Raw genomic sequence first — 72,089 nt, 5'->3', positions numbered from 1 at the left:
AAAAGATCAGAAGTAAAATGAATTGAATTCTGAGGTCCTACCTCAGAAATATTTAGAAAATTATTCCCAAAATGTCTTTTAAAAATACCTTAGAGAGAAAGTGAGAGGGAAAAAATAGGACAGATTGGAAAATTCCTGCATATATAATGCAGCAAAGCAGAAGATCCTGGGTTTATAAATCAATTGTTCGTAGCTGCTTACGAGAGGCATGGTGGAAGGAATCCTAACTAAGGATTTAGAGGCCTGGATTTAGTCCCAGCTCTGCCATTTTTCTGCCATTAACTGTTTATGTCACTTCCTATCTCGAAGTCTGCGTTGGACACAATGATTCAGAAGATCCCTTTGAATACTCTTCTCAAACAGGCATAACATCTGGATCCCCTGATATCAACCTTATTCTACAGCTAGAAAAATTGAGACACAAATACTACAACTACCTCATCCAGAACCGTACAGCACCTGGCTGCTACAGTTAGGGGTGGAACACGCAGGAAAGGCTCCCTGTCTGGAGCCCAGCCCCCAGGAGACACTCCACCCCTACTGCGACAGGGGAATTCAAGGACAGTCAAAGCTTCTCTGTCCTCTGCCAAGAATGGAAAGTTCCCACACCCTGTGTCATGTAGACAGAGCTCCTGTGTTCCAAATAGACATGCAAGGATGTCCTAATCAGTGTCCCCATCAGGCACCTGAGGACAGAGATTGGTCAAGCTCCACTTGAAAACAGGAGTCCTGTCTAGGTCACCCTCTTTGCTATAGCCATTAGGGGCAGCATCTGAGCCCGACAGCTAGATCCAGAACCAAGTCCAGAGTTGAGGACTTAGTTGGCCATTTGGTTCAGACAACTGCTCCAAATTGATGGCTTTAAATCTTGAAAAAAGAGTAGTCTAAAAGGGTGGATTGTATGCACACATTTTAGACTACGAAAGTCATTCAGCCTCTCAGAAGGCAAGGTAAAGAACCTAGAGATGAATCACAATTTAGTTTAACATTGAACTTTTGTAATTTGACAGTTTCATTCCAGCTCAATAGTTTGTGAGTTTTGGAGAGTCTGGAAGCCTACTGTGTTGCTTTCTTTTCTTTTGTATTTCTTATTAAGATACAATTCATGGGGTTGATAACAATTCTTTTCAGGGTTGTTATGAGGGTCAGAAAACTATATATGTGAATTATGTAATATCTAGCACAGACAGAACTCTCAATAAATTATTATTACTGACAGCTCATACTTACCCTTTAATGCTATGTAAATTTGCCCTCAGTTTGAAACAACTGAACCAACCCCTACTCCCAACAAATTCTTCATCACAATCACCTTCACCTGCTGCACACGCAGCTTTTATACATCATTGGAAAGGCTTCGAGCCTTTTCTTGCACTAACCCATTACCATCGCCGTCGAGTCAGTCCTGACTCGTAGTGACCTTGCAGTAAAGTAAGGCTAAATAAGAACCGAATGCATCTGTCCCTATTTACCTACCACTGGACTTTAAGACACAGTCAGGAACAGATCTCGTTTGTAACCCGGGGACTGCCAGTATTACTACTAAAAAAACTACTACTACTATTATTGCTATTACTATGATTATCATGTTCCCTTATGTGCTTCTATTTATCACCCATGATAGTATTTTGAAAACTGAACCAAGAATTATATCGCTCATAGTTCTTGCCCTCAAGGAAATGAGGTACCATGGGAATTATACGATGTATATCTTTTTTAAATTTGAGGATTGTATGTCCCTATTGTACTTTAATCCTACCACTTACTGTTAGAGAAGTATGGAATGAAGAGCATTTGGTGTTATTCGAGCACATCTATACTGCTGGACTGGGAACTCATTTCGGCTCAACTCCTCCAAGAAGGAGACACCACGACAAAATTAGTCATGCGAGAAATTTCATGGGGAAAATGCCTATGACGAATGAATGGGAAAGGCGGCAGGAGTAGGCGAAAGAGAGGCTTCAGATCATGATCCAGAGCTGACGCCTGGGAAAAGAGGCAGAAAGAAAGAGGATTGGGCAGAAGGAGCGTCAGACTGCAGCGCAACTGTGCAAATCTCAGCCAGGCCAGCTGAGAGTCCCCAAGCAAAGATTGCCCAGTAGAAGAGTCTTGTGTTGAACAGAAATGACCTGGTTCTAGTACCCCTGCCATGCTCAGTCCCTAGCTGGGAGACGCCCAGGAAGAGTATGGCTTCAGCAGCAGGAATGCAGGGGCGTATCCACGGGTGCCAGCTAGAGCTATCAGCTAACACCACCCCTCACAACAGGTTCTCATGAAAGGTGATTTGAGCAGCGCTCCTAAACAGCCTCTACAGAACTCCCTGAAGACAATAACTTTATTAATAATAACTATTCTATCAATTACTTATACTTAGTAACTTCTCAATAATTATTGGTTGAAAGCTGACTAAGTAATGATTTTCAGCAATAAGCAGGAAGAGCAATCCATTTACTCAGTCTAGGTGGATTAGATTTTATAATTGCTGATGAATGGAAATTTTGTCCACTCTTGGAACTAAATGACAAGGCCTAGAAAATATTCCTGTGGCATAGCAAATCCCAAGCTACAAACAAAAAAGTGTGGTGGATGGTTTATCTTTGCTGTGTATATTTTTAACAGCACAGCCCACTGTCAAAGAGTACATTCCAACTCACGAAGAACCTATAGGACAGAGTAGAACAGCCCCATACGGTTTCCAAGGCTGTAAATCTTTACGGAAGCAGACTACCACGTCTTTCTTCTGCAGAGTGCCTGGTGGGTTCAAACTGCCTACCTTTCAGTTTAGCAGCCAAGTGCTTTAACCACTGTGCCACCAGCGCTCCTATTTGCAACAACAATTTTTGTTTTTTAAGTGCAGTGAGTTGCCTAGGCAGTGAGCTGACAGTAGCAGAAGAAACGTCAGGTAGAAGTGGCATTGAGGCCTGAATTGACTCCATCATTGCCTTGATTAGCTATTTAATTTCACTTGCACAGGCACAGCCACAGATGAAGTAACCGAGAAAGGGTGTGGCCTCAAAGGCAGAAACAAGATGGCAGATAGAGCGCTTCTGAAACAGACAACAGTGGAGAAGGCCCCAGGAGCTTTGGGTGGTGGGGAGATTTCAATCATAGAGCTACACCTGCCCAAAGAAAGCACTCGGCAACTGGAAAGCAGGTCGCTACAGCACTCAGTGGAGTCTTAAAAAGAATGTCTCCAGTTTTCAAAGAATCAAAGTAGCTGGGTGTGAGGCGAGAGGAAGAAATGAGTCACAAATCTGCAGGTAAAAATGAGATCTTTGAGCTAATCACCACAAATAAAAGAAGGCAGAGAGAAGGGCAGTACTCTTATTATTCATTTCTTATTTTCATATAGGACAGCAATTCAACTCAACTGAAAGATTATTGAGCATGTACTATGCACAGAATGAAAGAAGCAGGAGTTTAAAAACACTCATAAGCTCCACAAGCGTTGCTGGAGCACCTATCACCTTCCAGGTATGGGCTAGGCTTTGGAGAAACAAGAAAATCATTCTCAGTTACTGCCCTCAATCCCGCCAGGGAAACAGACCCACAAAACAATTAAAATACAGCGTGAGACATTGTGGGCTGGGCAGTGATAGTGGTAGGTCTAAGTGCTACGAGAACACTCCCAATAGACTGACCATATAATTCATCCTTCAAACAGGATGCTTTGGGAGTGTCAGGGACATCATCAGTAATTACACTGGGACAACAGGCATAAACTGGAACTGTTCCAGGCAAACTCAGTGAATGTCATCCTAGGTATATGGAATATAAAAGGATTAGGAGGGAGATGGGAAAGAAACGGAAATGAAGAAGGCCAAGTTGTAAGAGAGGAAAGGGAGGAGAGAGATAGGTAAAGCAGAGTAAAGAAAAAATAACCCAAAGGAGCTACTAGAACTTTGAAGCTGGAAGGATCTTGCAAATAAATCCACTTAATTTTACTGAGGAGAAAGGAAGGAGGTGTGAAAGGAAATCAAAGCTTGTTAAAGACACTGTGTACTAAGCACCATGCCAAGCATTTAAAAAGCATTGTCCTCAGTTTACAGATGAGGACTGTGAGCCTCAGTGGGGTTAAGTAACAGAGCTGAGATTGGAAGCCCCTGCTTGTGAAGTGCAAAGCCTGTTCCCCCATAGTTAGTAGCATAGGCAGAATTAGTAGCTAGGACTTCTGACTTCTAGGCCAGTGACGTTTTCCTGCACTATGCCCGGTAAGTGAGCTGAAGAAAGAAACCACAGGAGACACAGCAGGAAGGGCGGAGATGAAAGGAAGGTTATCAGGAGGTCAGTGGCAAAGAGCAAGAGGCTGAGAAATTCTAAAGGAAATACAACTGGAGCAAAGGAACGGGTGATGTCACCAAAACCCCAAAAAACAAATACAGGGTTTTCGGTTCCATGATGGTATCGCCCCTGATCTCCAACCTCATCATTCTCATTATACTCTTCTGCCTTTAAGGCCCCATAGGATTATTTGCTGGCACTAAATTTTTTAAAAAGTAATGAAATCTAAGGAACAGTTGATGTGAGCTGCTGATAGGAATGAAACCCACACCACTGTGAATGTCAGGCACGAACAATGAGTCACAACTTCAACTAATAAAGATGATTGTGATAAGTGAAGGATGGCTATGGTAATCTCTACTCACCAAAATAGCTAGAGAGTGTACAAATATCAAGCTAATAGAGAAGAAGTGGAATAACAAAAATATTCAATCAATCCAAAGCAAAAAGTTAAGAGAAAAACAGCATATTTAAAAGGGGGGTGAGGGGACACACAAAGGTTAAGATTTAAACCCAAATCCATCAGTGATTACATTAAATGGAAATTAAGTAATATAGTACAAAGGCAAAGGACTATAATATTAAATAAGGAAAACAAAACAGGCTATATGTCGTTTACTAAAGACATATCTAAAATAAATGGATACAGAAAGATTGGAAGGGAAAAGATATGCCATAAAAATACTAAAATACATAAAACCATCTTTTGTTAGGTTCACTCCAAGAAGATCTAAGACAAATATTCAAGAACATATCATTTAATTGGAAAGCTACTCCAGGAAGCACCAGTAGGAGAGCTGGGAAGAGGGATGAGAAACCAAAACCAACCAAACCTATTGCCATCGAGTCAATTCCAACTCATAGCAACCCTATAAGACAGGGTAGAACTGCCCTATAGAGTTTCCAAGGAGCGCCTGGTGGATTTGAACTGCTGACCTCTCAGTTAGCAGCCATAGCACTTAACTACTACACCACCAGGTTTCCCGGGATGAGAAAAGGAAGGGAAAAAACCAATACTGGTTACATTAACGAGCAGGTTGCCACTGTAAGCACCTGGGCCACAATCCTAGTAAGGGCAGCTGAGAGCTAATGTGTAATAACCCTCAGACATGTCCCACTTGATAGGTGATGAAGCTGAGGTGTTTATCCACCAGTTTCCATCTATTACTATATGAGGGCTGTGACCAGAGCATCAATTTCCAACTCTTCTGGCCTACTCGCCCTGCACATGTGCCGAGTTTACCAGAAAAAGCTCTTAGGTGGAGAGTCATGGGGGATGACAGTAGAAAACCATCAGTGTGCAAAGGAATGACAGGTACCAAAGAAATATGAGCAGGATACTAACAGGATCTGCTGCCTAGCTAAAATAGCCTTTAGCCCAAAAAGCCTCACTAGAGATTTAAAAAAAAAAAAAAACCCATTGCCATCAAGTGGATTCCGACTCCTAGCAACCCTATAGAACAGAGTAGAACTGCCCACAGGGTTTCCAAGCCTGTACATCTTTATGGAAGCTGACTGCTGCATCTTTCTCCCAGGGAGCGGCTAGTGGGTTCAAACCCTGCCTTCCAGTTAGAACTACTATAGCCACTGCATCACCATGGTTCCAAATAATGTACAGGTCAAGGGAAAATCACAAAGGAAATTAGAAAATATTTTTAACTAATGATAATAAAAATTTGACACTTTAAAATATATTAGATGTAATAATAGTTGCACTTAAAGAAAAATTTATAACTTTAAATGTACCTGTTGGAAAAAAATGAAAGTCAATGATCATCTCAAGAAGATAAAAAAAAATAACGTCAAATTAAAGGCAAGGAAAAAAAAGTAAAAGAAAGTAAATAATAAGGAGAAAATAATGAAGTTAAAAAAAAAAAACCTTTAATAGAAAGGATTAACAGAGCAGAAATTGGTTTTTTGAAATGATTAGTAAATCTGAGAAACACCTGACAGACTGATCAAAAAATAGAGAGACAATATAAACCAAAATTGAGGAAGAAAAAGAGTGCATCATAACAAATCATATCCTGAACCCACCAAACTCATTGCCATCGAGTCAATTCCAACTCATAACAACTCTTTAAGACAGAGTAGAACTGCCCCATAGGGTTTCCAAGGCTATAAATCTTTTTTTTTTAATTTGTTTTACTGTACTTTAGATGAAACTTTTCAGAACAAACTAGTTTCTCATTAAACAGTAGTGCACATACTGTTTTATGACAGTGGTTAACAACCCCACGACGTGTCAACATTCTTCCTTCTCAATCTTAGGTTCCCTATTACCACCTTTCCTGTCCCCTCCTTAAAGGCTATAAATCTTTATGGAAGCAAACTGCCACATTTTTGTCCCGCCGAGCAGCTGGTGGGTTCCAACCATTCACCTTTTAGTTAGCAGCCAAGTGCTTTAACCACTGTGCCATCTGGGCTCCTAACAAAGCATACAGTCACTGAAAATAGCATTGTTTGTTGTTTTTGCTGTTCTTAGTTGCCATTGAGTCATTCTGGCTCATAGTGACTCCATGTGTGCCCAGTAGAATAATTTCATAGAGTTTTCAAAGCTGTGACCTTTTGGAAGCAGATAGCTAGGCCTGTCTCCCTTAGTGCCTCTGGGTGGCTTTGAACCCCCAACCATTTGCACCACCCAGGGACTCTTTTCCTTGATATGAAAGGCTGATAAGGACAGTATAAGAGAGGAAAATTGTAAGTTAATATCACCCATGAAACAAAACACAAAATTCCTAAACCAAACATTATTAAACCAACCTCTAGCAATGTATAAAAGGAATAGCACACCATGACCAAGAGGGGTTTATCTCAGAATCAAGCATCATTTAACATTTGAAAACCAAATAAGTAATTCACCACTAACAGATAAAGGATAAAAATCATATGATTAACTCAAATTATGAGAAAAAGCATTTCATAAAATTTAACAGCCAGATATAGTTTAAAAAATAAAAAAACATATTAAGAATAGAAGGAAACAAATTTAATTTAGTAAAGTATCTACAAAAAAACTACTACAAATATCCTACTACCTAACTGTCTGTCAAAATCAGAAATGAGACAAGGATGCCCGCTATCACCACTTCTATTCAACATTGTATGGGAGGTCTCAACCACTGTAGTAAGGAAAAAAAGTATAAAAGTTATAAAGACCAGAAGGGACAAAATGAAATTGTCATTATTCTTGTATATATAGAAAATCCGAAGTGGTATACAAATAAATTATTAGAATTAACTGAGTTTAGCAGGATTTAATTTAATGTGAATATGTAAACATCAAATGTTTTCTATATTTTATCCAGAAACAGAAAAATCAAACTTTAAAAAGATTCAATTTACAATAACAACAAAATATTAAATACCTATGAATAAATCTAAAATAGATATGTAATACTGCCACACACAAAAATTATCAAACAGGATTAAGAGAAATTTTAAATGACCTAAGTAAATGGAGAGGTATATCATGTTAACTAGAAAATGCAATGAGGTAAAGCTGTTAGTTCTCCCTCAATTAAAATAATAGAACTCATGAAATCTCAACAATTATGATGTGAGAGAGAAAATCTACTCACTTTATATGCTTAGCAATATTCTAAGAAATTGTGAGTCTCTAGTTAAAAATGGAGGCCTGGTGGTACAGTGGTTATGAGCTTGGCAGCTAAGCAAAAGGTCAGCAGCTTGAATCCACCAGCTGCTCCTTGGAAACCCTATACTACAATTCTGCTCTGTCCTGTAGGGTCACTATGAGTCAGAACAACTCGACAGCAACAGGGATTTTTGTTTATAGAAAAAAATCAATGCAATTATTCTTGGGCTGAAAGACCATATAATTTCAAGTGGCGTCTGGGGTATTAAAAGCTAGCAAGTGGCTATCTAAGATCCATCAATTGGTCTCAACCCACCTGGAGCAAATGAGAATGAAGAACACCAAAGACACAAGGAAAATATTAGCCCAAGAGACAAGGGGCCACATAAACCAGAGACTCCATCAGCCTGAGACTGGAAGAACTAGATGGTGCCTTGACAGGAAACACAACAGAGAGTCCCTGATTGAGCAGGAGAAAAGTGGGGTGCAGAACTGAAATTCTAATTAATAGACCAGACTTAATGATCTGGCTAAGTCTGGAGGAACCCCAGAGGACATGGCCCCTGAACTCTCTGTTAACCCACAACTAAAACCATTCCCATAGCCAATTCTTCAGACAAAGAATAGACTGGACTACAAGACATAAAATGATACTCATGAAGAAAATGGTTCTTAGTTCAAGTAGATACATGGGACTAAATGGGCAGCTCCTGTCTGGAGGCAAGATGAGAAATCAGAAAAGGACAGGAGCAGGTTGAATGGACACAGGAAATCCGGGGTGGAAAGGAGGACTGTGCGGTCACATTACAGGGATAGCAGCTAGGGTCATGTAACAATGTGTGTATAAATTTTTGTATGAGAAACTAACTTGAGCTGTAAACTTTCACCTAAAGCACAATTTAAAAAAAAGAAAGAAAGAAAGGCCATATAATCTGGGGAGGAATTAAGAATAACGTGCACGAAAAAAGAATAAAGTATTTAAATAAATATTAAAGTGTATGATATAAACTATTATACTAATAGTACAAATTCAGATTTTTCCGAACATTAAGACACTTATAAAGTGGCCCCAGGTGGTAGGTAGACTTCCAGTTGAAAAGTAGTTGGGCCCCTTTTTCTAGTTTGTCTAGGCCCAGGCACAAAGGCCTCCAGTTACTCTTTAAGAAGGTAACGTTGAAATGAGACAGTTTAGAGAAAAAGGCAGACTCAGAGGCTGAGACATACCTAGAATGGCTTCCCTTAGTCTTCAGTGCCCTCATACTGCCTCAAGTTGCCTTTCAAGGAGCAGAGCATCTTACGTTAGATGACATTTGATGCCAGGTGGCCTAGGTCCAAATTCAGACTTGGCCACTTAACCAGTTCTGGTACCAGACATAAGCTCATATCCATTCTACACCTCAATTTTTCTGCCAACACAACAGGGATGTTGATAACTACTTCATAGACATTTTTGTGAAGGTTGAAAATTTTTACATATAAAGCTATTAACCCAGTAGAGGGCCCATTAACCACTCAATAAATGTTGTTGTTGTTGTTCCCAAGCAGACGCCCCTCACGATTTATTAAGAAAGCTGTTGCATAAGAAACCCAGAGACTCCCAAGTTCTGCGTTCAGAGGCATCTCCAGGATGAAGAAAGGCAAAGCTCCTGCCTTTAAACCTCTAGATCTGGAACCCCCTGACACCCTTGAAAGGAACATTGGTGCTACAGTGGTTAAGAACTCGGCTGCTAACAGAAAGGTCAGCAGTTCGAACCCACCAGCCACTTTCCAGGAAAAAGATGTAGCAGTCTGCTTCCATAAAGATTACAGCCTTGGACAAAAATTGGTCTCTATTCACCTGGAGCAATTGAGGAAGAATAAGAGTCAAGAATAGGAGGAGGATATGGAATGTGTGGCTAATTGCCTACCTGAACAACTGTCTCCTTTGCCATGAGCATGGAAGAGCTGGATGGTGCCTGGCTACCATTACTGAACATTTTGATAAAAGATTCCATAGAAGAATCCTGATCAAAAGGGGCAAAATGCAGATAGAATTTCAAGTTTTCATGGATTCCAGACTTTCTGGAGCCATGGGGGCTGGATGAACCCCTGAAACTATTATTGCCCTGAGATAATCTTTATAACATAACCCAAAAATATCCCCTGAAGTCTTCTTAAAACCAAACAGTAGTTTAGCTTAACTACTAAAAAATGTCTACCTTCAGCACTATGCTCTTTTAAGACTATATGGGATCAAAGTGACAATAGCAACTCAAAAGATTAGATAGGAACCTTAGGTGGGCAGTGAGTTTATGTTGATGAAGGGGAAACAACTCGGAAAAGGGGGATGAGAACGGTTGTGCAACTCAAAGAATGTACTCAATGTCACTGAATTGCACATGCAGAAACTTGAAATTGGTGTATGTTTTTGCTATGCATATTCTCAACAACAAAATAAAATTTAAAAAGAAAACCCTATGGAGCACAGATCTACCCGGCATACATGGGGTCTCCATGAATCAGAATCCACTTGAAGGCAAAAAAAAAAAAATTACAGCCTTGGAAATTCCATCGGGCAGTTCTACTCTGTCCTGTAGGGTTGATAGGGGTTGGAATTGACTTAACAGCAGTAGGTTTGGGTTTTGGACACCCTTAAAGATTGGACTGCTGTGACTATGCTGTGACTCAGGGACACGAAAGGGAAGAAAAGGAGGGATGATAGTGCCCCACTCTCAGTAGGGCCCAAGATTCCTATCCATAACAGTTAAACACATCCCACATCAACAGAAACACCAAGGTAAAGTAATAAGTTTGTTTGGTTGCCTTGTAATGTTTCCCTCCTCCCTACCTCACCCACATCGCTCTTTCACATATCCTCTGGGGCTATGAGGCCTTTTATAAGAATCTGTGTCCTCTTTTTCCCTCTGCCCCTGTTGTCCTATTGTCGTGTTGTCCATCTTACTTGATTTCACCTGATTGTACAGAATAGGAAGACAAAAGGGCTCTCACTGATAACTTAGCCCACTCATGGTCTTCATTTTTATATATGTGCAAACTGAATCTCAGAAAGGCCAAGTAATATGGCTCAAAGCCTTGGAAGAATGAGGGTCTAGAATCTAATTCCCAGTGTCTTGCTCTCCCCTCTACTACACACTGCCTTTCAGTAGCTCTGGCCTCTGAATTACCTCATCTTCTACAGAGAATGGAATTCCCACTTAATAGGTAGCTTTGAACCATAGCATACTAGATTCCTATTACTGCTGTAAGAAATTACCACAAACTTGACTTAAAACAACACAAATATATTCTCTTATAGCTCTAGAGGCCAGAAGTCTGAAATGGGTTTCGCTGGGCAGAAATCAAAGCCTGTATTCCCTCCAAAGACTCTAGGGGAGAACCCATTTCCTTAGCTCTTCCAGCTGCTGGTGGCCACATGTATTCCTTGGCTTGTGGCCCCTTCCTCCATCTTCAAAGCCAGCAGCATAGCATCTTCTGTCTCTGACTCTGCTTCCCTCTTCTTCTGTCACGTGGCCTCTTCTTCTGTGTCAAATCTCCTTCTTCCTCTTAAGAGGACACTTGTGATTGGGTTCAGAGACCACTCAGGTCATCGAGGACAATCCCCCCATCTCAAGATCCTTCACTGAATCACACAGCAAAGTGTTTTCTGCCATATAAGATAAGGTAATAAAGTCTGGGGGTTAGGACCTAGATATCTCTGGGGGGCCATTATTCAGCCTACCACATGGAATGACTGATTCAATAAAATGGATACAAATGGCTCCAACACTGTGGCCTACATGAAAACACTCATATGCAAATTCAAATGTGGGGTTACGAGAGCCCTGAGAAATCCCAATTCCAGGGTAAAATGAAACATTTACAAATTATCTTCGATTTTATTTGGATCCTAGTTCAAGCAAACCAACTGTAAGAAGATATTTCTGACACAAACAGGGACATTTGAATGTAGACAATTACTATTCCACGATAGCCCAAATTACTGTTAATACTGTTACATGTGATAATGGAATTGTGCCTATATAAGAAAATATTTATATTTTTTAAAGGTGCATAATGAAGTATTTGTAAACCCTGGTGGTGTAGTGGTTAAGTGCTACAGCTGCTAACCAAAGGTGGGCAGTTGGAATCTACCAGGCACTCCTTGGAAACCCTATGGGGCAGTTCTACCCTGTCCTATGGGGTCACTATGAGTCAGAATCGACTTGACAACAACGCTTTTTTTTTTTTTTAATGAAGTATGTAGGAGTAAGTATGATGGCACAGTGGTTAAGAGCTTGGCTGCTAGCCAAAAGGTCACCAATTTGAATCCACCAGCTGCTCCTCAGGAACCCTATGGGGCAGTTCTACCCTGTCCTATAGGATCACTATGAGGCAGAATTGAATTGATGGCAACTGGTTTGGTTTGGGGTTAATGAAGTATGACAGTAATATAACATGAGGTCTGGACTTTGCTTTAAGATCCTTCAGCAAAAAGGTGATGTTTTAGTCATCTAGTGCTGCTATAACAGAAATACCACAAGTGGATGGCTTTAACAAAGAGAAATTTATTTTCTCACAGTGTAGTAGGTTACAAGTCCAAATTCACGGTGTCACCTCCAAGGGAAGCCTTTCTCTCTCTGTAGGCTCTGGAGGAAGGTCCTTGCCCGCAATCTTCTCATGGCTAAGGAGCTTCTCAGGCACAGCGACCCCGTGTCCAAGGGCGCTTTACTCCTGGTGCTGCTTTCTTGGTGGTTTGAGGTCCCTAACTCTCTGCTTACTTCCCTTTCCTTTTGAGAGATAAAAAGTGGTACAAGCCACACCCCAGGGAAACTCCCTTTACTTTGGATCAGGGAGGTGACCTGAGTAAGGGTGGTGCTACAATCCCACCCTAATCCTCTCAACATAAAATTACAATCACAAAATGGAGGACAACCATATAATATTGGGAATCATGGCTTAACAAAGTTGATACACACATTTTTGGGGGGACATAATTCAATCCATGACAGGTGGGTTTAGTGATGAAGCAGGAAGAAAGGCCTGGTTATCACTCCTGAAAATCAACCAATGAAATCCTTATGGATCACAACAGTCCAATCCCATTATACGTGGGATCACCATGAGTCAGGGGCCAACTGGACAGCAGTTACCAACACCAGTGGCAAAGTAAGTGTAGAAAAATCTTCCTAATTATGGAACATGGGTCTTGGGAATGTGGAGGTTCATTATACTACTACCTCTAATAAGGAAAAATTCAAAATATATGGCCTCCATTTCTGAATATAAATTGCCTGCCCCAACCCCCAACATCTCAGCATCTGACCAGTTGTCCTATACGGAAGGTAACAAACTGGAAGTGAAGAAGCCAGTTGACTTAGCTGCCTAGTGCTGCTATAACAGAAATATCACAAGTGGATGGCTTTAATAAGTTCAGGAGGCTCGAAATCCAAATCAGGGAGCCAGCTCTGGGGGGAGGCTTTCTTTCTTGTCCCCTCTGGGGGAAGGTCTTTGTCATCAATCTTCCCCTGGTCTAGGAGCTTCTCAGCTCTGGGACCCCAAGTCCAAAGGACATGTTCTTTCCCCGCTCTTCTTTCTTGGTGGTATGAGATTCACCCCTTCCCCGCCCTGCTCACTTCTGTCTTTTATATTGGCTCAAGATACAACCTAATCCTGTAGATGGTATCCTTTCTCATTAACATAACTGCTTCTAATCCTCCCTCATTAACGTCATAGAGGTTAGAATTTACAACATGTCAGATTATCAGATCACATAATGGAGGACAACCACACAATACTGAGAATCATGGCCTAGTCAAGTTGACACACATTTTGGGGGAATACAATTCAGCAGTCCTTCCAGAAATAAAGAGAAGTGAAGCAGCAGTAAAGGGTGGCCAGTGTGTCTAGTGTCTCGTGGGCTGGCTGCTTGGTAAACTTGCAAAAGAGATCTTGAGGCTTTGACAAAAGAACCCCATAGGAACATGTTTGCATTTGGGTATTGGTTGTATCTCTGTTTTGCAAATTCCTTTCTCCCTGTTTCTTCATGGGATTATGATGCCCAAAATAAGGCTTCTTTCCCCAGTGAGGTGGGAATATGGAGGGAGGAAGGGAAGAGTGAAACCATTGGTCCTGCCCACTTGCTTTCAGTCCCTTTTCACAATGCTGCAAGGTGAGCCTTCCAACATACTATCTGATCTCTTCTCTTCAGTGGCTTTCCAATCTACACCAAATAAAGTCCACACATTTTGAGAAGACACACAAGACCCTTCATGACCTGTTCCCTCCCAAAAGTTGAGGAATAAGTAGCTCTAAGAAGAAAATTAAGCTCCCAAGAAATGAGAATAACGATAAAGAGACTGTATGTTTGAATATCAGCCCAATAGAGAATTACACAAAGAACAGGAATTGGGAGCTAGGCTTTAGATGTTAGGACAGCAATAAGATCCACTTTGGGAGTTCTTAGGGGACCCTAAACCATTCCAAATGACTACCCAGTATTTAAGGAGCCCTGGTAGCACAATGGTTAAGTGCTCAGCTGCAAACCTAAAGGCCAGCAATTCAAACCCGACCAACAACTCCTTATGAGAAAGACCTGGCAATCTGCTCCAGTAAAAATTATAGCCAAGAAAACCATATGGGGCAGCTTTACTCTGTCCACGGGGTCACCATGAGCTGCAGATCTATTCGACTGCACCTAACAACAACAACCCAGTATTTAATTGCAAACTAATACTCCGACTTTGAAGGTAATTAGCATGTAGGTGATCATCATGACATTAATAAGATATGTAGGAAATCCTTCCTTTCTAAATCAAAGCCTCTAGTTTTTACAACAAGACAAAATGATCTGAAGTTCCAAGTGCCCTGGAAAACTCAGGACACACGGATGCCACAGTAAGTATTTTCATTTCATCAAAGGAATAAAACCATATAAGCAGATATTTTTGGTGAAAACCAAAAGACCTCCCGGATTCCAAAATTAGATCTCTTCGCTTGCAAAATTGCTTAACTACTCACCTCTATCCACCATCAATTCCACCACCACCACCACCTCAGAGCAAGCTTTCTCCTGTCCTTGAAGTCTTAATTGGATTTAGGAGATTAAAGTGTATGGAATGAATAAATACATACAAGGTCCTATGTAAATCCAAATTATTTATTTGAAATGATCACCCAACAGTCACTTATTCCAAGTACTTGGCTCACTCCTGGAGATACTTTTTGGTTAGGCAACAACTGTGTCTTCTGCATTTCCAGTTTGTTTCTTTTTGCTAGAAATAAAATAGTATATAGTTGAAATTTTATTAAGGAGCCAGGATTGTTCTCTCTGTTCTTTGAATAGCTATGTATTTATTATCTACACTCTTCAATTAGAAATAATTATACATTGTCCTCAATTATTCTCTTTCCCTTAAGAATTTTCTTAACAAAAAAAAAAAAGGTTGCTTCTGGTGAGGAGTGTAGGAGTGTGCTCCTTAGCTCATGTAGACACACGAGACTATGTGGGCAGCTCCTGTCTGGAGGCAAGATGAGAAGGCAAATGGGGACAGGAGTTGGTTGAATGAACACGGGAAGTACAGAGCGGAGAGGAGGAGGGCGCTGTCACATTGAATGGAGAGCAACTGGGGTCACATAACAATGTATGTATAAGTTTTTGTATGAGAAACTGACTTGAATTGTAAACTTTCACTTAAAGCACAATTAAAAAAAAAAAAAAAAAAGGTATGTTTCTTAAGGACCCAGTCAGTCTGCAACATCTCTGGTGTTTTGTGTGAAGCCCAGTAATGCCAGGCACACACAGTAAGTACCTAAAAAATACTTCCTTAAAAATTTTTCAATTGGTGTGTTTCCCAATTTAGATGATCACTATTTACATGCACAAAGAAGAGAAAGGAAGAGACAGCAAGCAAAAGAAAATAAAATATTTACATGGCACATGCTATGTCCCTGACACGGTGCTAAAAGCTTGCGGTTATTAGCTGCCATGACTTCTGGCGACCCAGGCACAACAGAACAAAACGCTGCCTGGTCCTATAACATTCTGGTGATAGGTTGTGATCCATAGGGTTTTCACTGGCTGATTTTTGGAAGAAGATCACCAGGCCTTTCTTCCTAGTCTGTCTTAGACTGGAAGCTTGGCTGAAACCTGTTCAGCACCATAGCAACACACAAGCCTCCGCTGATAGAAAGGCGGTGGCTGCGCACGAGTTTCATTGGTTGGAAATTGAACTGGGTCTCTTACATGAAATGCAAGAATTCTACCAATGAATGACAATTCACCTTCATTCACTTAAGCCTTAAAGACTCAAAGAATTCAAAAAAAGCTTCCCAGCATAATCAGGACTCCAACTGGGTATCTGGCTTCGTTCGGTTACTGTCAGTGTTTATATATGTTGCGTCCTTATCTTCATCGTTATCAGGAATCCAGCCTGTGATGTATTTTGAGTGGATGAAGGTCAGGGGACTTCTGCAGAGTGAACCTAGCCTGGTCAGCAGCCGCAGCAGCAGCATTCAACTTGAGCGGGCCGCAGGAGACGACTCCACAGCACCGGACGTCTCGGGACTGCCCTCAGAGCTGCCCGCTTCCCCAGACAGGTGAGCAGCCAGGGAGGCTCCTCACCAGGGCAATGCCAAGGACGTTTAATTGTTCCTTTTTGCAGTCAGGGTCTCAGTCCTGGCCCTAGGCTGTCTTGAGGGGCCGGTGAAGACTCATCAAAGATGTAGTAAGCAGGGACACAAATCAAGAAGCTCTGTCAGGAAAGGCTAGAGCTGAGCAGGTGCTTGTGTAACGTTTGGCGATGTGAGAGCAAATGCCTAGGGTTTGCAGGTTTCATCTGAACATCTAGCATCATGAGAAAAAAAAAAACAAACTGCCTCTGAGCTGTTCTTCAGGCTGAATGACTCTAGTTTTTTAACTTCTACCTATGGGTCAACTTGAAATGCAAACAAAAGCATTGGAAAGGGGCTCACGGGGCTTGAGATCAAATCCCAACTCTGGGAGGCATATGATTTTGGCAAGTTGTTTCATCTCTTTGGATCTGAACGCTCTCAACTATAAAATGGCAGCTTGCTAAAGGCAGAGTAGTGTAATTCTAGAGGCAGCCTGCCTGAATACAAATATCGGCTCTTCCACTCACTAGCGATGATATGGGAACTTACTCTTTGTGCCTCAGTATCCTAAGCTGTAAAATGGGGATACAAATCTAATTAATGTATGCAGTGAGGATTAAACAAGTTAGTGCTCGTGAAGCACTGAGAACTGTATCTGGCACATAGTAAGAACTGAACGAGAATTAACTTTTACTACTAAGCCACTAACCAAAAAGTCAGCAGTTCAAATCCACCAGCTGCTCCTTGGAAACCCTATGAGGCAGCTCTGCCCTAGTCTATAGGATCACTAGGAGTCAGAATCGGCTCAATGACGACAGATATTATTATGTGTTTCCAACTGCCTCATAAAAAGAAAAAAAATAAAAAGCCCTGGAGATTTGAAAACATTTCAGAAAGTTTGCTTCCATAAAGCTTGCCATCAGAAGGGGCTGCATCTTTAAAAAGCAAACATATCACCATTTTGCCTTTAATGGTTATATCCATTTCATTTAAAATGTACAACTTTAATGCAAATTCTTTTCATAGAAACTTGAGAGGTGGAAAGGTTTTCCCTGGAGTTGATTATCAAGACATCCTTATAGCATTCCTGCTGCCAAATAGAACCAAAATTAAGCTTTTAAAACACCCGGCTTAAGTGCCTTGTTTCTCTGGAAAGGTGTTTTTTTTTTTTTTTACTTAATTTCCAAGCTCCAACAATAAAGAGATATTGCTTCAGGAAAGAATAGCGAAGCCATGTGGCTATTATCTGTTGACAAGTTGTCAAAGTAAGATGAAATGTCTGAGATAAAGGAAGGCAGGCCTGACTGGTTCTATTGTCTGGAATAAAAGGATGAGGGAGGGGAGCCAACACCAAGAGTATGCCAGGCTTTGAGCAATGAAGGGAAGCTCTATCTTCAATCAGAGGCTTTTCTTCTCTCTGCTCTCTTCCCTTACCCTTGCCCTGATTCCTCCCGTTGTTTCCAAAACTACAATCTAGATAAAAATTTTTAAAAACCCGTTGTGTGGAGTCAATGCCGACTCATGGCAACTCCATGTGTGTCCAAATAAAGGCAGATTTTTCAGAAGTAGATCACCAGGCCTTTCTAAGTGCAGGTGAAATGAAAGAAAGAGCTAATATAATATGCGAGTTGGATAACCAACCAAAAAACCAAACCCCAAGCGGTCGAGTCGCTTCCAACTCATAGCGACCCTATAGGACAGAGTAGAACTGCCCCATAGAGTTTCCAAGGAGCGCCTGGTGGATTTGAACTGCAGCCCCTTATGGTTAGCAGCCATAGCACTTAACCGCTACGCCACCAGGGTTTCCCCAAGTTAGATAAATTGGTTGTTAATTCTTGATGTGTTACTTCAGTTGACAAATCACAACAGCTGAATTAGACTCACCAATGGATTCCGGGGTTTCTGTTGTGGCCCCAAGCTAACACCTGTGGCAAATCCAACACTCATAGGTCAGACTAGCTAGACTGCTTTACGTATTGATATGTTCTGATACATATGTAAAAAACCCAGAAACGATACTTAGGTAAAGTCTCTAAAAATTACTACTTTTTTTGACAGATTGTTGTTGAATCCCCTGCTTTGTTCAGGAATGGGACAAAACCTTTCAATGCAGCATTAACTCAGAACTGTTTCCAACTTAGAATATTGATTTCCTGTTTTGAAATGATAAGTTCAGGTCTAAATTTAAAGGATATCTGTATTCGCCCTTTGGATTCTCACTTCAATTGACAATTCCATTGACCTGTGACTAGTTTCACTCTCACTGGATCTTTTGCTTCCAGAACAACTCAGACAAAACCACTTATTAACAGAAGAGAAGCAATTAGAGCCAATAAGGAAGGAAGAAGCGGGGAGGTCACGGGTAAGAAAGAATGATTCATCAGCATAAATGGTCTTTGTTACAATTTTCCCACGACTTCTCCCATACAGAGTTACAGGGAACTAGTGAAAATACTTTTGGCAAACTTTGAAAATTTAAGTTACTGAGAAGGCCCCCTCATCTTGTGGTTTATGAAAGGAATGAAGTGGGAGTGCAGAACCACGTAAATGTTAACTGACCCCAACTCATTGGCAAAGTCAACCTTCAACTGATTCAGATAGACAAGGAGATTTAACAACTGTATCAGAGAGTTAGGAGTTAAAAAAGAAAAGAAAATATCAGTCATTTGCTGTTTTAAAAGCTGAGTTGACTAAGATTGTGTCCTTGGTTACGCTGAGCACCCCTGCAATACTCTCAATATCCCGTTTTCCAGGTGTCTTTCTTGATTAGCCTGCTAAAACTGGTTAATTCCTTCCTAATCAGAACTCATAACACATTATTAGAACCACTAATGTTGCTTTTTTCTTAGACTATTTTATGCTTATATGTTTTATTTTCTTGAAGGCAGGAGCCATGTCATAGCTTTTTTTAATCTTTCGTATGCCCTATGGATAGTTGCTATTATATGCCATCGAGTCTATTCCAACTCATAGCGACCCTGTAAGGACAGAGTAGAGCTGTCTCACAGGGTTTCCAAGGCTGGAAACCCTTATGGAAGCAGACTGCCCCATCTTTCTCCCGTAGGCATCCATAATACTCATTGCATGAACGCCCTTAATTTTTCTATAAGGTACCATTGTGTGGAAAGATTTCTAGCTATTCTAATGCACAAGAAGGATTGGCAAAGATCCAAATTTCCCTTCAATTTTACTTTCAGTGTACTTGCCTTCCCACATATATTGTAATTATCCTAGTTATTAAAAAAACTTGATTCCCCAGAGTATACAACCGTCAGATGGAGGGAGATACACCAGAAAAATGCTGAATAAATGGCAAGAAGAAACTATTTTGGAATTAGAACTATTTGTTAGCTATCTTAGGTCATGTCCTCTGAGAAAGAGACTTCATAGTGGAGACTAGCATCAGGATTTTACTAGGGAGTGATCTCAGGGACATCCTGTAAGGCAATGAAGGATTGGGTCAGAGAGCTCGAACTGCAAACTGCGACGTAGTAACAAGGTCTCAGCTGATGCCATGGGGAGTTTGGGGGCTGGAATAACCCTTCAGAGTTGTTCCAAATTGTGACAAGGGAGCTGAGACATTTTCCACACTATCCAGTCATTAGATGAAGGCTGCTTTCAAACAGGAGGTATGGGCTTGGGCAAGTTCCCTTAGGCTGAGGGCAATCCCTAAGAGGTACTAAGCGAAAACTGTCAGCAACCAATACTCTAGGGTGCTGAGGGAATGAGTGCCTTGGTCTTGAAATGTCAGATCTAGGTAGTGCACCTAGTTGTCACTACAAAAGCTAATCTACAAAGCAAATAATCCACATTAATGGCCAACAAAATGAGTGTATAGCGAAGAAAGTCGAGTCACTAAGTCGATGATTTTTTTTAATTATTATTTTGGAGTTTACTGAGAAAAAGAGGTATCTAAAATCTAATTTCTATCCTTTCTTCTGCCAAACATCATAGTTATATTGAAGATGTCACCCTACAGGATGATTTTTTCTCCAACGGGCTGACTTAGGGCTCTCATTCTTAACTACTTTTGTTCAGCACCTCTATATTACCTTGCCCCAGTGAAAATAAAATTAAAAATGTCTGCATCCATTGTTGTTGTTGTTCAATGCTGTCAGGTCAGTTCCAACTCATAGCGACCCTATGTACAACAGAACAAAACATTGCCCAGTGCTGCACCATCCTCACAATCATTGTAATGCTTGAGGCCATTGTAACCACGGTGTCAAATCTGTCTCCTCAAGGGTCTTCCTCTTCTTCTCTGGTCCTCTACTTTACCAAGAGTCATATCCTTCTCCAGGGATTGATCCCTCCTAACAACATGCCCAAATTATTTGAGGCATAGTTTCGCCACCCATGCTTCTAAGGAGCATTCTGGTTGCACTTCTTACAAGACAGATTTATTCATTCTTTTGGCAGTCCATAGTATAGTCAATATATACTGCCTCCATTGCTTTCCCTCAAAGAGGTTGATAAGAACACACAGTCCATTTACTCAACCTCATAGTATATTGCTAATAGTGGAATTTGGTTAAACAGTGTTATCGGTAAGAGTACAGGCCCTAGCTGTGCCTGGCACACAGTAGATGCCTTTTAATGGGAATATGCAAATTAGATATTCATATAAAAAATACAGTGACACTGTGATCAGTTTATAACTATTCTTAAGTAGAAATGCCCACCTCCCAAAAAAATACCTCTATCTGGGTTTGATGTGGAGTAATACTTACCCAAAACAGTTTACATGTATATCCAATGGGAAATGAGTTTGGTTGGGTTCACTGATGAAAACTCAACAGAATCACTCAGCAGGTACTCAAACATGCTTAAATATAGCTCAAATTTATACAATAAAAAAGTATTCTAAAAGTCCAGCATGACCCACCATAAGAACTCAGCCTAAGACTCAAGACACTAAAAGTAATGATTCTATAGTGAAAAGAATATTGTACAAATGGCAATATTATCCAGTGGAAGCTAGGTAGGAATGCTATCATGGAAGGGCATTAAGTTTTGGAACCTTTAAGTCAGACTGTCTAGAAAAAAAAACATTAGCACTTCTTTTGCTACATGCTTTCAAGACAAGTTAACTTTTCTGAGCCTCAATTTTCTCAACTGCAATTAATAGTAGTAATTAATAGTAGCCTCATTAATACTGTGGTGTTATTACATAAGATTGTTTGTGGAAAGTGCTTAGAAGAGTGTTTCACATATGGTGAATCCTAGGAGCAGCTGATGAATCCGAACTGCTGACCTGGGGTTAGCAGCCGAGCTCTTAACCACTCTATCACCAGGGCTCCCGACGGTAATAGTGCATTTGAAGATATTATAAATTTAAAGAATTGTGTTCAACTTTTAAAATACGTTTTGTAGAATAGATCCAAGAAAACCTTATCTTGAAAGCTTAGGTTATAAAACATCTCAAGGTCCCATCATTTCATAAAAATTGTTTTACAAAACATTTTTTTTAACAATGGTCAGCCCCAATTGTCCTATTTTAGAATATTCTTGTATCATGGTATCAAACTTTTTTTATCACAATTCCTCTAAAAGATTTTTTCTTACACTTTGGTGGCCTTATAGAGACATCAGCGGGAAGATGGCAGAAATTAACCTTTGCTATCTACAACCGATGACTGCCCTGACAGAGAACCCCTGAGGGAGCAGAAGAGCAGTGGGATGCAGACCCCAAATTCTCGTAAAAAGACCAGACTTAATGGTCTGACTGAGACTAGAAGAACCCCTGAGGTCATGGTCCCCAGACCTTCTGGTGGCCCAGGACAGGAACCATTCCCAAAGCCATCTTTTCAGACAGGGATTGGGCCAGACTATGGGATAGAAAATGATACTGGTGTGTGAGCTTCTTGGATCAAGTAGACACATAAGTCTATGTTGGCATCTCCTGTCTGGAGGGGAGATGAGCAGGCAGAGGGGGTCAGAAGCTGGCCAAATGGACATGAAAATAGAGAGTGGAGGGAAGGAGTGTGCTGTCTCATTAGGAGGAGAGCAGTTAGGAGTATATAGCAAGGTGTATATAAGTTTTTGTATGAGGGACTGATTTGATTTGTAAACTTTCACTTAAAACACACTAAAAATTTTAAAAAAAGAAGGAAATTAAGCTGTACTGAAGCTGATTCTCCAATTCGCATGAGAACTCCCTACAGGGTTGTGGGCAAGGGCTTCAAGAGTTTCCCAGATATTTAAATTTTCTGTATTTAACTCAGCCCAGCACTGAAAGCTCTTTTCTTTCAGGGAACTTTTCAGTTCTTGAGAAAATGAAAGGATGGCAATTTCCTATATGGTCAATAAACAGAAACCAATACTAGTGCGTGTGCGGCCTGTTTCAACAGCAGAGAGAGAAAAGGGGAGAGAGACAGAGATATTTTTAAGTAATTCAACTGCTAAAAAGCAAAGGGGCAGTTTTCCTTTTCCGTAAAATCGCTGATTCTCGGGTTGTGGAGGAAATATAGACAGAATCTGAAACTTAATTGATTGCTATCAAAAGATTATGCAGAAAGCAAAAAAACTGTTAACCAAAAAAAACCAAACTCCTCACGATCATTAGCCATTAGAGAAATGCAAATCAAAACTACAATGAGATTCCATCTCACTCCAACAAGGCTGGCGTTAATCTGAAAAACACAAAATAATAAATGTTGGAGAGGCTGCGGAGAGATTGGAACACTTATACACTGCTGGTGGGAATGTCAAATGGTACAACCACTTTGGAAACTGATTTGGCACTTCCTTTTTTTAAAAAGCTAGAAATAGAACTACCATTTGATCCAGCAATCCCACTCCTTGGGATATATCCTAGAGAAATAAAAGCCTTTACACGAACAGATATATGCACACCCATGTTTATTGCAGCACTGTTTACAATAGCAAAAAGATGGAAGGAACCAAGGTGTCCATCAACGATGAGTGGATAAATAAATTATGGTATATTCACACAATGGAATACTATGCATCGATAAAGAACAGTGATGAATCTGTGAAACATTTCATAACATGGATGAATCTGGAACGCATTATGCTGAGTGAACTTAGTCAGTTGCAAAAGGACAAATATTGTATAAGACCACTATTATAAGAACTCGAGAAATCGTTTAAACAGAGAAGAAAATATTCTATGATGGTTACGAGATGGGGGCGGGAGGCAGGGTGGGAGAGGGGCATTCACTAATTAGATAGTAGATAAGAACTACTTTAGGTGATGGGAAAGACAACACACAATACAGGTGAGGTCAGCACAACTGGACTAAACCAAAAGCAAAGACGCTTCCTGAATAAACTGAATGCTTTGAAGGCCAGCGTAGCAGGGGCAGAGGTTTGGGGACCATGGTTTTACGGGACATCTAAGTCAATTGGCACAATAAAATCTATTAAGAAAGCATTCTGCATCCCACTTTGGAGAGTGGCATCTGGGGTCTTAAATGCTAGCAAGCGGCCATCTAAGATGCATCAATTAGTCTCAACCCACCTGGACCAATGGAGAATGAAGAACACCAAGGACACAAGGTAATTACGAGCCCAAGAGACAGAAAGGGCCACATAAACCAGAGACTACATCAGCCTGAGACCAGAAGAACTACATGGTGCCTGGCTACAACCACTGACTGCCCTGACAAGGAACGCAAAAGAGTACCCCTGAGGGAGCAGGACAACAGTGGGATGCAGACCCCAAATTCTTGTAAAAAGACCAGACTTAATGACTGAGACTAGAAGGACTCCAGTGGTCAGGGCCCCCAGACCTTCTGTTAGACCAGGACAGGAACCATTCTCAAAGCCAGGAATCAGACTGGACAATGGGTTGGAGAGGGATGCTGGTGAAGAGTGAGCTTCTTGGATCAGGTGGACGCTTGAGACTATGTTGGCATCTCCTGCCTGGAGGGGAGATGAGAGGGTAGAGGGGGTTAGAAGCTGGAGAAATGGACACGAAAAGAGAGAGTGGAGGGAGGGAGTGGGCTGTCTCATTAGGGGGAGAGCAATTGGGAGTATGCAGCAAGGTGTATATAAGTTTTTGTGTGAGAGACTGACTTGATTTGTAAACTTTCACTTAAAGTACAATAAAAATTAAAAAAGAAAACAAACAAACCCACTGCCATTGAGTGGATTCCAACTCTTAGCAACCCTATAGGACAGAGTAGAAGTGCCCCATAGTTTCCAAGGAGCACCTGGTGGATTTGAACTGCCGACCTCTCAGTTAGCAGTTGTGGCACTTAACCACTATGCCACCAGGGTGTCCCAAAAACTATTAAAAAAAAAAAAAAATAGGCAACATTTATTCTCATCAATTCTCCTGAACCAATATCCCTGAAAGAGCTGAAATTGACCTTTGCATTATCAATGAAAGAAAGGTCGCAGAATTCTTGAGAAAGGTTTTTTAATCTATCTTTTAAAATCTATTACCACTGTAAATAAAAAATAAATGATACAGAGAGCAGAAATAAATGGGGAAATAAGAGTTTCCTCTGATGCACTCTTCCTGCTGAGGCAGAAATTAAGGGTATTTTTTTCCACAGCCAGGTTGCTAAGTGCTGGTACAGCAGAAACTTTTTATGATAACAACGCGAGGCAGAGTATTACCATAAAAGGTCACCACTGGTGTGTCAGGATTTTACTGTCCAATTAAGTGAAATTATTACCTTCTAGGGAGTCTGTGAGTATTTTGATTACTTAGTTTATAGCCGAATTCAATGAAACCAGAGTTTTGGTTTCATACATTTAACCCTCAGTGGTCAGTTACGTGGGCCCTGTTCCACAGCTGAATCCCCTTCAAGTTTTTGTTTTGTTTTGTTTTTTTTAAAACCAGTCTGTTTAAGCATGAGTATTGGCATTACAGAAATGCCTCAGCAAGCAAGTACAGATCCTCCAACAGAAACCCATTCACCATGGCTGGAAAAGCATTTCAAAGCACACATCTTGCTAAAGGAAGGGCATACTGAATGATAGAATCATAGACTAGAAGGCTTAGATGGAACCTTAAAGGTCATCTAGTCAGGTCCTTCAGTTAATAGATAACAAAGCTTAGAATCAGAAAGTTATGTAACTTGTCCAAAGTAAGTGAGTAACAGAGTTTGAAGGAAAACTTCTGATCATCTGAGTGTCATGTTCTTCAGCTGTAAAAGTAATAAACATTACCTGGGCTACCACAACAGTTGTGAAGATTAAAAGGAAATGATATAAATGAATACACGATTTTTGAGCCATCTAAACATTGCAGTTAAATGTAAAGGTCAGTATTATTTGAAGAAGTAGCATAGCATCTTACAAAGAGAACCTAGATTTATGTCCCAGTTGGACCATTTATAGGATGACTTGGGCAAGTCACATAACATCCCTGAGGCTAGATTCTTTATCTTCCAAAGATACTCTAACAGCCTTACACAGTTGCGAGAATCAAATGAGACAGATAATACATGGGAAAGATCAGAAACTGTTAAGTGCTATGACAGTGAAACCCAAATATAAGTAGGGTCCTACCTAGTCCCATGTGTCCCAGTTTATGTAGAGTATTACATTCAAAATCATTTTACTTGGATCCACAATCAACGCCCATAGAAGCAGCAGTCAAGAAATCAAAAGACACGTTGCCTTGGGCAAATCTGCTGCAAAAGACCTCTTTGAAGTGTTGAAAAGCAAAGATGTCACCTTGAAGACTAAGGTGCACCTGATACAAGCCATGGTGTTTTCAATCACATCATATGCACGTGAAAGCTGGACAATGAATACGGAAGATGGGAGAGCTGACGCCTTTGAATTGTGGTGTTGGCAAAGAATATTGAATATGCCATGGACTGCCAAAAGACTGAACAAATCTGTCTTGGAAGAAGTACAACCAGAATGCTCCTTAGAAGCAAGGATGACAAGTCTATGTCTCACATACTTTGGACATGTCAGGAAGGATCAGTCCCTGGAGAAGGATATCATGCTTGGTAAAGTACAGGATCAGCGGAAAAGAGGAAGAGCCTCAATGAGACGGATTAACACAGTGGCTGCAACGATGAGCTCAAGCTTAGCAATGATTGTAAGGATGGTACAGGACCGGGCAGTGTTTTGTTCTGTGGTAACAGGGTCGCTATGAGTCGGAACCGACTTGACGGCACCTAACAACAACAACAACAACATTACATTCAAAGAAACAGCAGTCCAGCAAAAATACACACTTGCATGCACACACATGCACATGTGCACGTACTGAAAAAGAGAGATTTGGAAACAATTCAAACCTTTATTCTGGCTCTCAAGGTGCTGCATTCTTAATGTGCAGTAAAACTTACTTAAAATTACCTTTAGACATTTCTATCACTTTTACTTTCTCTCACATACCTGAAAGTAGCTCAAAAAGTTCCCAAGTGGAGCCATGGTGGTGCATTGGTTAAGAGCTATGGCTGCTAACCAAAAGGTCAGCAGTTAGAATCCACCAGCCAGTCCTTGGAAACCCTATGGGGCAGCTCTGTTCTAGAGGGATGCTATGAGTCAAAGTGGACTCAATAGCAATGGGTTTTATACTTCCCAAAACTCACCATTTGCCCCTCTTCTCTCTCTTTCCACCTCCATTGCCTCTAAGGTCTTTATTATATAGATCAACTTGGTTTCTTCACATTGTGCTTTGGTTTGGGTTTCCTCATTGCCTGCATTCTTCACAAGAAAAGGTAGCTTGATTACTGACCCAACAAGCAAGAAGTCCTATATCACAGAAAGGAAGGAGGAATGGGATGTGGATAAAAGCTATTTAAATATTTTTGACAAGGGTGCCAGGAAAATCCAATGGTGAAAGAACAGTCTTTTTAACACACAGCACTGGGGCAACTAGCTATCCACATACGGAAGGGTGAAGTTGGACCCCTACCTCATACCATATACAAAAATTAATTCAAAATAGATCATAGACCTAAATGTAAGAGCTAAAAGTATAAAACTCTTAGAAGAAAACTTAGGGATAAATCATGATCTTAGATTAGACAACAGTTTTTTAGATGTCACGCTAAAAGTACAAGCTACAGAAGAAAAATGTAGATAAACGGGACCTCATCAAAATTAAAAACTTTTGTGCTTCAGAGAAAATGATCCAGAAAGTAAGACAGTCAATGAAATGGGAGAAAATATTTGCAAATCACACCTCTGATAAGGGGTTTATATCTAGAGTACATAAAGAATGATTACAACTAACAACACAAAGACCCAAAAAGAAAACAATTAAGAAATGGGGAAAGGAATTGAATAGACAGTTCTCTAAAGAAGACATATAAGTGGTCAACAGGCACATGAAAAGATGCTCAACGTCATTAGTCATAGGGAAATGCAATTCAAAACCACAATGAGATATCACTTCTCATCCACTAGGATGACTAAAACTAAAAACAAAAAAAAAAGACAGCAACAAATGTTGGCAAGGATGTGGAGAAATTGAAACCCTCATATGGTTATGGTGAAACTGTATTGTGAAACGGTGTAGGAACTTTGGAAAACACTTTGACAGTTCCTTGAAAAGTTAAACATAGAGCTGCCATATGACCCAGCCATTTCACTCCTAGGCAAGACAACTGAGAACATATGTCCACCCAGAAACTTATACACCATGTTCATAGCAACATTATTCATAACAGTCAAAAAGTAGAAAGAACCTGAATGTCCATCCACCGACAAATGGATAAATACAACGTGGAATACCCATACAGCGGAAAATTATTGAGCAGTGAAAAAGAATGAAGTACTAACACATGCTACAACATGGATGAGCCTTGAAAACATTATGCTAAGTGAAAGAAGTCAACCACAAAAGGCCACTTATGTCTGATTCTATTTACATGAAATTCCAGAATAGGCAAATCCACAGAAACAGAAAGTAGGTGAGCGTGGTTGCCGTGGACTAGGGAGAGGAGGGATTATAGGGTTTCTTTTGGGGATGATGAAAGTGTTCTGAAATTAGATAGTGGTGATGGTTGCACATTTCTTTGAATTTACTAAAGATCATTTAATTATACACTTTAAAAGGGTGAAGTTTAGGTTATATAAATCACATCTCAATAAATCTATTATTTTTAAATAAGTTCTTTATGCTATAGATTTGTCCCTACTACACCAGTGAAAAGAATGATTTTTATTAGTATTCCTGCTCTTCTTCTGCTCCTAAGTCCTTCTAGTACAGAAAAGAATAACAAATGAGCACATCAATGTACCATGCAAAGTGATTCTTTAAAGACTCTTAGTGTAAGCACGGTTTATAAGTGCAGAGCACGTTTTCCTGGCACTGTCACTGAGGTGGTGTTCTACATAAATCAGTTCTCTAGACAATTTAACAGCTTAAACGCTAAAGCCTAAAATGCTTAATATTTTAAGATAGTAGTATTTTTAAAATCTATTAGATGCCCCCCTGCCATCTAAAAAAGATTGTGATGTACCTAATTAAATCTTTTGGTGATAATTTGGCATCACTATTAGGAAAAAACGTAAGCTCCATAAGGATGAGGGCCATGTCTGTCTCCTTCTTCTCTGTATCCTCAGCATCTTTCACAGTACCTGGTTTATGGGTGTTCAATAATAGTTGCTGAATGAATGAATTACTAGCCAGTAATACCCATTAATGCCCTCTGAAGTATGAAGAATACTGCTCCTTTGCAAAATGAACATGGGCTAATTATATCTTTTTGAGTTCTTGAATTTACTTGTTATATTTTTCTAAATCTCAGGCTTTTAGCAGTCATTTCTTGTCATCATTTCAATGCCCATGGAAGAAAGGAGGGACAATTATGGTTTTCCCCAGCTCTGTCCCTTCTGGGTCCATAGTTTCTAAACTGGCCCTTTCTGAGATTTTTAATTGAAAGTATACCACAAAGACATTTAACCATTGAGGATATACTGATTAAAAAAAATTACCCAATATATATTGGCCAAGATGTAGTGTTTTTCCTTTTAGTTCAGCTGAGATAATGTTGGAATCTTCCAAAATGAACTTTGATAAAAATTAAGGGATTAGTATGGAGGGAGTGGAGGAGTAGAGCAACCAAAGAACATAAAAATCAATTAATTCACATACTGAAGGATTCTGATCTGAACCTTATATCCAGTCAAGGTCCAGCTTGACTAGTACAGTTTTAGAGCAGGTAGCCCCCAGGTTCCTGGACTAGCTTTAAATCTTTGTATATTGTGTGTGCGTGTGTGTGTGTGTGTGTATGTATATATCAGAATGAGTATAAAATAAAAGATACTAAGATTTCTTTTCCAAGTTAGTTGCAGATTAGCACTACTTCCAGAAAAAGAAAGATTAGGGCCATCTTAGAATTTTGACTACTCCAAAACTAGAGAGTTTCTGTTATCAGGACACATTACCATCCCTGCTCCAGTCTAAAGTGGGCTGAAATCTGGAAACCATGGTCTTGGGGGACATCTAGCTCAACTGGCATAACATAGTTTATAAAGAAAATGGTTCTACATCAGACTAGTGAATAGTGTCTGGGGCCTTAAAATCCTGCAAGGGGCCATCTAAGATACATCTACTTGTCCCATCCCAGCTGAAGCAAAGGAAAATGAAGAAAATCAAAGATACAAGGGAAAGATTAGTTCAAAGGACTAATGAACCACAACTACCATAACCTCCACCAGACTGAGCCCAGAACAACTAGATGGTGCCCAGCTACCACCACCGACTGTTCCTACAGGGATCACAATAGACGGTCCGGGACAGAACAGGAGAAAAATGTAGGACAAAGTTCAAATTCACAAAACAAAAAAAAGACCAGACTTGCTGGTCTGACAAAGACTGGAGAAACCCCAAGTAGATCTAGTTCAATTGGTATAACATAGTTTATAAAGAAAATGTTCTATATCCTACTTTGGTGAGTAGCATCTAGGGCCTTAAAAAGTTGTGAGCAGCCATCTAAGATATTCTGCTGGTCCTACCTTGTCTGGAGCAAAGGAGAATGAAGAAAACCAAAGACACAAGGGAATGATTAGTCCAAAAGACTAAAGGACCACAACTATCACGGCCTCCACCAGACTGAGTCCAGCACAGCTAGATTATGTCCAGCTACCACCACTGACTGCTCTAACAGGGATTGCAGTAGAGGATCCTGGACAGAGCTGAAGAAAAATGTAGGAAAAAATTCTAACTTACAAAAAGGATCAGAAAAAGGCTCGAGAAACACCGAGTATGGCCCTTGGACACTCCTTTAACTCAGTACTGAGGTCATTCCTGAAGTTCACCCTTCAGCCAAAGATTAGACAGGCCCATAAAACAAGCTATAATACACGTAGCTCATCCACGTATATGAGACTAAATGGGCACAGCAGCCCCAGGACAAGGACAAGAAGGCAGGAGGGGACAGGAAACCTGGACAAGTAGAAATGGGGAACCCAAGGTCGAGTAGGGGAGAGTGTTGACAGGTCGTGCGGTTGGCAACTAATGTTACAAAACAATATGTGTATTAATTGTTAAAGGAGAAACTAATTTGCTCTGTAAACCTTCACCTAAAGCACAATAAAAAAAAAAGAATATAAATCGATGCAATGTCATTGAACTGTACACATACAAATTGTTGAATGAGTATATGATCTGCTGTGTATATTTTCACCAAAAATAAAATAAATATTAAAAAAAAAAAAAAAAAAGAATATGGGCCCCAGACACCTTTTTAACTCAGCCCTGAATCACTGCCAAGGTTCACCCTTCAGCCAAAGACTAGACAGGTCTAACAGGCAAAACATAACACACATGAGGAATTTGCTTCATAATTCAATCATGTATACAAGACTAAATGGCACACCAGCCCAAAAGCAAAGATGAGAAGGCAAGAAGGGACAGGAAAACTGGATGAATGGAAACAGGGAACCCAAAGTACAGAAGGGGAGAGTGTTGACATATCATGGGGTTGGCAACCGATGTCACAAAACAATATGTGTACTAATTGTTTAATGAGAAACCAATTTGCTCTGTAAACTTTCACCTAAAGCACAATAAAGGAAAAAAACAAAAAAAGTGGCCAGCATCATATAATACAAACATGGCTCCTAAAATAAGGAAAGCCAAAAACATATCTAAGAAGAGAATTAGCTTACGCTAATGTCACTACCTGGTGGAAGAATTTGCTACCTGGTGGGAAAAACAGCGCTAGTCTATCCGATTACGTAGCATCTGGGTGAGTCTTCAGTCTTTACAGCTTTTATTTGTTTTTTAGTGGTTAGTTTTTATTACCTTTGAGCACACACTAATTCTGTCAGATCAGTTAAATTATCACTGCAATTACAAGACCTTTTTTCTTTCTATTTTTTAACCAGTACATACCTATGCTTAGTTTTTTTGCCAAACACAATTGGTTTCCCCAAAATACAAAATAACCTCCAGTTCCAAGGGGCTTGTGTGCTGTAAAGTTATACTACATTTAAATGTTTCAAGTAGATAGTTGCACATTGTATTTTCAACTAGAAGCATGGATTAGTGCGGTTAAAAACAGGAAGTTTGACGAGTAAACTTGAAACCAGTGAAAATACAGAAGATAATGAGGGAAATTCAGAAAAACCTGAAATGGTCCACAGATGTGACAGTTACGGAGCGGTTCCTGAGTGTTCCCACATGAACCTGGTTGTGGAAAGGATGTTTGCAATATCCTGTCAAGTAAGCAGTAAATCAACAGAAAGCAACACTAGGCTCTTCTCACAAGCTAACTTAAGGTATTTTCCATAGCATTCTGGAGATTTGGTGAAGTGTTCTGACTCTTGTGTGAGGAACTTTGGAACAACAATTGTATGAGACCATGATGCTAGCAGAATTATTTAAAAACCAATCATGCAAATTTGAAGGAAGAGCACCAGGATTCCAAGAAAGCATAATCAAAAAGTTTCTTAATTGCTTAAAGTTTCTGCCAAAGGCAATTTCAGAATCCCCTTATAAAGTAAAGCCTACGTGCAGTAGGAAAACCCTGATGGGGTAGTGATCAAGAGCTACAGCTGCCAGCCAAAAGCTCAGCGGTTTGAATCCACCAGCGGCTCCTTGGAAACTCAATGGGGCAGCTCTACTCTGTCCTATAAGGGTCGCTATGAGTCAGAATCAAGTTGACAGCAACAGGTTTGGTTTTTTGTTTTTTTTTTAATATGTACAATAAGCAACTGTCAGGGGTGAAAGAGAGGCAGGTCAAGTAAAAAAGCCTCGTTTCAAATAACTCATTTTTATGGCTCAAAAATCGTAAACAACTATTTGGGAGACTGAAGTTAGTGTTTTTGTTTTGTTTTGTTTTTAATCTTACATTCGAATGAAAACATCATGCAACGTTCTGTTGAGATCCATAAGGTTTTCACTGGCTCATTTTCAGAAGTAGGTCACTAGGCCTTTCTTTGTAGTCTGTCTTAGTCTGGAAGCTCTGCTGAAACCTTTCTACCAGGGTGACCCTGGTATCATAGCTTCCGGTATCACAGCAACGTGCAAGCCATCACAGTGCAACAAACTGGCAGACAGATGGTACATCAGACTCGTCCTTCTTTGCATTTCTTCCTTTTCTGACTCAGTCCTTATAATTACCTCATATTCAAGTGAGTCATCCTTCTTTCTTCTTCTCCATCTTCTATCATCACCATGGTCCTTATTCTTCTTCCTGTCTCCATTTCTCCACTCAGAAATGGTAGTTCCATTCTCTAAGAGACTTTTACTTTCAAGAATGTGTCTGTATAACAAAGATTTATTAATTTAGTTGGACCAAAGCATATTGAGGCCCTACTAGATTGGATCCTTCAAAAATAGATGTATGAATTAGACAGAGTCTCAGAAATCTTCAAGTCTCCTGGTCTGGGTATATGTCTGCAAGTAAGCAAATAACCACTAAAATGAGGAATATGGTAAGGATGAGAGATGCAAAGCCTTTGCGGGGACAGAAGGGAAAGAGAAGTTTCAAGTGTTTGGGTGATCAGGGAAAACATCATAGGAGAAATGGATTTGGCAGGTGGAGACAGTTACCTGTCATTCCAAACCCAGGAGGAAACAGAATAGAACAGAAAAGTGAGGACATGTTGAAGGAACAATGAGTGGAACCACCGGGCCTAAATGCAGGCCACATGTAGGGAAATTATGACACATACATCTCTAAAGGGAACTTGGAACATATGTTTTCCTACTTGATTTAATAGGAAATGATGAAGCAATGATAGTTTCTAAGCCAGGGAGTGGCCTGGGCAGAGCGTGCCTAAGGGAAGCAAACTTGACAGCAGTGTGCAGGGTGAATCCAAATGTCAGGGCAGGAGCCAGGGCCATGTAGGGAACTGAGTCAATTATCCAGAGAAAAAGTAACGAAATCCTGAGCTGAGGAGGCAATAATAGAAAGAAGAGAGGAAAGAAGGAAGGAAGGAGAAAAAACAACGTGTAGTATCAGGTACTGCATGAAGTACCTTGATACATTTTATTCTATTTAATGGAAAAGAAAGGTAGAGATGAGTGACTAGTATTGATTGAGGACTAATTGTAAAATGTACTGATATCATTCAATCCTTTCAAATGGCCATGTAGGAAATGTTATTTTCCCCCATTTTATACATAAGGATCAAGACTAAGTGAGTTTAAGTACCTTGTTCGAGACCCAAAGGTCTTACTAGTAGCAAAACCATGATGGGAACCCAGATTTATCTGACTCCAAAGTATATGCTTTTCCTACCCTGTGTACCACAAAGCCAAAAAAATCATCTGACTCAACAATTTGCTACACATAGAGTCTGAGAAGTGAGGAAGAATCAGAAATTACTTGCGAGTTTTGAAAGATGACTCATTAATGTTGTTGTTGTCATTAGCTGTTGTTGAGTCAGTCCCTGACTTGCCACTACCCCATGCACTGTAGGATCAGACCATGTGATCCACAGGGCTTTTGTTGGCTGACTTTCTGAAGTAGGTCACAGGCCTTTCTTCCTAGCCTATCTTAGCCTGGAAGCTCTGCTGAAACCTGTTCAACTCTTAGCAACATGAGAGCCTCCACTGACAGATGAATGGTAGCTGCACTTGACGTACGTAAGCCAAGAATTGATCCCAGGTCTCCCACATGGAAGACAAGAATTCTACCACTGAACCATCACTCATTCATAGTGGTGTCGTTAATAAAAACAAAATACAGACAAACGGATGGTTTTTGGAAGTTGGCGATGTAAGATAATAAACTTAGTTTTAGATATGCTGAGTTTAAAATCCTGGGTGGTTATCTAAGTAAGAAAGTCTTGATGGAAGTTGAAAATGCTAGGTTTGGGAATCATCAGGGGAGAGATTTAGAAATGAAAAGAAAAAGAAATTGAAGTAACTCATTTATAAAGCAATTGGGTGAATGAGTAGTTACCCAAGGTAAAAAATATATATACATAAATATGAGGAAGAGAACACCTTCATTATGGAGCAAATGGAGGTAGAAGGGGTGACTAGTGAAGGAGGTGGAAAAGGAGTACCCAGAAAGACAAACGGACCCAGGAAATTACAGTACCGAAGAAGTCGTAAGAGGAGAAAGTTCCAAGAAGTGAAATTGCTGTAGAGAAGCCAAAGAGAATGAGGCCTAGAAAAAGCCCATTAGATTTGTTGGCTATGAAATTCCTGATAATCTTCCAGAGGGTGGTTTCATAGAGGAATATTATATAGAAGCCATATTACAAGGGGTTAAGAAGTGAGTGTGTGAGCAGGAAGTGAAAGCAGAATTTGTAGGCTCTTTTAGAAGAAGTTTGGTGTTGGACAGGAAAGAGATAAGGCCTACTAGAGTAGCAGGGTCAGAGTAGGGTTATTTCAGGATAGGGAGGGCCTTGACAATATTTGTGGGCAAAAGAGGAGAGACTGAAGATGGAAGGGATATAGGGCCTAAAGGATGGAGCAAAACTGAGAGGAGGTGAGCAGTAAATGAATCAAGCAGAGTGTCATGGACAAGTGAACAGGTTACCCTCTTCTGAGGTAAAAACAAGGCTAGAAGGTCACCCTTCAAGGGTTATTAAGAGATTTCACATAGAATGCCAACCATTTTAGAGGGAAGCCTCTTTTTCTTTGTCATACATTAGCTATTTGCCTTATGTTTTACTGAGAAAGAGGGTTCTCCCAAAAATGGTTGGCATTCACATTCTAAAAAGAAGATAAAAGTTCATGTAGGTCAGAAAATAGAAACTCGGTTTTCAAAAGTTACCAAGCTTCAACAATTTCTTCAGCTACTCCATGGCATTTATTCCATTTATTTTTTCCAGATTCTAAACTGTGAGGTTATAATTTGGACATGAAGATAGACTTTTTGGCAACACTCTGCACTCACATCAGTGTTTTTTGAGGAGAAGGTTCAGTATATTTACTTCAGTAAAATTTGCCAAAGCAAGTGCTGATCTCAGTGTTTATTATCAGAGCCTCTAATTATATAGTGATTTTTATTGGTCTACTAGTAAAAAATGCCATCTTTTAGCAAAATATTATAGTTTTAACTACTATGCCACCAGGTTTCCAGATTAGCAATAGAAATTTTAAAATAAACTCAATTGCTAGAGCTATTTTCCTAGCCCTTTCCGTTCTTAACTTTAATTATGAAGAGCTCACGTTCATTGATCTGGTTCTCTATGTTGTGAGCACGCATGATGTTACAGGTAGTCGCCAACACATGACGTATTCAAGTTACAACAAACCCTTCTTATGACCATCTGTTTTTGTTTTTGTTTTGTTTTTTAACATCTTATCAAAGGCAGGATGAACAGCAAGACTTTGTCTTCTGAACTTTGGACGTGTTATCAGGAGGGACCAGTCCCTGGAGAAGGACATGATGCTTCGTAAAGTAGAGGGTCAGCAAAAAAGAGGAAGACCAGCAAGGAGGTGGATTGACATAGTGGCTACAACAATGGGCTGAAACATAGCAATGATTGTGAGGATGGCCCAAGACTGGGCAGTTTTTCCTTCTGTTGTGCAAAGGGTCACTATGAGTTGGAACCAGTTCAATGGCACCTAACAACAACAACATCATCGGCAACATGTTGCAGCACATAATTTGCTGATGGTATCATTCTCAGATGTTCTTTTGCAGATATTCAATTTTATGATGTACTGTTCAAAACACTGCTTGTTATGGATTGAATTGTGTCCTCCAAAAATGTGTGTCAACTTGGCTAATCCATGATTCCCAGCATTGTGTGATTGTCTACCATGGTGTGATCTGATGTGATTTTCCTATGTGTTATAAATCGTAACCTTTATGATGTGAACGAGGCAGGATTAGGGCAGTTATGTTAATGAGGTAGGAATCAATCTACCGGATTAAGTTCTATCGAGTCAGACTCTTTTGAGATATAAAAGAGAGAATGGAGCACAGAAGAGGGGGACCACATACCACCAAGAAAGAAGCCCCAGGAGCAACTGCATCTTTTGGACCCAGGGTCCCTTTGCTGAGAACCTTCTAGACAAGTGGAATATTGATGACAAGGGCCTTCCCCCAGAACCAACAGAGAGAGAAAACCTTCCCCTAGAGCTGGTACCCTGAATTCAGACTTCTCACCTCCTAGACAGTAAGAGAATAAACTTCTGCATGTTAAAGCCATCCACTTGTGGAATTTCTGTTATAGCAGCACAAGGTAACAAAGACACTGCCAGATTTACAAAGATACTGATAATAAAGGGCACTAATAATGAAAACTAAAAAAAAAATGAACTCTTTGATTTACGTCAGAACCAACTTACCATGGAGTCATCAGAACAGAATCCCATCATAAATCAAGGACTACCTGCATTTAATCCTCATAATTACTTTTTAGTGTAAGTATTATTATCATTCTCATTTTGCAAAAATGTAACTGAGAATTACAGGTCAAGTAACTTCCCCAAGGAATCAGCATCAGTGGTAGGATCACTTAAAAGCTTGTACATCTAACGACAAAATTGTACCACCTCACAGTTCAGTTGGGTATTTTTCATATACAGTTTTTTGTTTTTTTGTTTGGTTTGTTTTGCTTTTGTATTACAGAAATACATTTCTCTAATTTCTTTGGTCCACTACTTGTCAGTTTGTTGTACTGTGGTGGCTTGCATGTTGCTATGATGCTGAAAGTTACGCCACCGGTATTTTAAACACCAGCAGGGTCACCCATGGTGGACAGGTTTCAACAAAGCTTCCAGGCTAAGAAAAGCCCACTTACAAAAATTAGCCAATGAAAACTTCAGGGATCACAATAGACCACTGAGCAATTCACTTGCCTTTGGCCATCATCAGAGGGATCAATCACTAGAGAATGACATCGCCTTTGGTGAAATAGATGGTCAACAAGGGCATGGGAGAGCCTGAGTGAGACGTACTGCCACCTTAACCACCACTGTAGACTCCGACATGCCAGCAATTGTGAGACTGATGCAGGACTGGGTAAAGTTTTGTTATGTTGTATGTAAGGCGACCATCAGCTGGAGTGAACTCGGCAGCACTTAACAAAAATAATGGTTCCTTCGGTAATCTAAGAACTCACCTTTCTGCCTCCTTTATTACCACTAGAGTATAAATTTCTTGAAATCAAATACCAACTCTAATATCCTTGGAGCAGAGCCTGGAACATTGTATATGCTCAAAAAAATACAGAAATGAATTGAAATAAGATTTAAATCAGCTTTAATATTACTCCATTTTTCATTGCATCTGCTTTGATTCCACTACACTTCCTAGACTCAGCACCCACTCATTATGAACATAACACTGTAAAATGGATTCTATAAACAAGACTGTACTTGAGGGAAATGTATGCTTGCAATGAAGATGAATACAAATTCTTCTCATCAACAATTATCTAGGAAGATTTAAGCAGAGGCTTTTATCCCCTTAGATCTAATGTTCAGTTGTTCATTCAAAAGCTGCCCATTGGCTATATTCAACTAGCGTGACCCAGTTCCTGCCCTCTATGAGTTCTCAGACAAGTAGGAAAGACAGCCAGGTAACCTACAGTTACAGAACAGCCTGGTAATGCCAGAACAGAGGTAAGGTAGGCTTGTTTGGTAAAGTTTGGCACTTCTGTCTGACTTTCCAAAATGGACTCATTTCCTTTTTGCATCAACTCGAACCCTCAAATGAAACCACACAGCATACAGGCAGTCACCGTGTTACATACAACCCGTAGTTATGAACCAAACCCTGTAAAAGTTATAATATTAAAAACTCAAGGTACATATAATGGCTTATAATAACAAACAGGTGCTACTTTGTGACGCGCATCAAAACGTTGCTGTTATTAGGTGCTGTTGAGTCAGTTCCAACTCATAGTGACCCATTGTACAATAGAACTGAACACTGTCCAGCCCTGTGCCATCCTTACAATCATTGCTATGTTTCAGCCCATTGTTGAAGCCACTGTGTCATTCTATCTCGTTGAAGGTCTTCCTCTTTTTCATTGGCCTTCTACTTTACCAAGCCTGCATGATGTCTCTCTCCAGGGACGGGTCTCTCCCACTAACTTATCTAAAATACGTGCAATGAAGTCACAAAATCCTTCCTTCTAAGGAGCATTCTGGGATAATTCTTCCAAGACAGATCTGTTCATTCCTCTGGCAGTCCATGGTATAGTCAATATTCTTCACCAACACCATAAATCAAAGGCATCAATTCTTCTTCGGCCTTCCTTATTCATTGTCCAGCTTTTGCATACATATGAGGCTATTGAAAATGCCATGGCTTGGGTCAGGTGCAGCTTAGTCCTTAAAGTGACATCTTTGCTTTTTAAGACTTTACAGAGGTCTTTTGCAGCAGATTTGCCCACTGCAATATGTCATTTAATCAAACTGCTGATTAATCTTGACTACTGCTCCAATGGGATTGCAGATTCAAGTAAAATGAAAGCCTTGACAACTTCAATCTTTTCTCCGTTTATCGTGATGTTGCTTATTGGACCAGCTGTGAGGATTTTGTTTTCTTTATGCTGAGGTGCAATCCATGTTGAAGGTTGTAGTCTTTAATCTTCATCAGTAAGTGCTTCAAGTCTTTTTCACTTTCAGCAAGCAACGCTGTGTCATCTGCATAACGCAGGCTGTTAATGAGTCTTCCTGCAATCCTGATGGCCCATTCTTCTTCATATAACCCATATTCTCGGATTATTTGTTCAGCATACAGATCAAATAAGTATGGTGAAAGGATACAACCCTGGCGCACACTTTTCCTGATTTTAAACCACACAGTATCCCCTTGTTCTGTTCAAATGACTGCCTCTTGGTTTATATACAGGTTCCTCACGAGCACAATTAAGTGTTCTGGAATTCCCATTCTTCACAATGTTATCCATAATTTGTTATGATCCACATAGTTGAATGCCTTTGCATATTCAACAAAACACAGGTAAACATCTTTCTGGTATTCTCTGCTTTCAGCCAAGATCCGTCTGACATCAGCAATGATATTCCTCATTCCATATTCTCTTCTGAACCTGGCTTGAATTTCTGGCAGTTCTCTATAGATGTACTGCTGCAACCAGTTTGGAAGTATCTTCAGCAAAATTGTTTGATAATTCCACTTTCCATTGGATCCCGTTTCTTTGGAATGGACACAAATATGGATCTCTTCCAGTTGTTTGGCCAGGTAGTTGTCTTCCAAATTTCTTGGCATACACAAGGGGACACTTCCAGCATTACATCCATTTGTTGAAACATCTCAATTGGTAATCCTGGAGCCTTGTTTTTCACCAATGCCCTCAGTGCACCTTAGACTTCTTCCTTCAATACCATCCATCTTGATCATACACTACCTACTGAAATGGTCAAATGTCAACCAATTCTTTTTGGTACAGTGACTCTGTATACACCTTCCTCTTCTTTTGATGCTTTCTGTGTCATTCAATATTTTGCCCATAGAATCTTTCAATATTGCAACTCGAGGCTTGAATTTTTTCTTCAGTTGTTTCAGTATGAGAAATGTTTAACATGTTCTCCCCTTTTGGTTTTCTAATTCCAGGTTTTTGCACATTTCACTATAATACTTTATTTTGTCCTTCAAGCCACTCTTTGAAAACTTCTGTTCAGCTCTTTTACCTCCATTCATTTTATCTACGATACATTGAAAAGCAACTTTCAGAGTCTCTTCTGACATCCATTTTGATCTTTTCTTTCTTTCCCATCTTTTTAATGACCTCTTGCTTTCTTCACGTATGATGTTCTTGATGTCATTCCACAACTCCTCTGGTCTTCAGTCATCAGTGTTCAATGCATCAAATCTATTCTTGAGATGGGCTCTAAATTCAGATGGGATATACTCAAGGTCATGCTTTGGCTCTCATGGACTTGTTCTAATTTTCTTCAGCTTCAGCTTGAACTTGCATAAGAGCAGTTGATGGTCTGTTCTGCAGTCAGCCCTTGGCCTTGTTCTGAATGATGATATTGAGCTTCTTCATCATCTCTTTCCACAAATACAGTCAATTTGAATCCTGTGTATTTCACCCAGTGAAGTCCACGTGTATATTTGCTGTTTATGTTGTTGAAAAAGGCATTTGTGATGAATAAGTCATTGGTCTTGCCAAATTCTATCATGCAATCTCCAGCATCATTTCTATGACTAAGGCCATATTTTCCAACCACCAATTCTTCTTCTGTTTCCAACTTATGCATTCCATTGACCAGTAATTATCAATGCACCTCAATTGTATGTTTGATCAATTTCAGACTGCAGAAGTTGGTAAAAATCTTCAGTTTCTTCATCTTTGGCATTAGTGGTTGATGTGTAAATTTGAATAATAGTCGTATTAACTGGTCTTCCTTATAGGTGTGTGGATATTATCCTTTCACTGACACTGTTGTACTTCAGGATTGATCTTGAGATGTTCTTTTGGATGATGAATGCAACACCATTCCTCTTTAATTGGTCATTTCAGACATAGTGTACCATGTGGTTCTGCAATTCAAAATGGCCAATACCAGTCCATTTCAGCTCACTAATGCCTAAGATATCAATCTTTATGCATTCCATTTCATTTTTGATGACTTCCAGTTTTCCTAGATTCATGCTTCGTACATTCCACATTCCTATTATTAATGGATGTTTGTAGCTGTTTCTTCTTGTTTTGAATTGTACCACATCAGTAAATGAAGATCCCGAAAACTTTACTCCACCCACATCGTTAAGGTTAACTCTACTTTGAGGAGGCCACTCTTCCCCCGTCATATTTTGAATGCCTTCCAACCTGAGGGGCACATCTTCCAGCACTATATCAGACAATGTTTCACTGCTATTCATAAGGTTTTCACTGGCCAATTTTTTTAGAAGTAGCTCACCAGGTCTTTCTTCCTAGTCTGTCTTAGTCTGGAAGCTGCACTAAACCCTACCCGCCATGGGTGACCCTGTTGGTATTTGAAATACCAGTGGCATAACTTGTAGCATTACAGTGACAGGCAAGCCACTACAGTATGACAAAGAGACAGACAAGTGGTGGTTTAAAACATTATTATTATTATTACTGTATTATTACATTAAAGGTGTCTTATTGTATCTGGAAGTGTTACTTTAATGTTTTTTATGCATAGAAAGGTAGACTATATACTAAATAAAGCCCCTGGGTTATGAATATCCAACTTACGTACAAACTGTAGTTACGAACCAACCCTGTAAAGCCTCTCATATTAAAAATTCAAGGTGTATGCAATGGTTCATAATAACAAACAGGTGCTACTTTCTTACAGGCATCAAAATATCATTATTATTATTACTGTATTATTATGTTGGAGCCCTGTTGTGGCAGTGGTTAAGAGCTTGGCTGCCAATCAAAAGGTCAGTATTTCAAATCCACCAGCCACTCCTCGGAAACCCTATGGGGCAGTTCTACTCTGTCCTATAGTGTCGCTGTAAGTCAGAATCAACTCGACAGTGATGGATTTGGTTGGTTTGGGTTATTATTAACATTTAAAGATGTTTACTGGAAGTGTTTCTTTAATTTTTATGCACAGAAAGGTACGCTATATACTAAGACAAACATTTCACTAACTGACTTTTGTTACGAACTGTACTTAACTTTTCTGACTTACAAATTTGACTTACAGACAGGTTTAGAAATGGAATTCATTCATAATCTGTGGACTGCCCGTATTTCATTTCAAAATGAAACTCATGACACAGCTAAACAGTGAGTCATCCTCAGAGGCCATGAAATTTCAGTCCCAGGGATCTAAAGGCTGACTGGGTCTATTCCATCATTAAGCTGCATTATGTATTTCTTGGTCCGATGTCTTTTATTGTTAGTCATTTTAACTTAGCTGACAATTGTCAAAATGGCTAATCTTCGTGCTATAATGATAAAACCTGCAGCTCTCCACAGTCATTAAAAACTGAGTTTGGAACAAAGGGAAAAGAAAGTGGGGGACTATTTCCCTTACGGACCTAGAAAATGAATGAAATTAGAGATTTGAACACAATTTTTCCATAGTGGGTATCCCCACAGGCTAAACCTGTGTTACTATTTTTATTTTATTGTGTGCATAAAAATTTTGTAAGTTAACAAAAGGCTATGCCCTTTTATTGTGGAAAATTCACTGGATGCAAAAACAAAGCTAGAAAATTTTACAGCCTAGAGCGGACCCAGTTCTATAACACATTTCCAAGTTTGTAAGGACGCCGTGAGTGTAGCTTTCTATCCCATGGGTGATATCGTATCTGCTTATGTACTTCCTACCCTACCCTTGGGGGGAGGAAAAGTCCTAGTGATTTCTCAGGGCTATTTAGCACAGATCAGGAGGTCAAGGTTATCAAAAAATAACAATAATGAAAAGCTGACAAGGTGTTTCTCTAACTCACGTAAAAGCCAGATCTAAATTGCAAAGCTGTTGACTTTTTTGTTTTGTTTTGTTTTGTTTTTAAAACCAGGAATACTAACTACTCAACAACATCATCAATTTTCCTTTTCCAGCTCAAAAAGGGTAGTCAATAATAAGCCCATTACCTCACAATTTAATGAAAAAGACTGTGTGCTTCCTTAATTTTAATTTATAGAGGTCTCACAACTTTTAGAAATAGGTAAAGGGCCAAATTTTCAGGAGTTAACTTTTCTAATGCTAACTCAATAACCATTAAGTACTTTGTCCCTATGATAAATACTGTATTTAAACTTCTGTAAAATCTCCAGCCCTAGGGAGCTTTTTTTCTTCATGCACAGAGACATACCCTCCCCCAACTTGGAAATTGTTTATTAAATCACAGAGCAATCAAATATTATGTTGTCATTTTAAACTACTTCAAAGTTCTTTTTTTTTAACGATTGTGACTAGACCAATTTGAGCCACTTGTTTGTAGAAACAAAATTATCTCCCTGAATGCATACAAATTAACCTTTCAAAATAAACCTTATGTTTTAATTTCTTTGTGTTTTGATTATTTTTTACCATGTGAACCAACCACCCAACAAGTTTGATAGATTTCATGGGCCTCACCCTGACAAAACCAAACCAAACTTATGACCATCGAGTAGCTTCCGACTCACAGTGCCAAAAACAAATCCATATAACATAAAGGCAGAGAAAGGCTGAATGTTTATCTCAGTACTGCAGAAATAAGATCACCTTTGTCTTAACTTTTACCTAATTTTTTAATAGCATTCTTGTACGTTGCAGAACACACCAAATTTTATTTGTAATCTTGCACTGTCTGAACAGCCAAACTTCTTCCCTTCGCTCCTTTTGTTACTACCCCTCACAGTTGTCCATGCACATTTCCACTTCAGACCTGCCAAACTAAGAATATATAAAGAAGATACAGACAAGTGAGTCAGAAACTTTAAAGCCTCACAGTGGCCAGCCCCAAGGCTGCAGATCACATGCAAACCATGTGATGGCTTCCAGTGGTACCAATATGCCTCAAAACAAGAAGTTTTGTTAATGTAATGTGCACTGGAAAATCCTAAGGAATCACCAACTATAAAACAAGCAAGGAAATTAACAGCCTATACCCAACCTCTTTATTCTCTGTATCATAGAGGTGACAATAAACTAGACAGAGGTGCTTGGATTTTACAACTCCTAGTATTTTCATCTTAGCCAAAGTCAAGGTCCTTCTTAAATCTTTGTTATGAAGGAAACAATTAGTCTCAAAGACTAATGGACCACAGCCTCCACTAGCCCAAGACCAGAAGAGCTAGATGGTATCTGGCTACCAATCGCTCTGATCAGGATCACAACAAAAGGTCCTGGACAGAGTGGGAGAAAAATGTAGAACAAAATTCAAATTCATAAAAAAGACCAGATTTACTGGTCTGATGGATACTGGTGAAAGCCCCAAGACTATAGTCTTTAGACACCCTTCAAACTTGGTACTGAAATCACTCCCAGAGATCACCTTTCAGCCAAACAATAGACCAGTCTATAAAGTGAACAATAATATCCATGAGGAATGTGCTCCCCAGAACAACTAACCATATGAGACCAAAAGGGCAATATTTTCCCAAAAGCAAAGTTCAGAAGGCAGTAAGGGGCAGGGAAGCTGGGCAAATGGAAATGGAGACCCCAAGGAAGAAGTCGGGAGGTGCTGATACATTGAGGGGATAGCAAACAATGTCATGAAACTATTTGTATATAAATTGTTGAATGGGAAACCAATTTGCTCTGTAAACTATCACCTAAACCACAGTAAAATGTGAAAAAAAAAAATTTTTTTTTAATGTGGAACAGCAAGTGGCCTTAAATAGCCAAAGCAGTCTTGAAAAAGAAAAAGTAGGGAAACTCATACTTCTGAATTCAAAACATACTACAAACCTACAATAATCAAAACAGTCTGGTACTTGTATAATGAGAGAGACATAGTCCAGTGGAATAGAATTAAGAGTCCAGAAATAAACCCAAACATCTATGGTCAACTGATTTTCAACAACAGGGCTAAGTCCATTAAATGGAGAAAGAATAGTCTCCTCAATAAATGGTGCTGGGATAAACAAATTCCCACGTGCAAAAGGATGAACCTGAACCATGCCTCACACCATATGTGAAAATGAATTCAAAATGGATCAAGGACCTAAATGTAAGGACTAAAATCATAAAACTCTTAGAAGAAAACATAGGGGTGATGTTTTGGTATGTAGTTTTTGACAATGAATTCTTAGTATGATAGCAAAAGCATGAACAACAAAAGACAAAATAAATATAATGAGGCTTCATCAAAACTGAAAATGTTTATGCATCAAAGGAGTTTATCGAGAAAGTGAAGAGGTAAGCTACAGAATGGAGTAAAATAATTGGGAGCCACATATCTGATAATGGTTTAATATCTAGAATATATAAAGAACTTCCATAACTCAACAACAAAAGGAAAAACAAATCAATCAAAAAATGAGCAAAGAACTTGAATAGACATTTCACCAAAGAAGTTATACAAATGACCAATAAGAACATGAAAAGATGCTTAATGTCATTAGCCATTAAAAATGCAAATCCAAACCACAGTGAGATATTTACTTTACCACTAGGATGCCTACTACCAGAAAAACAGAAAACAGTTTAAGTGTTGGTGAGAATGTGGAGAAACTGGAAGCCTCATCCATTGTTGGTGGGATTGTAAAATGGTGTAGCCACTATGGGAAACAGTATGGTGGCTCCTCAAAAAGTTAAACGTAAAATTACCACATGACCCAGCAATTTCACTTCCACGTATATAGCCAAAAGACTTAAAATCAGGGAGGCAAACAGATACTTGTACACCATTGTTCACTGCAGCACTATTCGCAACAGCCAAAAGGTGGAAACAACCCAAATGTCCATCAATAGACAAATGGATAAACAAAATGTATCATATTCCATATGGAATATTTCTCAACCATAAAGAGAAATGAAGTTCTGATCTATTCGACAACACGGATGAACCTTGAAAACATTGTGTTGAGTGAAATAAGTCAGACAGAAAGGGATAAATATTATATGATCCAACTTATATGAAGTATCTAAAATAGTCAATTGCTTACAGACCAGAGTTTATTAGTGGTCACCAGGGATGGCTGGGGGAGGAAAGTGGAGTTATTGCTCAAGAGGCACCGAGTTTTCGTGAAGGGTGATGACAGGGCTTAGAGGCAGACAGTCGTGATGGTTGTGCAACACTGTGAATGTGATGGATGTCACTGAATTGTACACAGAAATGGTTGAAATGGAAACAGTTTCATTTTATATAAAAAATGTAAATCAGTAAAAAAATGAAAACCAAAAGAATAATGTTTTGTGATATGTGAAAGTTATATGAAATTCAAATTTCAGGATCCATTAAAAAAATGTATTAGAACACCATCACGCTCATTTGTTTATGAGTTGTCCATGACTGCTTTTGCACTACAACGGTAGAGCTGAGTATTTGCAACAGTGAAAATCCTAAAATATTTATTATCTGGCCCTTTGCAGAAAAAAGTACGCTGATCTCCAGATGAAATGGAGTTAAAAAGCAAGAACAATCAGGGAGTTACTGTAGTCCTCCAGGTGTGAGATGATGGTGACCTTGACTAGGCCAGTAGCCATAGAGGTGGTGAAAAGTTATGGATTGAAGAAATATTTGGGGGAAAGAATTGACAGAACTTGCTGATAAATTGAATGTGGATGGTGAGAGATAAATTTTTAAAATGACACACAGGCATGACAACTAAATGCAACCTGTAATATTGGATTGTATTTTGAACCAGAGTAAAACATTACCGGGGCAGTTAGCAAATTTGAATAAGATTTGTAGATTAGCTAACAGTCTTGTATTAGTGTTGATTCCTTCGTCTTGATAATTGTATTATGGCTATGTATAATGTTATATTTGGGGAATTAGAGAAGGGTATATTAAATTCTTTGTACTAATTCTTTGTAAATTTTGTTGTGGTGGAATGTATGTGGCGTAACATTTGCCATGCTAGTCATTTTGCAGTTCGGTGACATTAATTATACTCCAGCATTGTGTAATCACCATTATCTGTTTCCAAAATTTTTATCTTTGTCCTCTTTTTGCAACTCTTTTGTAAGTCTGAAATTATTTCAAAATTAATATTTAAAAAAAAAAAATCCTTATCAGCTAGAAATACGGGTGAGACAGTGAATCACTTCCATTGCTACACATCCGCTTTGATCAACTCTACCAATGTTAGTGCACACCCAGATCAAATCCTAATCTTTCCTTCTTTCTTTACGATGGACTCACATCTTACTTGGGGATCAGGTGGGTCAGCCCAGAACGTGAAAATCTTATGTACTCCAAATTACCCTTGAAAACCCCCAAGTACCCGCCTAGAGTTCAGTGTCTTCTATAAATGATCTTATCAGTTCCTCTAATGGTTCTCTAGAGTTTTCAATTAATTTTTTAATTCCTACATTGAGCGTGTGAACAACCCACTTAACAAGTACCTTGAAAATATGCTTCACATCTTTGTTGGTGGTCAGGGAAATGCTTAAAATCATTCACACAATCTTTCCACCACAGACATTTGACTGTTTCAGGCTTGATTAAATCTTCTGCCTGCACGGAGAGGACAAATAACTACACCATTATCGAGCCCTACTTTTACCCCAACTTTCTGTTTTCCTACCTCTCTCACTATCTTTCTGTCCTTGCTCCCACTTCTCTTTCCATACCTCCCTCCTTCTCTTTCTTCCTTCCTCTCTCTTTTTATCTACAAAATTCAATTCAGATAAATTAATTTCTCATATAATGAAGCCCTTCTGTGTTGAGGCAATATTCTCGAGAAATATTTATATACCCGTTTACCTGACTTTCTTTCACCATAGCTATTGCCTTTTTATTGCTCTCATTTATTTACTCATTCAATCATCCACTCCATAAATATTCAGTAAGCACCAACTACATACCAGACACCCTTCCAGGCATTGAGATGCATCAGTATTCACAACAGGCAAGGTCCTTTCTCTCAGAGAACTCATTTTCAGGCAGAGTAGACAGTAAGTAGACATACACCTCATAGGCTGCTAGACAGGAGTCAGTGTTATAAAAAAGGAGGGGGGAAGGGGGTGAAGTGGTCAGACAGAACCTATGAAAAATTAACATTTGAGCAAATGGACAAGCCATGTGGAAATGTCCAGAGAAACAGCACTCAAAACAGGTGGTGGGCAAGTGTAAAACTTTGTGAAAAGAAAACGGGATTCGTGTGTTGAGGAAACAGCACAGAAGCTCCCAAGATGGATGGAGCTGAGAGAGTAAAGGCGAGAGAGGATATGTTTGAGTTTGAGAGTTGGCCAGAATCCAGAGGGACTTCTGAGTTTTATTCATGATTGTCAGGCAAAGCGCTGAGCCGTGGAAGGTTTTGAGTATGGGGTGGCATGATCTGAGGCAGTTTTTTTAAGAAATTTTCCAGCTGGTATGAAGAGTAGTGAGGGCAGGGGAGCAGAGGATGTTGAGTATGGAAATTAAGGAGGCTCCTCCAAGACCCTAGTGTTGTCCCTCCCCCCAACACACACATTGCTGAAGAGTCGATTCCTATCATAGAGATTCTGGTATTGCCGGGTGTCTCAAAGCAGAGTTTCCAGTATTTAACTTTTTCTGTCAGGGAAAACAATGGAGAAAAGATTTCTAGATAAGTGGTTTTATTACCAAACTATGTAACTTTCACAGACTCGTTCCCTCTCACTCTCTAGGTCTATACTCTCTCCCATGACACCAGCTCTGAACCTGGCCCTGACGGCAAGACTCCCTGGTGCCTGGCTCCCTCAGCCTCATGGGAGCACCTGGATCCATGGGCTGTGCTGAATGCCAGCCTCTTACAGATATAGGATATAAGCCTCTTAGCTGGCTTGTACATGGCAGAGCTTTTGGCAACTTTATCCAAAAAAAAGAAAAAAACCATAATAGCTTGAAATTAAAAATTCAATGTTGATTTCTTGGAAAAATATGATGAATTTTTCTAATAGTAAAAATAATGTGTATTTTTTTGTTTGTTTGTTTTATTTTATTTTATTTGGATAGTAAATTTGCCTCTGAGGAGGCCATGAGCATGCATACCAAGAAAAAACAAAACAAACCCGTTGCTGTCAATTCCGACTCATAGCGATCCCACATGTTTCAAAGTAGAGCCGCTTCGTAGGGTTTTCAATGACTGTAATCTTAAGGAACAGATCACCAGGTCTTTCTTCTGTGGTGCTGCTGGATGGGTTCCAACCTCTCAACCTTTCTGTTAGTAGCCGAGAGCAAACCAGTTGTGCCACCCAGGGAGAGGCCTTGAGTATGCATACAATGGTTCTCAAATACCTGGAAAAAAGATTACCTTTGAAAACTCACCTTCTTGAGCTTGAAAGACCTTGATAAATTAATTGTGAGAAATCTAATTTTTTAAAAGATCTGGATGCTTTCACTATGGCACACACACAACAACAAAAACCCTTCTCTTCGTATTCTTCCTTTGAGAAAAATAAGGAAGCAGGCCTCCTTCTCTTGAGGAGCAACAACCGTCGGAAAATTTGGATATGTTTTTCCAGCAAAGGATCTGTTGCTTGAGATTTATATCAATATTTTGTTCTCACTTCTAAGTTAAATACCAGTCTAGATAGAATTTTTAGTGCCATGAGAAATCTATGAATGTAGCAAACTGAGTTTTGAATCTATAAGAAGTAATTTTTTAACTTTACCTTTGACTTATTTAGAAGCAAATCTTGAGTTTTTTTAAACAAAAAATTGAAAAGGGCACCTGATCTAATGCAGATTATATAAAGTATAATCCAAATTTCATCAATAAACTCCCTATTTCTCGTGTGTGTTTGAGTGTGTGTATGTACATACATTTATATAAATTTTTCTCTCGTGTGTCTGAGGTATATTTGTTTGAATCATCCAGCAGCCCTATCACCTAGTTCCCCTCCATGCTACCGCACCCCTGTTCTAATCACTGAGTGCTGTTCAATTGCCTGAGTGTGTCTATTGCCTGCTGGGGTCATGCCAAGGAGAGTAGGCTTGATTCTTAAGCTATGAGGATTCATTGAAGGTTTCAGAGAGAGGAATAATATTCATTTGTTCAATACTGGGGAAGCCAGCACAACTTGTCCAAGGCAAGGTCATGGGATGCAGCCAAATTCCCTGAGGGGCTGAATTACTGGGTTGAGGGCTGAGGGGACCATGGTCTCAGGTAACATGCTCAACTGGCATAACATAGTTTATAAAGAAAATGTTCTACATTCTATTTTGATGAGCAGCGGCTTGGCTCTTAAAAGCTTGTGAGTGGCCATCTAAGATACCCTACTTGTCTCACCTCATCTGAAGCAAGGGAAAATGAAGAAAACCAAAGACACAAGGGAAAGATTAATCCAAAGGATTAATGGAACACAACTACCACAGCCTCCACGAGACTAAGTTAAGCACAACTCGATGGTACCCAGCTACCTCCACCAACTGCTCTGACAGGGATCAAAGAGAGGGTCCCAGACAGAGCTGGAGAAAAATGTAGAACAAAATTCTAACTCACAAAAAAAGACTTACTGGCCTAACAGAGACTGGTGAAACCCTGAAAGTATGGCCCCCGGACACCCTTTTAGCTCAGTACTAAAGTAACTCCTGAGGTTCACCCTTCAGCCAAAGATTAGACAGGCCCATAAAACAAAATGAGACTAAAGGGGCACACCAGTCCAGGGGCAACGACTAGAAGGCAGGAGGGGGCAGGAAAGCTGGTAATGGGGAACCCAAGGCTAACAAGGGGAGAGTGTTGACGTGTCATGGGGTTGGTAATCAATGTCACAGAAAAAATATGTGTACTAACCATTTAACGAGAAGCTAGTTCTGTAAACCTTCATCTAAAGTACAATAAAAAAAGATTATATATATATGTATATATTCATTTGTTCAAACATTTGTTGTATACCAGCTATATACTAGGTGCTGTGCTAGGCAGTGGAAATACAACCACAAATAAGACATAGCCTGTGCCCTTATAGACCAATGTGACTGCCACCCAGAACGTAGAGAGTAGGGAACAGAGTCTGGAGCAAGAAGGCAGTAGCAGCCTTCATAATAGTCTAAAAAGAATATGGTGAAGCTGAACAAGCCCAAGGGCATGTTGGAGAAGGAATTGCCTAGACTCTTTCACCATTTTACTGTCAGGTTTCCTTTCTTCAACAAATCTCAGTTTCAACCAGGATTTTCCCTCTGGACATTTCCAGTTCTTCAGAACTCTGTAAGTGATCCAAATTCAGAGAGCACTGTGCCAGAGTACCCTGCTTTATTTGCCTGTAAATAAGTAAGACAAATATTGCCAGTGAGTTCAGTCAAGGATTTGAGCAACCGGGTGTTATGATAATAAAGAAGAAGAAACACTTCCAGAAAAGGTATGGAAAACAAAGGTCTGTTTTATAAAGGCTATGAGGATAAATTGAAAGTACTTAAGTCTTCATTAAATAGACACCATTCATTGCTCGCAATAAAGTACTCAATATAGTATTTCAGTGGAAAAAGAAAAGGCTAAAGTATTGGCACAATCTGAAATCTACCAGACATGATGTTCGACTGTAAAGCTGCCTTTCGTCCAGAATCTCCTCAGAAGAAGATGCTAATAGCCTCACAACCACATTTTAAAACAAATAGGCACCCCGGCAGCACAGTGGTTAAGCTTTTGCCTGCTAACCAAAAGGTGAGTAGTTCGAATCCACCTTTGTTTGTTTTTGTTTTTGCTTTTTTTGGTTTTAGTCCATGCCAAGGGGAAGAAGGCTTGAAGGACTATTGCGTTTGCTTTTCAAAAAGAAATGAATAAAACAGGATTAGAGTAGAGACACCAAGTCTCCCTAAACTATCATCTGATACATCTAGCCACAGAAAGAGGAAATCTATCTGTAATGGAAAACCTGTCAGTAAGAGTCCATTATCTTCTTCCACGTGTATCTTCCAAGTGAAGAGACATTTCACTCTTTAAAAAGGTTGATCCTGCTCAGCCTGACAGCTAGTTTACAAAGGCCCTCAGCCAAAGTCAAAGTGAGGGCAGTAGTTACTGTGTATACATTTCTACATCCAACCAAATAATCCCGATTTCCTGACTTTCACAAATACGTAAAAAACAAATAAGTAGCTAGGAGTAAATGGAGAAATTGTGAGCTGCCGAGAAAAGTGAATTCTCAGCTGCCTGTTTGGAGGCATTATTGTTCCAGCTGACTACCTATCTGCATAGAAAATAACAAGCATTCTGGTAGTCAAGAGTTGCACCAGGACACAGACGGGATGGCTTGTCTCTGCTCCATTATGTCTGTGCCCTCAGCTGAGATGACTCAAAAGCCTGCAAAGTGATTCAAGAGCTGATGGCTAGAATAGTGTGGACAAGAGAATCCATTTCCAAGACGGCTCCTTCACTCACATGTCTGGAACTTGGGCTGATAGCTGAAGGATGGGTTCAGCAGGGGCTGTTAACCAGAGTGCCCACCTGTGACCTCTGCAGCATGGCAGTCCCAAGGTAGGCAGGCTTTTTACATGATGGCTCGGGCTCCCAGAGCAAGCGTTCCAGTGAACAAGGAAGAGCTGCACGGCCTTTTGTGACACAGCCTCAGGGTCACACAGCATCACTTAGACTGTACTCTATTGGTCGAAGCAGTCACAATCCCACCTGGATTCAAGTGAGGGAGACGTAGACCCCACCTGTTGATGGGAGGAGTGTCAAAAAGAAATGTGGCCATGTTTTTGAACTGTCACAGTTACCCTCCACATCAGATGCACCATCAAACAGAAAGCCAGATTGTGTTATTTAGGAGCACAGGGGAAATAAGGAAGCAGGCAAGGCCTTACTATCATCAGGTAGTGTGAGGTGAAATGAGAGGACTGCCTTGTAAGATTATAATCTTCTCACAAGAGCATATCCAGCAATACTCAAGCTCTAATCTCCATGTAGCTTTTTTACTTGGTATCTTCGTTACCTAGTGCGCCTATAACAGAAATACCACAAGTGGATGGCTTTAACAAATAGAAGTTTATTCTCTCTGAGTTTAGGAGGCTAGAAGTCTGAATTCAAGGCGTCAGCTCTAGGAGAAGGCTTTGTCTCTCAGTTGGCTCTAGAGGAAAGTCTTTATCATAAATCTTCCCCTGGTCTAAGAGCTTCTCAGAGCAAGGATACAGGTTCAAAGGAAATGCGCTGCTCCTGGCACTTCTTTCTTGGTCGTATGAGGCCTCTTTCTCTCTCTGCTCTGTTCTCTCTCATTTTTTCTCTTGTAAGATAAAAGGTGATGCAGGCCACACCCCAGGGAAACTCCCCTTACATTGGATCAGGGCTCTGACCTGAGTAAGGATGTTGCATCCCACCATAATCCTCTTTAACATAACCTAATCTTGCCTAGTTAACCACAGGCAGAGATTAGGATTTACAACACACAGGAAAAATACATCAGATCACAAAATGAAGGACAATCACACAATATTGGAAATCATGATCTAGCCAAGTTGACACACACTTTAGGGGGGACACAATTCCATCCATAACACTTGGGAAGGATTTCTTCAAGACCCCCTAAGGGGTATATGGCCCCTTTGACTAATGGTGCTTCAAACGTGGCTCCAGATCACACCACCGTCAGCACCATGACGTTTCATGACCTGCTTCAGGCCAGTCCTTATACATCAAGGAAGAAATGAAGAACCAGCGTGTAAGAATGTACCAGGGTGGGGGGCAGCTTTACCTTTGGTGATTAATACCTATCCTGATGCTCTGGACAGGAGGAAAGGGTAGGGAGTCAGCAAATGTTACCATTTGCTCCCAAATCCATATTTCATCTGCTCAGTGTCACTCCTAGTGGGGTTGGGGAACAGCAAAAAGAAAGGAGAAAGAGATAAGCAGTGTGCAGGGCTAGGCATGGATCAGCAAAATAGTTCCAGAAAGGTGCACACATTTGGGGACACCTCGAGAACATGTTGGCACTAACAGAACATCCCAGTCCATGGTCAAACACATGGAGAAAGCCTTAAGGACAACTTCCAAAAATAGAAAGATACATGGCTCAGAGAATATATCAAGACAACCAGTAACAGCATCCCAAGCCACGTCAGGACCCATTTTCAGAAAGGAAGGAGGCCAGAAACTAAAATTCAAACTTGAGACAGAGGGGACTAGCCTAAATGTCAATCTCAAGAAGCTCCAGCCACATCCCTATCAAGACAAGAGCACCTCTAGGTGATTATGAAAAGGAAGATTAAGGGCTCTCTCCTGGCCTTTCTTCTCAGACTTTGACATACTCTGAAAAGTCCTCCCCTAAAGTGGTACGCAACCTGGATACTGCCAAAAGAGAAACTTCTCTACGTGCTCCTTTATAGAAATTATTTTACTTCCCTCAGGCAAACAAATCTAACACTTCTATGTTGTCACTGTTATTAGGTGACTTCAAGTAGATTTGGACTCATAGAGGCCCAGTATGACAGAGTAGAACTGCCACATCGGCTTTTCCAGGATGTAATCTACAGGAGTAGATCACCCGGTCTTTCTCCCACAGTGGTGCTAGGGGGATTCGAAATCACTAATCTTTTGCTTAGCAGCTTTTTGAGCACTTAACCATTGCACCACAAGGGCTCCATTCTAAGGATATTATTGATAGTAGGTAGATGTTAACCAGCCTCTTTTCCCAGAACTTCAGTCCTTGCTCAACAGGCTCATGAACAAAGCAGTCATGGCGGGGATGGACATTAAGCATTGGCTCAACAACATGGACTTCCATTCAGAAACTGATGGGCTGCTCCCACTGCTGGATGCCAAATATGCCCACAGCAAGCCAGTACCCAAGTGAGCTACATATTGGAAGGTTGGACTCCCTTCATCCTGTAGGGAGGCAGTAATTTGTTCTCACTGGAATAGACTCTCTGGAAATAGACTTACCTGCTCTGCCCATATTGTTTCCGCACCCATCTTCTTCTGTGGACTTACTGAGTGCCTTATTCATCTTCCCGTTATTTAATGAAACAGTACTTATGACAAAGGGAACCATTTTAAGGGAAAAGAAGTGAGGCAAATGACTCAAACTCATGGATTCCCTGATTTTACACGTACCGCAACACTCCAAAGCAGCTGGATTGGTAGAACAGTAGAATGGCTTGTTAAATTTTCAATTACAGTGCCAGACTGATAAAACTCCTTATAGGGTTGGGAGACTGACACACAAGTTGTGATCCAAACCAGTGACCAACGGATGTGCTCTTTTTCCCATATTCAGAACACACTGATCCAGGAACCAATAAACGGAAATAGGAATGACTCTTTTTATCATTACCTCCAATGACTCATTCACAAAATTTTTGCTTACCCTTTCTGCAACTTTGGGTTTTGCTGGTTTAGAGATCCTCTAACCCGTAAACCAAATTCATTGCCATCAAGCCAATTCCAACTCTTAGCGAACTTACAGGACAGTATAGAACTGCCCCACAGGGTTTCCAGGAAGCATGTAGTGGATTCAAACTGCCAACCTTTTGGTTAGCATCCATAGCTCTTAAACACTACACTATTATGGTTTTCCTTAGAGGCCCTAAAACCCACCAAAACCAAACCCATTAGAGGCCCTAGTTTGAACCCATGAGCCTCTCCACAGGAGAAAGATGTGGCAATCTGCTTCTGTAAAGATTACAGCCTTGGAAACCCTATGGAACTGTACTACTCTATCCTATAGGTCACTATGAGTTGGAAGTGATTCAATGGCAATAGGTTTTTTTGGGGGGGGGTGGGGTGACTTGTTATCTAATATTTTAATTTAAATGCTTGGATTTTAGTATCTATGCTCCTCAAGGAAATTGGTCTGCAATTTCCCTTTTTCGTGCTGCTTTTGTCAGTTTTTGAAATCTGAGATCTTTTGATATCTATGAACCTGCCCCTACCTGCCACCAGAGAATAATAATTTCTCACTCTGATATGTCTTCCAAGTGCCACACAAATGCTTCTGAGTACTGCAACTCAAAACTCTCCTGTCTGGGAAATGTAGCTTTCAGACTTCTTGCCTTTGCTATACAGAGGAGAGCATAGGAGGGTGGTAGTAGTGCTTTGTAGCAGCAAGTAAAATCTAATACAGCCCACTCCTTTCGATACCCAGAATGTCTATATCCTTTCTACTCTTATTTAAACTTCCAAATAACAACAATGTGATGTTTTGTCTAACATGTTACAACCACGCCTTAAACAAACAAAAAGTATTTATCTACTTCCCAAAGGGGGAAGGCACGAGTATCATTAGTCACTGTATCTATTTTGGGTGATGTTCACTTCTTTTCTAGTGTAGTCACGATTATGCTTTGATAACCTGTGACTTAAAGACTAAATAATAAATTTAACTACTGAATGTCCTGAAGACAGAAGACAATATCAAAACATATTAAAAAAAAAAAGGGACAGGATGGTTCCAGTTGGCATCCAAAATAAAACACCAGATGACTTTCCAGTAGAAGGAAAGGCACTAGAACTACCTGACAGGGAATTGAAATCTCTAATATTCAGAGCTATCCAAGAGTTGGAGTAAAAAGCAGACAAACATGAGGAAAAAATAGACAAGTTCATGGAAAACATAGACAAAAAAAATGGAAGAATTCAGAAAAATAACACAGGAACAAAATGCCAAAATAAATTCACGACTAGAAATCATACAAAAACAGCAACTAGAAATCCAAAAGACAAACAACAAAGTTTCAGAAATGGACAGTGTCATAGAAGGGCTGAGGAGCGGGTTTGAAATGATGGAAGACAGAATCAGCAAAACTGAAGACAAACACTTAGATACAACTCTGACAAAAAATCAGAAAAAGGAACACAGAAACTCAGAGAATTATGTGGGATACAATCAAAAGCAAAAATTTGCAAGTGATAGGAGTTCCAGAACAGAGGGAGAAAACAGAAAACGTGGAGAGGATCATTGAAGAATTTCTGACAGAAAACTTCCCTAATATCATGAAAGACGAAAAGCTGACCAACCAAGAAGCTCAACAAACCCCATATAGGATAGACCCCAAAAGAAAATCATCAAGGCATATCATAAATAATCACACTCACTAAAACCAAAGACAAAAAATCCTGAGAGCAGCCGGAGAAAAACAAAAAGTCACATACAGAAGAAAAACAGTAAGACTAAGCACTGATTATTTTGCAGACACCACGCAGGCAAGAAGGCAATGAAATGACATATATAAAACCTTGAAAGAAAAAAATTGCCAGCCAAGAATAATATATCCTTCAAAACTCTCATTCAAATATGATAGTGAAATTAGGACATTTCCAGATCGACAGAAATCAATGAACAAAAACCCAGTGCCGTCGAGTCAATTCAGAAATCAATGGGATATGTAAAAATCAAGCCAAACTTACAAGAATTATTACAGGGAGTCCCTCAGTCTGAGAAAAAACAACATCAGACCACGGCCTGAATCTAGGATGCAAGATAGTAGCAGCCAGATACCAACCTAGGGAATGAACTCTCGAGGACTATCCAAAACCAAAAGAATTATAACAGGGAAGCAGAGAGGTTAAACTGTAAATGACAACAACGTCAGAACAATAAAAGAGGGAATAAACAGTCTAGGTATAGAACTTTCTAATGAACAGAAAGGCAAGGTGATACCAAGTAATAATTGACTGGTTCAAACCTAGAAAGATAAGTGTAAGTTTCAAGGTAACCACAAAGAAAGTTAACAAACCTACTCATCAAAATGAAGAAGAAAAGCCTAAAGTCTCAATAAAAACAAAATAAATGAAAAAGAAATCCCCAAACAAAAGGAATTCAGCACAGGAGAGTAAGAGGAACAAAGAAAATGTCAACACCACAAAAAAAAAGCACTACAAAATGACAACAATAAACTCACACTTATCAATAATTACACTGAATATAAATGTCCCAAACGCACCCATAAAGAGACAGAGAGTGACAGAATGGATAAAAGAACAGAATCCACCAATATGCTGTCTACATGAGACACACCTTAGAAACAAAAGTGTAAATTTATTAAAAATCAAAGATGGAAAAAATATATCAAGTAAATAACTACCAAAAAAGAGCAGGAGTGGCAATACTAATCTCAGATAAAATAGACTTTAAAACAAAATTCACCATAAAAGACAAAGAAGGGTACTATATAATGATTAAAGGGATGATCCATCATGATGACTTAACCATAGTAAACACCTACACACCCAGTGACAGGCTCCAAAATACATAAAAGAACTCTAACAACACTGAAAAGAGAAATTGACAGTTCCACAATAATAGTAAAAGATTTCAACACACTGCTCTCAGTAAAGGACAGAACATCTAGACAGAAACTCAACAAAGATACAGAAGAGCTAAGAGCACAATCAGCCAACTTGATCTCACAGACATATATAGAACACTCCACCCAACAGCTGCAAAGTACACATTCTTTTCCAACACACATGGAACATTCTCCAGAAGAGACCACATCTTAGGCCACAGAGCAATCCTCAAAAAAATCCAAGACACTGAGATAATACAAAGTACCTTCTCTGACCACAACACCATCAAAGTAGAAATTAACAACAGGAAGAGCAAGGAAAAGAAATCAATTACATGGAAATCAATAATAGACTGCTTAAAAACCACTGGGTAATAGAAGAAATCAGAGATGGAATCAAACAATTCCTAGACTCAAACGAGAATGAAAACACATCATACCAAAACAGTTGGGACACCGCAAAGGCAGTCCTCAGAGGTCAATTTGTAGCAATAGATGCACACATCAAAAAAGAAATGACAAAATCAAAACATTAGCTACACAACTTGAATAAACAGAGAACAGCAAAAGAAGCCCACAGCTACAAGAAATGAAATCATAAAGATCATAAACAGAATTGAAAAACAACAGAAAGAATCAACAAAACCAAAAGTTGATTCTTTGAAAGGATCAACAAAATTGACAAACCACTGGCCAAACTGACAAAAGAAAAACAGGAGAGGACGCAAATAACCCAAATAAGAAATGAAATGGGGGACATTAAAACAGACCTAACTGAAATAAAAAAGGATCACAACAGCGTATTACAAAAAACTATACCCCAACAAATTTGAAAACCTAGAGAAAATGGACAAATTTCCACAAACACACTACCTACCTACTAACACAAAATTATGCTGAAAATCTGAAAAGACCCACAACAAGAGAAGAGATTGAAAGGTTATTTTAAAAAAAACTCCCAGCAAAAAAAAAGTGAAGCCCAGATGGCTTCACTGGAGAATTCTACCGAACATTCAGAGAAGAGCTTATGCCAGCACTATTCTAACTAATCCAGAACATAGAAAAGGAAGCAAGACTTCCAAATTCCTTCTATGAAGCCAGCATAACCCTGTTACCAAAACCAGGCAAAGCAACACAATAAATATAGATGCAAAAATTCTCAAATAAAATTCTCACCAATAGAATTCAGCATCGTGTCAAAAAAGTAAATATACCACAACCAAATAGTATTCATACCAGCTATGGTTCAACATTAGAAAATCAATCAACGTAATCTATCGTGAAAATGAAAGGGAAGAATCACACGATCATCTCAATTTACGCAGAAAAGGCATTCAACAAAGTCCAACACCCATTCCTGATAAAAACTCCCAGTAAAATACATGTTGCTCTTGCTGTTGTTGGGTGCCGTTGAGTCGGTTCCGACTCATAGCGACCCTAGGCACAACAGAACAAAACACCGCAGGGTCCTGTGCCATCCTTACAATCACTGTGTCAATCCACCTCATTGAGCGTCCTCCTCTTTTCCACTGACCCTGTACTTTGCCAAGCATGATGTCCTTCTCCAGGGACTGATCCCTCCTGACAACATGTCCAAAGTATGTAAGATGCAGTCTCGCCATCCTCGCTTCTAAGGAGCATTCTGGTTGTGCTTCTTCTAAGAGCGGTTTGTTCGTTCTTTTGGCAGTCCATGGTATATTCAATACTCTTCACCAACACCACAATTCAAAGGTGTCAATTCTTCTTTGGTCTTCCTTATTCCTTGACCAGCTTTCACATGCATATGATGTGATTGAAAATACCATGGCTTGGGTCAGATGCACCTTAGTCTTCAAGGTAACATCTTTGCTTTTCAACACTTTAAAGAGGTCCTTTGCAGCAGATTTACCCAATGCAATGCGTCTTTTGATTTCTTGACTGCTGCTTCCATGGCTGTGGATTGTGGATCCAAGTCAAATGAAATTCTTGAAAACTTCAACCTTTTCTCCATTTATCATGATGTTGCTCATTGCTCCAGTTGTGAGGATTTTTGTTTTCTTTATGTTGAGGTGCAATCCGTACTGAAGGCTGTGGTCATTGATCTTCATTACTAAATGCTTCAAGTTCTTTTCATTTTCTGTAATCAAGGTTGTGTCATCTGCATAACACAGGTTGTTAATGAGTCTTCCTCCAATCCTGATGCCCTGTTCTTCACATAGCCCAGATTCTCAGATTATTTGCTCAGCATACAGATTGAATAGGTATGGTGAAAGGATACAACACTGAAGCACACCTTTCCTGACTTTAAACCACTCAGCATCCCCTTGTTCTGTCCGAACAACTGCCTCTTCGTCTATGTAAAGGCTCCTCATGAGCACAATTAAGTGTTCTGGAATTCCCATTCTTCACAATGTTATCCATAATTTGTTATGATCCACACAGTCGAATGCCTTTGTGTAGTCAATAAAACACAGATAAACATCCTTCTGGTATTCTCTGCTTTCAGCCAGGATCCATCTGACACCAGCAATGATATCCCTGGTTCCACATCCTCTTCTGAAACCAGCCTGAATTTCTGGCAGTTCCCTGTCGATATACTACTGCAGCCATTTTTGGATGATCTTCAGCAAAATTTTGCTTGTGTGTGATATTAATGATACTGTTCTATAATTTCCACATTCAGTTGGATCACCTTTCTTGGGAATAGGCATAAATATGGATCTCTTCCAGTCAGTTGGCCAGGAAGCTGTCTTCCATATTTCTTGGCATAGATGAGTAAGCACCTCCAGCACTGCATCTGTTTGTTGAAACATCTCAATTGATATTCCATCAATTCTTGGAGCCTTGTTTTTCACCAATGCCTTCAGAGCAGCTTGGACTTCTTCCTTCAGTACCATCGGTTCCTGATCATATGCTACCTCTTGAAATGGTTGAGTATTGACTAATTCTTTTTGGTATAATAACTCTGTGTATTCCTTCCATCTTCTTTTGATACTTCCCACATCATTTAATATTTTCCCCATAGAATCCTTCACTATTGGAACTCGAGACTTGCATTTTTTCTTCAGCTCTTTCAGCTTGAGAAACTATGAGTGTGTTCTTGCCTTTTGGTTTTCCATCTCCAGCTCTTTGCACATGTCATTATAATACTTTGTCTTCTCAAGCCATCCCTTGAAATCTTCTGTTCAGTGCTTTTGCTTCATCATTTCTTCCTTTTGCTTTAGCTGCTTGATGTTCATGAGCAAGTTTCAGAGTCTCCTCTGACATCCATCTTGGTCTTTTCTTTCTTTCCTGTCTTTTCAATGACCTCTTGCTTTCTTCATGGATGATGTGCTTGATGTCATTCCACAACTCACCTGGTCTTCGGTTACTAGTGTTCAATGTGTCAAATCTGTTCTTGAGATGGTCTCTAAATTCATGTGGTTTATACTCAAGGTCATATGTTGCCTTTTGTAGACTTGCTTTGATTTTCTTCAGTTTCAGCTTGAACTTGCATATGAGCAATTGATGATCTGTTCCACGGTCGGCCCCTGGCCTTGTTCTGACTGATGATATTGCGCTTTTCTATCATCTCTTTCCACAGATGTAGTCAATTTGATTTCTGTGTGTTCCATCTGGTGAGATCCATGTGTATAGTCACCGTTTATGTTGGTGAAAGGAGGTATTTGCAATGAAGAAGTAGTTGGTCTTGCAAAATTCTACTATTCAATCTCCGGCACTGTCTCTATCACCAAGGCCATATTTTTCAACTACCGGTCCTTCTTCTTTTTGTCCAACTTATGCATTCCAATCACCAGTAATTATCGATGCATCCTGATTGCATGTTCGATCAATTTCAGACTGCATCAGCTGATAAAAATCTTCTATTTCTTCATCTTTGGCCTTAGTGGTTGGTGCAAATTTGAATAATAGTCATATTAACTGGTCTTCCCTGTGGGCGTATGGATTCAAAATGGCCAGTACTAGTCCATTTCAGCTCACTAATGCCTAGGATATTGATGCTTATGCATTCCATTTCATTTTTGATGATTTCCAATTTTCCTAGATTCATACTTCATACATTCCAATTTCTGATTATTCATGGATGTTTGCAGCTGTTTCTTCTCGTTTTGAGTCATGCCTCATCAGCAAACGAAGGTCCCAAAAGCTTTACTCCATCCACGTCATTAAGGTCAACTCTACTTTGAGGAGGCAGCTCTTTCCCAGTCATCTTTTAAGAGCCTTCCAACCTGGGGGGGTCTCATCTTCCAGCACTATATCAGACAGTGTTCTGCTGCTTTTCATAAGGTTTTCACTGGCTAATGATTTTCAGAAGTAGACTGCTGGGTCTTTCTTCCTAGCCTGTCTTAGTCTGGAAGCTCAGCTGAAACCTGTCCTCCATCGGTGACCCTGCTAGTATCTGAACACTGGTGGCATAGCTTCCAGTATCACAGCAACACACAAGCCCCCACGGTACAACAAACTGACAGACATGTAGGGGAACAAAATAGGTATACAAGGGAAGTTTCTCAACATAATAAAGGGCATCTATGCAAAACCAATGGCCAACATCATTCTTAACAGAGAGAGGCTGAATACATTCCCCTGGAACAGGACAAAGACAAGGATTCCCTTTATCACCACTCCTATTAAACATTGTGCTGGAAGTCCTAGCTAGAGCAATAAGGCAAGAAAAAGAAGTAAAGGGCATCCAAATTGGTAATGAAGAAGTTAAACTGTCTCTATTTGCAGATGATATGACATGATACTGTCTTGGATTGAATTATGTTCTGCAAAGAATGTGTGTATCAACTTGGTTAGTCCATGGTTCCCAGTATTGTGTGTTTGTCCTCCATTTTGTGATTGTAATTTTATGTTAAGAAGATTAGGGTGGGATTGTAACACCACCCTTACTCCAGTCACCTCCCTGATCCAATGTAAAGGGAGTTTCCCTGGGAAACTTTTATCTTAAGAGATAAAAGGAAAGAGAAGCAGGCAGAGAGTTGGGGACCGCATACCACCGAGAAAGCAACATGGGGAGCAAAGCACATCCTTTGAACCCGGGGTCCCTGCACCTGAGAATCTCCTCAACCAGGGGAAGATTGAGGATGAGGACCTCCCTCCAGAGCCAACAGAAAGAGAAAGGCTTCTCCTGGAGTTTACACCCTAAATTTGGGCTTTTAGCCTACTTTACTGTGAGAAAATAAATTTCTTTGTTAAAGCTATCCACTTGTGGTATTTCTATTATAGCAGCACTATATGACTAAGACGGATACTATACACACAAAAGACCCGGTGAGAAAACTACTGGAACTAGTAGGAAAATTCAGCAGATTAGCAGGATGCAAGATAAACATACAAAAAATCAGTTGGATTCCTATACACCAATAAAGAGAACAACAAAAAGGAAAACAATATCATTTATAATATCCCCTAAAAAAAAAAAAAAATACTTAGAAATAAATCTAACCAGGGATGTACAAGACCTATACAAAGAAAACTACAAAACTCTTCTACTGCAAGAAACCAAAAGAAATTTACATAAGTGGAAAAACATACTATGCTCATGGATAGGTAGACTCAACATTGTGAAAATGGCAATCTCTACCCAAAGCAGTTTACAAATACAATGCAATCCCAATCCAAATACCAACAAGATTCTTAAAAGAGATGGAAAAATTTATCATTAAATCTATATGGAAAGGGAAGAAGCCCTGAATAAGTAAAGCACTGTTGAAGAATTAAATAGGAAGATTCACACTACTTGACCTCAGAACCTACTATACAGCTACAGTAGTCAATACAGCCTGGTACTGGTACAATGACAGGTACGTTGACCAATGGAACAGAATTGAGAACCCAGATGTAAATCCATCCACCTATGGTCACCTGATCTTCAACCAGGGCTAAAAGTCCATGAAATGGGGAAAACACAGCCTTTTTAACAAATGGTGCTGGCAAAACTGGATGTCCATCTGCAAAAGAATGATACAGGACCCATACCTCACACCATAGACAAAAACTAATTCAAAATGGATTAAAGACTTAAACATAAAGCCGAAAACTATGAAGCTCATAGAAGAAAAAATAGAATCAACACTAGAGGCCCTAATATATGGCATTAACAGGATACAAACCACAACCAACAACACACAAACTCCAGAAGATAAGGTAGATAACTGGGATCTTCTAATAATTAAACACTTATGCTCATTAAAGACTTCACCAAAAGAATAAAAAAAGAACCTACAGACTGGGAAAAAAAAATTTGGCTATTACAAATCAGGCAAAGGTCTAATCTCTAAAATATACAAGAAAATCCAACACCTCTACAACAAAAAGGCAAAAAATCCAATTAAAAAATAGGCAAAGGAAATGAATAAACACTTCACCAAAGAAGACCTTCAACCAGGCAACAGATACATGAGGAAAAGCTGGCTATCACTAGCCATTAGAGAAAAGCAAATCAAAACCACAAGATACCATCTCATCCCGGCATTACTGGAACCAATCAAAAAACAGGAAATAACAAATGTCGGAGAGGCTGCAGGGAGATCAGAACACTTAAGCACTGCTCTTGGGAATGCAAAATGATACAACCATTTTGGAAAATGATATGGCACTTCCTTAGAAAGCTAGAAATAGAAATATCATATGATCAAGCAATCCTACTCCCAGGAATATATCCTAGAGAAATAAGAGTTGTCACACGAATAGACATATACATACCCATGTTCATTGCAGCATTGTTCACAATAGCAAAAAGTTAGAAACAACCTTGATAGCTATCAACAGATGGATGGATAAACAAACTGTGGTGCATACACACAATGGACTATTACGCTATGAGAAAGAACAATGATGAATCTGTGAAGCATCTCGTAACATGGATTAATCTGGAGGACATTATGCTGAGTGAAATAAGTCAATCCCAAAAGGACAAACATTGTATGAGACCACTACGGTAAAAAGTTATGAAAAGGTTTATATACAAAAAGAAACAATCTTTGATGGTTATGAGGGAGGGAAGGAATGGGGATGGAAAAACACTAAGTAGACAATAGATAAGTGGTAACTTTGGTGAAGGGTAAGACAGTACATAATACTGGGGAAGCCAGCACAGCTTGTCCAAGGCAAGGTCACGGAAGCTCCACAGACACATCCAAACTCCCTGAGGGACCAAATTACTGGGCTGAGGGCTGTGGGGACCATGGTTTCAGGGAACATCTAGCTCAATTGGCATAACATCATTTATAAAGAAAATGTTCTACATTCTACTTTGGTGAGTAGAGTCTGGGATCTTAAAAAACCTCTGAGCAGCCATCTAGGTTATTCCACCGGTCTCCCCTTTTCGGGAGCAAGGAAGAGTGAAGAAAACTAAAGATACAACGGAAAGAGTAGTGCAAAGGACTAATGGACCACATCTGCCGTGGCATCCATCAGACTGAGTCCAGTATAACTAGATGGTGCCCAGCTACCACCACTGACTGGTCTGACAGGGATCACAATAGAGGGTCCCGAACAGAACTGGAGAAAAATGTAGAACAAAATTGTAACTCAAAAAGAAAGATCAGACTTGCTGGCCTAACAGAGACTGGAGAAACCCTGAGAGTATGGCCCCCTGGAACCCTTTCAGCTCAGTAATGAGTTCACTCCTGAGGTTCACACTTCACCCAAAGATTGGATAGGCCCATAAAACAAAATGAGACTAAAGGGGCACTTCAGGCCAGGGCAAGGATGAGAACGTAGGAGGGGATAGGAAAGCTGGTAACAAACCTGAGCTTGAGAAGGGAGAGTGTTAACATGTTATGGGGTTGTTAACCAATGTCAGAAAACAATATGTGTACTGTTTAATGAGAAACTAGTTTGTTCTGTAAACCTTCATCTAAAGTACGATAAAAAAAAAAAGAAATTGTTTGGGGACAATATTCCTGTAGAAAAATGTATCTGAGAATATGCCAGCTGCTTATTTCAAGAGCTAAAATACCTTCTGACATACCTGTATGTATAAAGTAAGTAAACCAACTCAAGTTCTGTATACAAATGAATATTATTTTTACATGCAAATGCAATCCCCATTTGACTTAAAAAAAGAAAAAGAAAGAAAATTCCAGACCCCACCACACAGAAGCCTAACTGGCGGGGGGGGGGGGCGGGGGCAGGGGTAGGGAGCAGGTAGGGTATGTGTCCTGGGTGCCGCTTGAGGCAGGGCGCCAATTAGCAGTTACTATTGACCATCCCTGGTGGCATAGTGGTTAAGTGCTATGCCTGCTAACCGAAGGACTGGCAGTTCAAATCCGCCAAGCCCACCCTGGAAACTCTACAGGGCAGTTCTACTCTGTCCTATAGGGTCGCTATGAGTCGGAATCGACTCGACAGCACTGGGTTTGGTTTTTTGTTTGGTTATTGACCATCAGTGGAAACCTTGGTGGCGTAGTGGATAAGAGCTAAGGCTGCTAAACAAAAGTTGACAGTTTGAATCCACCAGGAGCTCCTTGGAAACTTTACGGGGCAGTTCCACTCTTATCTTCTAGAGCCGAGCCGGATCGGGCAAAGGGTTTGTTCTGTTTTGTTTTTTTTAATTGGCCATCACAGTTACCATCACCAGCTGTGAGAGATCATTCAGCAATTTGCCACTAATTGCCCTAGGCACTATTTTCCATAGTTAGGTCCCTGCCACCACAGACCTACTGAAGCGGAATCTCTGGAGGTGGAACTCAGGTATCTGTGTTTTAACAAGTCCTCCAGGTGATTCTGAGGCTCCCTTGAGTTTGAGAAACACTACATGATGGAGGAACAGACAAGCAATAGAGGACTTACAAGCAAGAGGTTGCGATTTGAGCCCAAGGGAACATGAGCCAGAGGCAACTTGGTGTCCAAAATTACACCCACTGCCTTACCTATAGTATGTATTGCGCCATATTGGGTTTTCCTTCTTTGAGGGACCAGCCTCACCTGGACCAGCCTCATGTACAGTAAGGTGATGATCATTTTGCAATGACTCACACCTGAACACCTGTGTCATTTATAGTGCCATGGTTCTTTATATTACAAGATTCCTTCTTGTGCTGGACATTCTGTAAGCCATGGAGAGTAAAATTGCTGCTCCAGCCCAGAGGAAAGGGGAAGTGTGGTAATTCTGAATTACCCAGGGACAAGGACACTCCTTGATTCATAGACTAACTGTTGTTTGTGGAAAGATCCAAAGATCCTCCTCCTTTTTTCAACTTTTCACTGCTCCCAGAACTTTGCATAAGGAGGATCTTAAAATACAAGGTCACCATCAAATAAGCTCCTCAGGTTACCTGAAAATGACTCAGTGGGAATAGAGACCAGAATAACTGGCCCACAGGAACATCTTTTAATTATTGATTAAAATAGTCATTTTATAGGTTAATAAAATAAGTCTTAAAAAAGTTCAACAGCTGTCAGTGGTAGTATCAGAATAAAAATTATTCTAACTTTTTATTTTTATCAGGTGTATACTTTCACATAACTTGAAGAGACATACGGTTATTTTCCAAGGTGATTGGAGTACACCCAGAGGTACTGCTGAAGAAAAGTCTGGAGATACATTTCCTAAAAATCAGCTATTGAAAACCCTATGGGGCACAGTTTTATTTTGACACACATGGAGTCACCATGAGTTAGAATTAACTCCACAGCAACTGGTTGGTTTTTAATATAATTTTTTTAAAAATAGCAGCCCCCTCTCACAGGTAACACCTTTCCTCTGATACTATAGGGAATTCTTTTGGAATTTATCTTTTGATTTTAGGAAGGTGGGGATTTTGCTCTTTTTAATCTCCCTCTCTACCCCTGACACTACACACACTTTTCCCATAACCCTCCTCCCTTCCCCATTTTCTCGATATACAATACCGAAAAAAAAAACAAGCCCGTTGCCTTCGAGTCAATTCCAACTCATAGCGACCCTATAGGACAGGGTAGAACTGCCCCATAAGGTTTCCAAGGAGCAGCTGATGGATTCGAACTGCCAACCTTTTAGTTAGCAGCCAAGCTCTCAACCATTGGGCTGCCAGAGCTCCAATAGACAGTAGTTGTATTGAAATTTTAGTTAGATCAATTATTGTGGATGGTATTTATGTAGTCACAATACTGATTGTTTACATTATCGTGACTACGTAAATACCATACCATCCACAGCTGAGACTTGTTGTCAACTATAATTACTTTCCCTTTCCCACTTTGGTTGGTTACGGTGGAAAGGAGTTAATAATTGCTGATTTTTTTCTTTCATGTGCTTGGTTTTCTATTTACTTATCACAATTCAATCTCAAACTCTCTGCCAAGTGTCTAAATCGCCTATCAATATGTTGTGAAACACAGTGTCAGGTAGTCTACTGACTTCATCTTCTTGAGAAAAATCTCTTCTGAAGCCTTCTGATTTGCTCAGTTCTGGGGGTTGCCCTTTCCCCTAATCTTCAACTATTGTCCTAGGATCTCCCTTCGCCTTCATTCTGAAGATCCTTTCTGATCTCTTGTACTAGATGGCCTGTTTCCCATTTCCCATGTCTTTCTCTTTCTTGGTTTACTTTCTCATTTTGATGGATCACATCCAGCAGTAGATCTCTGAGAAAGAGTTCATGGAAGATAAAATGTTTCAGAGTTTGAATATCTGTTGTTTTTTTTTTTTTTCATTCCACCCTCACATTTGCTTATGAATTTGGTTGAGTATAGAATTCTAGGATAGGAATCATTTTTCCTCAAAATTTTGCAGGCATCGTCCCATTATATTCTAGCCTGTGCTGTTGCTGTTGAAAAACACATAGCTGTTCTGATTAGTGACCTTTTGTGCGTAACTTGTTTTGAGGCTTTGTTTTGTTTTGTTATTTCTTCCTGGAAGTTTGTAGAATTCCTTGTTTTCCCAAGTATGATAAAATTACAGAATGATGTGCCTTGCCTTAATCTATTTGTGTCCATTGTGCTGGGCACTCTATGGATCCCTTCAGCCTGGAAACTCTAACCTTTCATTCCAGCGGGTTTTCTTGAATTATTCAAACTGTGGTTTTTCTCTTCTGTTTCTGCTCCTCCCCTTCTGTCCCTCTGGGATTCCAGTCATAAAGAAACTGCGGCTCCTGGCCTGGTCCTCTAACGTTGTTATATTTTCTTTTCTATTTTTCATCTCTTTCCCTTTTGCTCATCTTTCTTGGAGATTTCCTTTATTTTATCTTCTAACTGTTCTATTGAGCTTTTCATTTCTATTATCATATTTTTCTAAGAGTTCCCAATTGTTCATTTTTAAAGCACCCTGTCCTGTTTCATAAATGCAGTGTCTTCTTATATCTCTCTGGGAACACAAACAATGATCTTTTTAGTTTTTCCCCTGAAAAATCTTTTTTTCTTTCCGGTTGCTGTGTGTGTGGGGGGGGGGGGGGGTGTGTGTGTGTGTGGGTGTGTGTGTGGGTGTGTGTGTGTGGGTGTGTGTGTGTGTGTGTGTGTGTGTTTTGGTCTCTATTTTTCAGTTTTTCCTCAGCTATCTGGTGACCTTGGTTGCCTGCTCGTATTTAAGAGTGGGGCCCTAAAGAGCTGATTGGAAGTTGTTGACCTGTGACTGGAGCTTGACTACAAAGGGCTTCACAGCACAGGTTGATGGAGCTGGGCCATTTCCTTGGAGAAGTTCTTCCCACAACGTCAGCACCATTGCTTCTTTCTTCTTGAGGATCTTCCAGTCTCTGTCTACAAGATATAGGGCTTCCCATCAACATTTTGGAAGCTGAGTGTAGAAGAGGCCTGAGGGTCTCAGTGTTCAGAACATAAATGTTTGCTTCATTCCTGCGTTTTCAGAGTCAGACTCCCAAACTCAACCACGTCTGCCAAACCCTAGGCCGGAGACTCTCCGTTTCATACTCTCCAGTGAGGACTTGTCAGCCTCTGCCAGGATGGATTGGGGTGGGAAACAATTTTGAGTCTATTTTGGGGAAGGGGATCTAACTGCTTTTTAAACAGATTTAAACCGATACTGTCCTTTTTAGCACCACCTCCTCTTCCAGAAGTACCCATGTACCAATTCCTCAATTTTTACAGACTTTTTGGTACATGGTCTCTCTCCAGATTCACAATAATTCTGTGCGGTAGGTAAAGCAAGCATTTTTTTTCTTCCCCTCCCCCATCAGAATATTGGCGCTATAAGGTTAAAGATTTGAATATGTTTTGTTTATTGCTTTATCCCTAGTGCCTAAGAAAGTAGGCACTCAATAAATTTTTGTTGGATGAATGAATGGCTTAATTTTACTTTTACAGAGAAATTTATTTGGCTTACCCAAAATCACATTTTAAATAAACTGGCAAAGCTGGTGCTTGAACTTAAGATACTGCTTAAATCGGAGAATTCAGTACCAAATGAATCTGCTCTAGTGATTTGACTTACTACTTTGGTTTTTGTTTTTTTTTGTTTTTTTTTTTCGTAAAATGTGATTTGTGGACCAGCAGTATTAGTACCACCTAGAAATTTGTTAGAAAGGCAAACTCAGGCCCTGCCCTGGACCTACTGAATCAGTATTATCGTTCTAATAAAATCCTCAGGTAATTTGTACACGCGTCAAAATTTGAGAAGCATTGCCATAGTACTCTGAATCATAAAATGCTGTCAAGCATAGGCTGTTATTATTATTAGTCATGCTCACCAGGAAATTGCCACAAGCCTGCTTTGTAGGTACATCCTTAGTCCTGCAAATAAGGGATGCGAGGGTGAGAAAGCATATGTCTACTCCATCCTAAAAGCTGGCTGTATTTCCACAATGTGTTGGTTTGGAGTGTTTTTTGTTTTTTTGTTTTTTGTTTTTTGCTGTTGTTTGGGTTTTTTTTGTTTTTTTAAGTCAGTCTCAACTCTCCAAGTCAATAGACCCCTTCATCAAAAGTCCAGTTGATGAAAATGCTATTGGTGAACATTATTGCTCAGTTTTTCAATTGGTTCAACGCCATTTCCTGATAACTCACCAGGAAGACACTTTCATAAAGTAATAAAATCTTGAACAATGCAGACTTTAGATGTACAGGGTTTTATCTGAGTGTTGATGCAGCCCAGATATATTTTGTGTTTTTCATCTCCTGACTGGGAGGGTTAGCACCACCTTTTACTGGAGGCTGTTTGGTGAATCCCTAATCAGTCTTGTTCCTACAGTGCTTTTGAAGAAGTGAGAGCCCAGGAAAAGGGCTGATTGTCTGTGCTGGATAGGAGAGGTTGCTGTGTTGCGAGGAGATCTTCAACCACTATCTTGTTGGAGAAAAAAATACTTTGTCAAATTTTTCCTATAGCTGTTGTGGTTAGTCATGGTCGAGTTGGTTCCGACCCACGGTGGCCTTATGTATAGCAACAAAACGTTGCCCAGTCCTGTGTCATTTTCGTGCTCTCTGACATACAAATCACCTAAGAATCTCCCTTAAAGTCTCCAAAATTCTGCAGTTATAACAATCTCTCAGGTGATGCTGATGCTGCTGGTTGCCCGACCAAACTTTGAGTAGCGAGGACTTACAGGAACTCAAGAGGAACAAACCTAATTTAAAATCCCTAGCCTCCCCCACCCAAGGAGCCCTGGTGGCACAGTGGTTAAGTGCTTCACTGCTAACCGAAAGGTGGTGGTTTGAACCCACCAGCCACA

Source organism: Elephas maximus, chromosome 18 (genome assembly GCF_024166365.1).
Source record: "Elephas maximus indicus isolate mEleMax1 chromosome 18, mEleMax1 primary haplotype, whole genome shotgun sequence".
Lineage (NCBI taxonomy): Eukaryota > Metazoa > Chordata > Mammalia > Proboscidea > Elephantidae > Elephas > Elephas maximus.
Note: the sequence above shows the minus strand (reverse complement) of the source record.